Source organism: Molossus molossus, unplaced genomic scaffold, assembly GCF_014108415.1.
Source record: "Molossus molossus isolate mMolMol1 unplaced genomic scaffold, mMolMol1.p scaffold_m16_p_19, whole genome shotgun sequence".
In the NCBI taxonomy this organism is placed as follows: Eukaryota; Metazoa; Chordata; class Mammalia; order Chiroptera; family Molossidae; genus Molossus; species Molossus molossus.
In genome coordinates, this window is record NW_023425354.1 from 20,700,024 (window position 1) to 20,761,301 (window position 61,278).

General features: G+C 45.8%; 3 protein-coding genes and 1 pseudogene across 5 annotated transcripts; 2 read left to right on the plus strand and 2 right to left on the minus strand.

Moving 5' to 3' along the window:
• Positions 1-5,179: 5,179 nt before the first annotated feature.
• Positions 5,180-33,703, minus strand: SCPEP1 (serine carboxypeptidase 1). Its single transcript, XM_036269518.1, has 13 exons — positions 33,592-33,703; positions 29,674-29,822; positions 27,557-27,646; positions 22,186-22,341; positions 21,547-21,621; positions 17,250-17,322; positions 13,822-13,859; positions 13,197-13,325; positions 12,561-12,654; positions 11,535-11,648; positions 9,715-9,852; positions 8,049-8,212; positions 5,180-5,448 (listed from the first exon to the last, which is right to left on the minus strand). The coding sequence occupies exons 1-13, from the start codon at positions 33,656-33,658 to the stop codon at positions 5,386-5,388; spliced, it is 1,350 nt and encodes a 449-aa protein (XP_036125411.1). The 5' UTR covers positions 33,659-33,703; the 3' UTR covers positions 5,180-5,385.
• A 1,328-nt stretch (positions 33,704-35,031) lies between these two features.
• LOC118633717 (transmembrane protein 170A-like) lies at positions 35,032-35,313 on the minus strand. Its single transcript, XM_036267619.1, has 2 exons — positions 35,210-35,313; positions 35,032-35,143 (listed from the first exon to the last, which is right to left on the minus strand). The coding sequence occupies exons 1-2, from the start codon at positions 35,311-35,313 to the stop codon at positions 35,032-35,034; spliced, it is 216 nt and encodes a 71-aa protein (XP_036123512.1).
• Positions 35,314-38,574: 3,261 nt separating this feature from the next.
• On the plus strand, positions 38,575-59,106 carry COIL (coilin). 3 transcript variants are annotated; one of them, XR_004960431.1, is made up of 8 exons: positions 38,575-38,819; positions 49,379-50,468; positions 50,592-50,678; positions 51,061-51,108; positions 53,655-53,724; positions 56,206-56,299; positions 56,422-56,516; positions 58,004-58,103. XR_004960431.1 is itself a non-coding variant. In XM_036269989.1 (7 exons), the coding sequence occupies exons 1-7, from the start codon at positions 38,575-38,577 to the stop codon at positions 58,088-58,090; spliced, it is 1,722 nt and encodes a 573-aa protein (XP_036125882.1). In that variant the 3' UTR covers positions 58,091-59,106. The 3 variants fall into 3 exon arrangements, 2 of the variants coding, with proteins under 2 accessions (XP_036125882.1, XP_036125883.1); XM_036269989.1 differs by lacking the exon at positions 56,206-56,299 and having other exon boundaries at positions 58,004-59,106; XM_036269990.1 differs by lacking the exons at positions 56,422-56,516; positions 58,004-58,103 and having other exon boundaries at positions 56,211-56,299.
• Positions 46,638-46,804, plus strand: LOC118635194 (annotated as a pseudogene).
• Positions 59,107-61,278: the final 2,172 nt, after the last annotated feature.

A 61,278-nucleotide genomic window follows, 5' to 3' on the forward strand; every position in this document is an offset into this window, starting at 1 on the left:
GATCAGTTTTATTGATCTTCATTTCTAAAGATTTCCGCCCTGCTGGAATGAGTTCCTTGACCCTCCCCCTTCTGTTGTTAATTAACCTGATGTTTTTATTAGAATCTGTGAAACCCATGAGGGGAAGCTGAGACAGCAAATTCAATACGCTTCTGGGATATTGCTGATTTTGCAGCATTAAGGTCACCCATGAAAAAGGGGTCACCTTACCCACAGCATTTACCATAACCCAAGTATCAGGCACATGAAGCAGGTGAATATCCTGGTCATCATAAGGCCCGTCCCACATGGCTCACACACAGGGCACAGCACTGTATCCTGCGAGGTGGTCGCTTGGCATCCACAGTCAGACAGTCCCCCTCTGCAGAGCAAGCTGACTTCCAGTGGCTGTCGTCCTGGCTGGTTCCTGGGGAACAGTGCTATGTGTCTGGGTCTCACACAGCTAGTAAAGAAATAATTCAACTGAGTACACTGGAAGATCTAATTGGCTTTATTGAACAATCCATGAATCTTGGGCAGCATCCCATCTAGCAAGTTGAGAGGTGCTCGGGGGAGCTGTACAATATGAAGGGTTTTGTAGGCAGAAACAGGAGGACAAGAAAGTTATTAGCAAAACAAAAGAAAAGATGATTTCGGGCAAGGTCTTCTTCCCTGAGGCAGAGGAAAGCAGGGATCTTATCAGGCAGATTACCTCAGTTCCCTGTAGGGAAATTGTAGACTGACCAATTAAGCTTACCTTCCTGAAGAAGGTTGAAACTGCAGGTAGGCCTGGTATGAAGTCTAGGTTGTGTCATGGGCTTTAGCCTAGTGACTCCATCCTGGGCTTGTGGGTTTCTCTTTAACAACAGCCACCTGTGATCGTCCATAGCGAGTTGTGGGTCCTATGTTAACCAAATATGCTCTTCCACTCCGTAGCGTTCAAAATCAAAGGCACGGCCTTTGCACCCGGCTCTTTCACCACCCTACTTAGTACAGGTCCTTCAGGAAAGCTGATGACACCAATTCACAGTCCATTCCTCATCACTTGGCACCCACACGTTGCCTTAAACCACACTTCATCTCCACATAAAGACAAGAACAAAGTCATGCTTCTGCTTGACATGACCCAACTATCCCTCTTTTTAAATTTGTTTTTTCTTTATTGATTTTAGAGAGTGAGAGGATGGATGGAAGAGAGAGAGAGACAAAAACACTGATGAGAAAGAACATCGACTGGCCACCTCCTGCATGCCCCCCATCAGGGACTGGGCCCACAACCTGGGCATGTGCCTGACCAGGAATCAAACCGGCAACCTCTTGGTGCATGAGTCGTCGCTCAACCACTGAGCTACACCGGCTGGGCCCAACTATCCCTCTTACAACTTAAGCCACTCTAACCAGTTCCCCGGAAGAGCATGAGTCCCTCTGTTGTCTTTGGAGAATGTCCATTCTTTTCCTAGCTGATTCACACTCTCCTTCTGACATCTTGTATGCAGATGCCTACATATAAAGTTACTTATTACAACCACATCTTAAATTAGATGATAAAGAGATTCAGTTTTTAGTTAATATTTATTAAAATATATTCACATCAAAATAAGGAAGAAATACTAATAACGATTACAGTCCTTGTTTCTCCTACTGGTCATAGGTCACAACTAGTATTTGTAACTCCCACCATCCACTACTTTTTTCCATATTTCTTTGGCCCTCAGTAAGCACCTCGGGGGTCATAGTTCCTTGCAAGGTAGAATGACCCAAACCTTTTTTGAAGGGTCTGGTCTAAATTAGGTGGTTGTAGTTTTCTATTGACCTTAATCAGAGGATATGAGAGTACTAAAGAGGTACCCCACCCTGGCCGGTTTGGCTCAGCGGTTGGAGCGTTGGCCCGTGGACCAGAGAGGCCCAGGTTCGGTTCCCGCTAAGGGCATGTACCTCGGTTGCAGTTTGTCCCTGGCCCCGGTTGGGGTCGCATGGGTGGCAACCACTCGATTTGTCTCTCAAATCGATGTTTCTCTCTCTTTCTTCCTCCCCCTCTCCTCCTGCTCTATCTCAAGATAAATACAAAAATGTTCTCGGGTGAGGATAAAAAAATAAAATAAAATAAAGAGGTACCCCAAAGGATCTCCTGCATTGTCCTTCCTTACCCCTATTGTGTAGTAGCAACCCGATTTCCCCGATGGTCAGGCTCAATCACGCAGCCGGTACTTGGCCTGTTAAGTCAACGCCCAAAGAGGCCAGATGGCAGCTTTAAGTTCCAATTCAAGGCAATCTTTGCTGTGTCTCCTGGTGAAAGCTAAGACCTCTAGGCCAGTAGAGGCTGAAACTGCAGGGGTGAGAAGCAAAACTTTGACTCTTGAACCACTAGGGTGAGTAGGGAGAGAATTACTTTCATTCTTACCCCTTGATTCCTGGACTCCCGCATCCCGGGTAAGGGAGAAAGGTGATGCTGACTAGAGCACCCACCACAGACTGGAGGCCACCGCCCAGCCCTGCAAGGTGTTGCCACCGAGCTGCATTGCAGCCACAACTTCAACAGGCCAGTCGCCCTCCTGTCGAGGCAGTTGCTGCACGATGACGGGGACCATGGTAAGACCAGGACTCCAGGAGCACGGGCCCACCGCTGTGCCTCGCTGGCTGTGAATACGATGGTGGACGAGGCGTTCCGGAAGGCCACAGATGGTAGTTCTGGCAGAAGCGCCGAGGGCAGGGAAGACAAATTGAGCAAGTGTCAGTTGCAGTCAGAACAACTCGCTGCCTTGCCCATAATGAAGTGGTCCAGTGTAATCAACCTAACCAGGTAGCTGGCGGACCCCTTCGAGCAGTGGTGGCACATTAGGGGCTCGGTGTTGTCTCTTCTGCTGGCAGATTGGGCAGCAGCTTCAGGCAGGTCAGGCGTGGTGAGCACACGTCCATGTTGCTGAGCCCATGCGTAACCTCCACCGCTGTCACCAAGGCCACTGTGTACACGAGTCCCCAGGAGCTGCTGGGGAAGGGGGCTGTCTGACGTCTACAGAGTGGATCATCCTATGCACCTGATTCAAATCTTCCTGTACCCTCTGGTGAACATTCAAGTAGAACACAGATCTTCAGACCCTGCTATTCAGAAAGGTCTTTCCTTATACCTCTTCCTCAGACCACTGCTTTTCCAGTCGTGTTCTTTCCCAGTCCATCTACCCAGCCGAACCATGATTCGGTGCAGTCTTTCTTCTGGCCATCTCTCCTGCCAGGCAAATGAATAAACAGGTGCATTGCTTTAAGGTCTGTCCACCGGGAGGAACTGCCTTCGTGACCACTGCTCAGGGCCGTCTCTGAGCGCCTTTAGTGCGGGAGCTGTCCACTGTCAGGTGCTGGCGGGCTGATCATGCGGAACTCCCTGCAAACCGAGCCCAGGCTTTTCTTCCCCACTGATCACAGGGAATTCCTAGGAAGGCACAGGTGTGAGTTGAGAAAATTTACTGTAGCTGGAAGATGGGCCTTGGGCAAGTCTGGGAACTGGTTACAGAATTTTAGGGCAAGAGAAAATTGCCCTACGCAGGAAGGGCTGGCTGCCTCTCGGGGAAAAGGTGAGATCCCTAGCTTCACTGGGAACTGCCCATATGACCCATCCTAATGTTCAAACTTGCATTCCTTCCCAACCAATACCCAACCTTCTAACAAGAGATCCTGTGAGGTTGGGAACTCAATTTGTGTTGTAAATCAAAGCCAGAAGGACTCCCAAGCCTCAGTAACTAGTTATACTCATAGCTAACATTGTTTCCCGCAAAGGATGCCCAGCAGAAGCAGCATGGGCGGAGTCAGGGGATCCAACCCAGGCCTCCCGTGCTCTTCCTTGTCCAAGGGCACACAGGATGCTCTCTCCACAGGTGAACCACAGGGAGAGTGTGCAGTGTCTCTGCCCAAGGAAGCCCGTTTTGTTTCAGGTCCGAAGGGATGGGTCATGGAGACAGAACTTCCTATTAACTCTTTCCCCATGTTCTTTTTATTCTTTTATTTTTTTAATCCTCACCCGAGGACATTTCTTTCGATATTTTGTTCAGATAGAGTGGGAGGAAGAGAGAGAGAGAGAGAAACATCCACGTGAAAGCGACACATCGAGTGGCTGCCACCCGCACGACCAACCAGGGCCGGGGACAAACTGCAACCGAGGCACGTGCCCTTAGCAGGAACCGAACCCGGGTCTCTCAGGACCGCAGACCGACGCTCTAACCGCTGAGCCAAACCGGCCAGGGCGTTTTCCCCATGTTCTATAGGCACAGACTTTGTTTGGTTTTCAGAATCTCAGCCCCACAACTATAGGAGTCATGTTCCTCTCAGGGCAGCATAGACGCTATCAGGTTCCTTATACAGACCTGGAGCCACAAAGGAAAATGTAAAAGTCCTGAACTCATTGCTTTAATTTTATAGAACTGTTGGAATCCTTTGACTAAACAATTATGCTTTTAGGAATTTATTGTAAGAAAATAATAAGTATGTGCATAAAAATATAACTATCAGGGTGAATCACCAGAACCTGTTTATAAGAGCAACAAACTAAAATTTGCTTACAGGAAACAATTGGGCACTTGGTACAGAAATTACGGTACATCCACAAAATGGAATTCTCAGCAGCCATTAAAAAGGTTATAGAAGAACATTTATTGACATGAAAAGGTGTTTATGACATTTTGATGTGTGAATAAAGTAGAGAGTAAAATAATGATTCAATTTTTGCAAAAAAATATATATGTATATATAGCAAAAGAATACTGCCAAGGATGTACACTGGAGCGGGAGCAGTCGTATCCCGGGGAGGGGAGTATATGGGTGTTTAGTCTGTTCACTGTTTGCCTGTATCGCCCCCTACTTTTATAAAACACAAATTATACAATTTGCTTTCATAATAGGAAAAAGTTAATGTAGTTCAATACTTCCATTTTTTTTTTATCCTCGCCCAAGGACATTTTCCCATTTTTGTTCAGGTAGAGTAGGAGGAAGAGAGAGGAAGAGAGAGAGAGAAACATCGATGTGAAAGAGACACATCGAGTGGCAGCCTCCCACACGACCCCAACCGGGGCTGGGGACAAACTGCAACTGAGGTACATGCCCTTAGCGGGAACCAAACCTGGGTCTCTCTGGACCACAGGCCTACGCTCTAACCGCTGAGCCAAACCGGCCAGGGCACTTCCATTTTGATTCAAATAAATCTATAAAAAAAAAAAAAAAAAAAAATCAGGTTTCTTTTCAGAAGCAGAAATGACTTCCAAGTTGCCACAGAGGCAGTGAGCTCATTCTCTGCAGAAGCTGGCGGGAACCTTCACAATCACAGTCCAAGTTAGATTCGAGGGGACGGTGGAGTTCCCCACAGCTTCGGGGTGCTCACTTCAGTTCCCTACCCCAAGGCCAAGCAGCTCACCACAGACCATCCTATTCTTGCTGAGTCACCAGCTTCATCATCTTCAGAGCTATGTCCCCTTGGTCGGAAGGAACCTAGAATCAAAGCAGTACCCGAGTTAGTGCTCCGGCTTCTGTTCCTGGGGCCGTGTTCGGGGGTGACATTCTGAGACCTGGCTCCCAGGAAGAGCACCTGCTCTGTGACAGCAACCCAGGAGGACAGCTGCACCTGGGCGCACCCCTTAAAGAGAGAGTCATTTCTGTGCGATGACCACTGTGCCCGACAAGCTCTCCTGGGCCTCAACCCTGTGTGGTGGCCGGGGCCTGGAAGCCTGCATTTAGGGAAGAACTTCCTCCATTTGGGCTGATCTATTGATTTGTTCAGAAGGGCTGCGCTTATGGTATTAGGACCCAGCACGTTCGAGGAAGGACCGTTTCGAACATGTTACAGGATTCTCTGTGTAGGAAACGCCCCGGACTGGGAATGGAGTCGAAAAACGGCCCAAGAGGGAAGCTAATAGCAAAAATGATACAAACAAGCAAATAAGACCCTTTGTGTGAGTGGCATCCCCATTTTTATATTGTATTCAACTTTGTTTTGTTTCTACCTTAGAGTTTTTGAATAACTCCTGTAGAAGAAATCTCCTTCCCACACACCATCCAAAGGGGGAGGGGCAGAGGCCTCGGTTTCACCTCTACAAAGACTAGGGTAGAGTCAACAGCTCCAAGCTCTGCAGTCCCGTGGCTCCACCTTCTCTGTGGCCCATCGCTGTCCCAGAGCCTCCTGCCACACGGGGCCACAGGCATGGTGGGGTTTACTAAAATGACAATCAACTAAAGGGGAAATGGTTGGGGGATGATTTAAAAACAGTCTCTAAGAGCTATTTTAAGGCTGCCCCCAACTGATCTCTTGTTATTTCTGTGACACAGAAAGAGGAAATGGGCTTGAACTCTAGCTCCCAGCAAGCCTGTGGTTAGCTCCTCCCTCTGTCCCCCCACCTGCCTCTACAGGGACCCCTCTCTTTTTTTTAAATCCTTTCACTGCTACTTATTATTTTAAAAATATATTTCTTATTGATTTTTTTAGAGAGAGAGGAAGGGAGAGATAGAAACATTGATGTGAGAGATACATTGATCGGCTGCCTCCTGCACACGCCCTCCTGGGGATCGGGCCTGCAACCCGGGCATGTGCTCTGACCGGGACTTGAACCTGGACCTCTCAGTCCACTGAGCCACACGCGTCAGGCAGGGACCCTCTTAATAGCGTTGTGCTGTAAGACACAATGTGTGTTCAACACTGAAGGTACTGATACTCAGGGCCATTAACAAAATGCCCTCTCAACCGGTCCTGCTGCCTTGTTAATTCTCCCTCCGGTTTCTTCCTCTCCCTCCTTCCTCACCCTCACTCCTTTGCTCCAACCTTTCCATGCTGGCTTCAGAGCCTGCCATTCACTAGACATGCTTGCCAGTTACTGACGACATCGTGCACCCAAACCATTCCGCACACTGCAGTCCTTTATCCGAGTTCCTGGCGGCATTAGACATCCCTGGTCTCCCTACTTTTCTGGCTGCTTCTTTCTCAAGTCTCATGGGTGGGTCCTTCTCCTGCCTCCTGTCTCGAGTACTGGTGTACCCAGGGCCCTGCCCGCATGCCTTTTCCATATTCAACTCCCAAATCTCTGTCTCTAAGGACAGACATTGGACTCCAGATTCACATGCCAAGTTTACATATTCAGTTGCCTTATGGACATCCAACCTGGCTGTTCTGCAGGCAGTTGCCAAGCCCTGCCCGTTTGCCCTTAAATTCTTTCCATTCTCTCCTCTGGATTTCCACAAAAGCCTCATAGATTGGCACTCTACCCGTCTTGTCCCGTGCCCTCTACTGCTGGATATTTTCTAGACAAACCTAGTAATTTCACGCCTTTGCTCAAAAGCCCCTAAGGCATCCCACTGCTTCAGGAAAGGTCTGAGGTCCTCGCCACGGTGTGCAGTCTCCCTCCCTATTCCAGTGTCCCTCTCAGCTAGTCCCTGGGGGAAACCACAACCCTGGGAGGAAGACAGACCCTGTGCTTACAGGGCCGGATCGGAGCTCAGCCTCCTGGGGTTGCTCCCTCTGGCTCCCTGGCGGGGGTGTGGTGCGCGTGTGTGCAGTGTGCAGTGGATCAGCCCTCCACCACCTCCTCCCACCCACAACCTGAGGGGAGGGGGTGGGCCCGCTTTGCCAGGGCAGGAGTGTGACAGCTTCCAGGCCCATCTCTGTGGGCAGCCTCTTCCAAACTGAGCCCTTGGAGCCCTGGAGCCGAGGCTGCTCCTCGACGCCCCCTATCGTGTACCACCCGCCGGCGCCTCAGCTGGACCCAGCACCGAGCTTGGTATTCACTCCCTGAAAACGTCAAGGAAGGACAGCTTCTCCCTCCTTCCCCTCAGCCAATCTGTTCCTTCAGGACAAACTGTTAAGAGGAAAGTCACATTATATTCACTTATACTAAAGAGTCAAGGACGGAGAGCCCAGCTAACTCTCTCGGCAGGATTTACTCTCTTAGACAAGAATTTCTAGGCTCAACAGAAAGAAGTGCTGATGGCAGATTCTATTCGAGACCTCGCCACGCTCCCAAGCCCAGCAGTGCGACCAGCCCGGCAGTGCCCCAGGCCCCCCCGGACGACGGAAAGTCTGCAGCCAGAGCAGCCTCTCTCACCATGTGTCCAGCTCTGAGAATCCAGAAGAAAGCCAGGTTCTCGTGGCTCTTGACGAAAGCAGATGTTTCCGAAGACGTAGGGTCACTGTACAGGGGCTTCCACTTCAGCTGATTGAACTTGGGCAGTTCTGCCCACTTCAGTTTCCGCACCCAGGCCTCCTGACCTGGCGAGAGGGACAAAGAAAGGCCTGGCTGGCATTCACTGCTGCTGGGAATGTAAACTGGCACAGCCACTATGGAAACCGTGTGGAGGTTCCTCCAAAAATTAAGACTAGAGCTGTCCTATGACTCAGCAATCCTTCTTCTGGGTATTGACCCCAAAAATTTGAAAACATTTATTCATAAAGCTATATGCACCCCTATGTTCATTGCAGCATTATTCACAGTGGCCAAGATATGGAAACAACGAAAGTGTCTTTTGGTAGAAGACTGAATGGATAAAGAAGATGGGATACATATACAAGGAATACTACTCAGCCATAAGAAAACATGAAATACTGCCATCTGTGACAATATGGATGAATCTTGAGAATATCACGCTAAGCGAAATAAGTCAGATGGAGAAAGTCAAGAACCGTATTTCACTTGTATGTGGGATATAAAACTAAAAGCAACAAGCAAACAAAAACTCATAGACACAGACAACAGTATGGTGCTTACCAGAGGGAAAGGGGGTGGGGAGGTAGGAGAGGGTAAAGGGGGATAAATCGTGATGGAAGGAGAGTTGACTTTGGGTGGGGAAGACACAATGCAATATACCGATGATGTAGTATAGAACTGTGCACCTGACACCTATATAATTTTATTAACCAATGTCACCCCAATACATGTATTAAAAAATTTTTTTTTCTTTAAAAAGGGAAAAAAAACCTCATCCTTGTACAAATGCAAATTCTGACCCAGTAGGTCTGGGTGGGGCCTGAGAGCCTGCACTTTTAGCAAGCACCCATGACACCCAGGCCGAGGAGCGAAGGCTACGCTGTGAAGGCCGACCAGTGCCTGCCTCTCTCTCTCCTGCTGTACGCCCTGCAGGAAGGCAGGCGGGGACCTCTGAGGGTGAGTCTCCGGGTGAGGAGATGGAAACGTGGAAGAAAAGCAGAACCTTTTCATGTTGTCCTTAGTGTCCTGGGCTTACGAGTCACGGAAATACTCAGTCCTGCTGACGGTGAGAAACATCACAGCCACCAGACCGCGGGCCTTCGTGGCTGCTGGTTCTGAGCACCTGCCTCTGTGCTTCTACCTGGCCCTGCCGAACCCAGACGTGAGCACGGGCGACAGCCAGTGTGACAGGGGCTCTGCAAAGACCACTTCCCCGGGGCCTCAGGTTTAGAGTCATTACGATTTCGTCTTACAAGGTTTCCCCTCATTTAAATAGTCCATCTGTCCGGTGGTCAGGAAAATGTTGTTTTTCATTTTTGTGGTTGGGATGGGTATTGTTCTTTTCTTGAATTATACTTAAGGGCTCAAAAGCTGGATGGACTACACTTCTCTGGGGTGTCACAGCCTCAGGCTCCACCCTCTTCTAAGAGTCAAGGTCAGGGGTGGATGGATATAAGAGGAAATGACCTTCGTAGCATTTCAATGTCACCAGCCCCAGCACTGACGTGTCTGAGGCCAGTTCCCTTCCAGCTCAACCCAAGACCCTGCCGCGCAGAGGGGTCCCTACCCATGGTGTCCACGATGAGGTCGAGCTGCCCGTTGTACACGGTCACGTTGACCCCGGCTTCCAGCAGCTCATCCACAATGCTGATGGCTGGCTTCATGAAGTCCCCCTCCATGTTCAGGAAGACGTCGTTAGCCTGGCCTGTACGTGAGGGAGGAGAAAGAGCAGCCGCTTGGACTCTGCCAGAACGTGACTCACCTTTCAGCCCCGAGCATCTGGGCTCTGGCACCCAAACCTCAGTGCTATGCAGCACCCAAAGACGGGACACACAGGGACCAGCCGGTCTAGAGGTCTGTGCCCTGAGCCGGGTGTGCAAAAGGTAAACAGAGCCACGTGCGTGCCCTATTCATCCCAGTGCGGTGATGACAGCAATGGCCTTTCCCACGAGGGACTGAAACTAGAAGAGGCCGATGCCCAAGGAAACAGACAGGCTCCTAGTGCTCATTAGGCTGGTCCTCTCGGGAACAACCTGACTCTGGGCCGAAGTCAGTCTCCCTCCTTTCCTGAGTAACAAGGGCCACGTTTTAAGTTCTGAACAAGCGGGGCTGCCCTAGTGATAAACCAGCTCAGACTGGGACCGATTCAGAGCTTGCCCTCAGCAAAGCCCTGCGGAGGACTAGCCCAGGCGAGAGGAGACGGTCAGTACAGTGCTCCTGCTGGGCCCCCGACCGCCACCACCATCGTCATGATACTGAAAACCAGTAACAATCGCGGCTACATTGATTTTTGTTTGCCAGTCACTGTGCTGGGTACTTACTCTATAAGCAACATATCATTTCATCGCTAAGAGGAATGTAAGGTGAGGTCTCTTAACCTGTACAATGGCTAAGGAAAATGAGGCTCACAGGGGCTGAAAAACACACATCCATGTTCAAACAGCTAGTCGGGCAAGCTGGGATGTAAACGCAGGCCTGGCTGACTCCAAAATACATCGGCTTAACCACACACCGGACGTCAAGATACGGGGGGCACTGACCAGGGACACTCTTGTCCTTTCCAAACCATACACAGACACATCTGGACCCAAAGAGAGTTTTCTATTAGTCACCATCTGAAGAAAAGTAGTCACCTGGCCCGTCCAGCCACACTGGGCAGGGCGGAGGGTCCCTATCACCACTTAAGGATAAAATGGGGGCATTGGGCTGAAGACATGAGCTCACAGGAGCTTGAGCTGGACCTGGCATCCTGTGATTGGTCACATCTTCTCGGCCCATGACAGCTCCCACACAGCTCCCATCCCTTCTAGCACTGATACCACATTCTTTTTATCTGACCGAATTTACCTTTTTCTTTATTTCTAGCAAACCCTAAGGGGTGAGGGGGAAATGAAGACACCAGGTCTAGGATGAGTCTTTTGCTGACTGCAGGCGGGGAGGATGGCCTGTGTCCCCCAGGGAAGTCAAGCCCAGAGCCGAGTTTTAGCCTCCAGCAGCTGTCAAGGGACCACCCTAGAAAAACCTCCAGACCATAGCCTTGGGGCATCTCAGAACCAGACACCTTCCCCAGCTCGTGGTGTTTCCTCTTTACAAAAGTAAAGAGGAGTGTGATGCTCCCCGGCACCTACACCTGGCTTCAACAATTATCGACGCATAACCAACCACTTCATTTCTCTCCCAACCAGCAGACTTTGAACCAAATCTGGCATGTTATGTACTGTCTCCATTTTTTTTGCTCCTCTACAAAGTGTGGGTAACAATACTGTTCTACCTGCAACGTGCTGTCACCACCAGCAAAACCCACTCTACAAGGCCTTTGAATCTGCACCTTCCTTCGCCTCCCCCCGAAACGCTGCGGGTGGCGCTAAATGAGCTCACATACATTACCTCCCCAGGAGCAATCCTGAGGGATGATTCCGAGCTTCTTTCTGATGGGCCCGTTCATGAGCTGACTTAACTTGTCCCGATTCAGGTGTCTCACATGGCGCTGGTAGAGACGGACTAGAACAAATTGGTACACGGTGAGTCAAAGGAGTGGAAAGAGACAGAGAGGACTTTCCCAAGCTGCTGGGGATGCTGTGTGTAAGAAGGGGGCTTTCAGCTGGAAGAGGAGAAGCATCACCTCGATTCGCTGCAGAGGGAGGAAGAAAGTCAGAAACATGTTGAAAGTGGAGAGGATTTATTAGTGTCGAGGGCTGCATTTTAAGGACTTCGGGGCCACGGAGAGTACCCAGCACGGCCAGAAGAAATCAGCTGAGCAGTGGAATCTAGATGCCTGCAGCCTTGCTCTGCCTCTTACAGAGAGGATGCCAGCACGTGGCACCCAGTGATGCCGAGCAGCTGAAAGACAGCTCGACCCCGCCTGCAGGAGGGCTGACGTAACCCGGCGTGCACTCGCTGGTTTCCAAACTTCAAACACACTGTGCTACGTGAAAGAAGCCAGATGTTCAAAAGACTCCCTATTGCATGCCAGATAGGGAGATGTCCTGAAAAGGCAAGTCTGGACGGACAGGGCAGAGGAGTGGCTGGCTGCCCGGTGCCGAATCAACTGCAAACAGTCGTGGGGCCTTTCTGGGAAACATTCTAGAACTGAACCGTGGTGATGATTGCACAACTCTGTGAATGCACTACAAACCACTGAAGACACGCTTCAAACGGGTGCATTTTATGCCATGTAAATTATACACCAATAAAGCTGTTTAGTCCAGCGACAGATGGTCACAGGACTTACTGGGGTGACCACTTTCTAAGGTAGACAAATGATGAGTCTCTTGTTGTACACCTGGAACTAATATAATAATGTATGTCAACTACAATTTAAAAATCAATGAATAAAATAAAGCTTTGAAAAGAGGTTGGTTTCATCTCACACAGAGGACGAGACAGGGTCTAGGAGCTTCGAGGTTCACTCACCGAGGTGGTTCTGGGTGAATTCTAGGCTTGACTTCACTGTAGACGTGGGAGCAGGTTTAGTTAAGATGTTATAGAAGTTCACCCCGTCCGTGTTCTGAAATACAGAAGCATATTTGGCTGTTTGTTGTCTTTACTTCTCCATTATCAACACAGCAAAACAGAAAGGCAGCCGGCGCTCCGCTGTGTCCCAGGCACTTTCGCCTCGTCGTGTGCTCGGACCAGAAAGAAGTGCGGCTGAGCGGGGGTGAGGGGCAGCGCGCGGCTGGAGCTCAGATGCCGCAGGAGAAAACCATGGGCCCGTGTGTTAATCTGTGGGGAGAACGAGCTGCAGAGGGCCCCACCCACTCGAGTCCTCAGCCCCTGCATTCTTCCCTCTGGCTCGCTGGGGTCAGAATGCTGCTTGACCTCTGCGAGATACATTGTTCTCATAGAACCCACACATTCAGTCACCGGCCAAGCACGTCTTCCAGGCCTGGGGGGTTTTCTGACCCTCTCACAGCTCATACATGTGAGATGATCATTTAGCATGATTTTTGGAGAGTCTCAGGATAGGCCCCAATCTGCACACCACCAACCAGGGGCCCTTCGTCCCTGGGAAAAACCACTGGGCTGGCCCCCGAGCATGTACCCTGTTACCTGTTCAACGACCGCTTCTGCTTCTTCCCACAGCTGGGTGGCCTCTTTGTAGAGCCCCTTATTTACGGCATCCAGCACTTGCTCTGCCACCTGAGACACCTCTTCCAGACCTTGGTCATCGAGAAGGGACTGGAATGCAAATCAAGAACACAAAGGCCCGCTGTGCTTAGAAACACAAGTCTGGCTTTGCTCCAGCTAGGGATGGATCATAGAAAGAGTGGGAAGGAGAAAGGGAGTTTACATACGAAAGCATCTGTTACAAGTCACTTATTTATTATGGAAGAAATACGGCGAAATGTTAACTGAGCCTAGATGGTGGGTATGTGGGTGCTCACTGTGATCTTTCAACTTGTCTGCCTATTTGAACGTTTTTATAACAAAGAGTTGGGGAGATTTAAACAATAGTGTTTCTTGTATCTGGAGAAATGGGATAACTGTGCTGATGTTTCTTTAAATGTGTCCCTGAGGCCAGCTGCTACCTAGGGTCTCCAATTTGATAGGAACCAAAAGTCCCCAAGGACACAGGCACACTCAGCTAGCTTGAGGCCTTTCGGAGGACAGAGCCAGAGGAGGTCGGCTGGGCTGCTGACTACGGAGGGTGCAGAGATGAGGCCCCCCTACTTACCATGCTGTACAGGTAAGGTCCCCAGGAGAGCACCGAATCTAAAGGAAACCACATATGTACAAAGTAAGTCTGTCATGGCTGCATCTTCCAAAAGAACACTGAACTAGCCTGCCCCCAAAGCAGAAAGAGCCAGACGAAACCAGCGGCTTTACATCCACGGGCTCCCTCCCTCGCCAGGGCCCACGCGGGAAAGGAGCTGATGTCTCGTGACTGGGAGGTGGGGCGAGGGTGTGGGGCCTGTGCTGACTCAGGGCCCCTGGCACTGGCCCCGGAGTCACTGGCAGCGAGGCCCCACAGGCAGCAGAGGCCCCTCTGCAGACGTCCAGGCCGCTGACAGCTGAAGCTACTGCCCTGCCCTCCCGTCTCTGCTCTGCTTCCTGCTTGCTCCTCCCGTCTGGGGACACTAGCCTCTGCCAAGATGCTACTTAAGGAAGACGACTAACGATTTCACAATTCAAGTGTCTGTGGCTATACCGTCAATCAATTCATCTCTACTCCACAAATATACTGAGAATCGACAAAGGGCCTGACGCCAGTAAGGAGCTTCACAGGATATAAGTATGAGCAAGACGATGCCCGCCCTCAAGGAGGATGGTGGGTTTGGCTTAGACAGGTCATTACTTCTCCCTCAGAAGGGGAGCACTTCTGGGGTGGAGGGATGCTGGGTTAGGCTAGCGAGTGCCACTGAGAGACACTCCGGCCAACAAAGTATCGAGGATCACCAGCTTTTTGTTAATCCGAGGACATTTTTTTCATTAATTCTTAGATAAGAGTGGAAGGGAGGGAGGAGGAGAGAGACAGAGAGAAACATGGAGATGAGAGTGAGATATCGATCGGCCGCTTCCTGCACGCACCCCCACTGGGGATGGAGCCCACAGTCCAGGCGTGTGCCCTGACCAGAAATTGACCTGGACCTCTCAGTCCGTGGGACGACGTGAGCCACACCGGCCGGGCTGGACTGGAATTCCTGAGTACGCCCTGAGAAATGCCGGCCTACCAGGCCTTCCTGAACCTACCCGCCCACTTAGCTCTCCAGTTAACCTTTAAGCTGTGCCTTACTTTCTTGAAACACAAAATTGTCTGCGGTTCTCCAATGCATCCCACTCCCTGCTTAATCTAGACTAGGAATCGACAAACTTTTCCTCTAAAGGCACCAATGGTCAATATTCGCGGCTTTGCAGGTCTCTGTCGCAACTACTCAACTTTACTGTTGCAGCCTCCAAACAATATGTAAATAAATAGGCGTGACTGTCCCAATAAAACACTTATCAAAGCAGCGAGGCAAGGCAGACTTGACTTGTAGGTCATAGTTTGCTGACCTCTGATGTAGACCTGAGATGTTCTAGAGAATTTTCTGCAGTGATGGGAATGTTCTATATCTGGGTGGCCCAAAACAAGTCAACAGCCACAGGTGACTCCTGGGCATGTGAAATGTGCATAGTGCAACTGAGAGATTGAAAATTTTATTGTGTTTTAATTTAAATTTAAAATGGGCACAAATAGTTCTATGACTACCATATCGAGTTGTGCAGATGTTCAATAGAGGACATGGAACACGTCTACATCTTTCCTGGCACCTAACACAATACCTACTACCCAGCAAGCAATGAATAATCGTTCATGAAGTTAACAGTTCTTCTCCCTCAGAAGGGGAGCACTTCTGGGGTGGAGGGGTGGTACTTAAAGCGGACCTGGAAGGAGGAGTAAGACCTGGGCAGGAAGATTCCTAAAGGGAGGTGGGTCATGGCAAGGTGGAAAAGACTTTGGACAAAATGGACAGCACCTCCAAGCCACGAGGTTAAACTTACTGGTCTTCTGGAGGCCGTGTAGGGTAATGGTTAAGTGCATGGATTCAGTGGCTGCTGCCTGGATTTGGGTCCTGGCTTTAGCTCTGTGACTCTAGAAAATTGCTTAACCTCTCTGAGTTACACCATTTCCAAACTCGGGATAATAACAGCATCCATCCCATGGACGTGTTGTAAGGATTAAATTAACACATGCGAAGTGCTTAGTGGCGTTGTGAAACTCTGATGAGACCCCAGGAGGAAGTGTGGGCGCCAGGCTGTAATTCTGAGTGAGGCATCCAGAAAGGCACCTGCTGCTTCCTGATGTCCCAGGAGGACTATCCCAGGAGGACAAACAAGTAGCAGCCCTCCTCTCAGTGATGACTCAGAGTTCTCGGCTATGCCATTATTCCCTGGAGATGCCAAGAATGAGGGCAAGAAACCACCATTGCAAGTAGCATCAGGATATCCTGAATCCATCAGGGACATGGCTCTGTAAACACCAATACTCCCAAGTAATGACCATGTCAACCAAAGGACAGAGTGCAGAGAGTTTAGAGTCCCCTCACGTCCCTTTCGGGCTCATTCCCCTCCCTCCTCCACAGGCAACTCTCTTCTGATTTCTAACTTTATTATTATTATTTTTTTTTAAACTTTTTTTTTAAGGGTTGTTTTATTTATTTATTTATTTATTTATTTTTGGTACGTGCCCCTAGTGGGAACCGAACCTGGGACTCCCTGGTCCGCAAGCTGACGCTCCAACCACTAAACCAAACTGGCCAGGGCTGATTTCTAACTTTATAGTTTGGTTTTGCCTGTGAAAGTCAGCTTTTGTTAGGTTGGAGCAGTAGTTCTCAACCAGGGGTAATTTTGTCGCCAAGGGGACATTTGGCAATGTCTGGAAATATTTGTGGTTGTCATACTGGAGTGGAAATACTAGCATGTAAAGGGCAGAGATGCTGCTAACACCCTACACTGCACAGGACAGCCCCCCACAAGAAAGAATTCTATGACTCAAAATGTCAGTAGGGCCGAGACCTTGAATCCTGTGTTAGAGTGAACCCACTAAGGTGACTGTTCTAGATGTCTGAAGTCACACCCCGGATGTCTGCAACATAAACAACTTTTATCTGTACTCCCAACAAGGATGCTGATGCTTAAGTTATGAAACTGTGCACCTGAGCTGCAGGACCTGATGGTAACCTTGTCTCGTCAACATGAGCAACGGATGGGCAGTTCACCCCAAATGCTCAAGCTCAGAGCAGGGTGGTGGAGGGGGCGAGATGACAAACAGACCTGGGTTTGAATCCTGACCAGGCCATTCATTCTGTGTGTCAGGAGGCAAATTCCATCACCTCCCGGAGCCTTTAGAATGTCTTCAACTGTAACATTTGATTCTTTTGTTATAAGAATCAAATAAGAGAATTCAGGTCAGTCCACAGCAGCCCACGGTAGGTGCCGTGTACATGAGTTCTCATCCTCAAATTTCTTGGATGGCCTCTGGCGCACACACATTCTGTGTCCACTTCTCCAAGGACCCAGAAAATTCCATTGCCTGGTTCTTTGATCTGGATAAAACAGCCCAAAGTCCCAGAGAAGGGTGGGTAAAGGAAGTAAAGAAATGTCTAAAAATTCTTTACTTACCAACAGGAGAGATCCAGGAGTCACCCAAAGCAACCCCAGAAAAGTTGCACTTGATGGTCCCTTGCTGAACGGCCTGAAAGAGGGGGAGACAAGAACATTCTTGCCAAGGACCCAGGGGCCTCCTTCCCTCCCTCACCAGGGAGCCCGGTCTACACACTGCCTTCCCCAGCACAGGAAACTTCTGCCCACCCTTTCCAAGATGCCCCAGGTCTCCAAGGACCTGAGTAAATCTTCCCTGACATCATTTGTAAAACGAGTGGGAACTGTTGAGTTTCTCTCTACTCTCTTTTTTTTTTTTAATTCTCACTTGAGGATATTTTTTCCATTGATTTTTAGAGAGAGCAGACGGGAGGGAGGAAAGAAGGGGAAACAGAGGTAGAGAGAAAAACATCGATATGAGAGAGAAACATCGATTGGTTGCCTCCCACATGCGTGGCTGGGGCTGGGGATTGCACCTGCAGCACAGGTGTGTGCCCTTGACCGGGAATCAAACCTGTGACCTTTCTGTGCTCAGGCCGACACTTTAACCACTGAGCCACACTGGCCAGGGCACTTTCTATTCTTTGCACAAGGTTGTGGGCAGGATGTGTGTGGGGACTGGTGCAGCCCCTATCTTTTTCAGAAAGGACACTGCCACCTTTCTGCCCTGAGGTCTGATTTCTCACCAGGTGCTCAGTGGGCTCCTTGGGTACCATCCTCACTGTCCACACTGCAGTCACTGAAGGACTGGGAGGCCTCCTCAGGAGGTCCTTGGAGGGGGGATGAGGCCGTAGGACTAGGCGCTCATCCTCCTCTGTCCTGCCCCCTTTTTTCATTTAAGAGTAACACAGTAGCAGCAATGGGAAACAAGCTGAGTATCATAGGACAGGCTACATGAATCATGGCCGTTTCCACCATACATGATGCAACTTCAAAAACACTGAGGAGGCTCTTCGTGAACTGATACAAAAACATCTCTACAGCACACTGTTCAATGCAAGAGAGACATACAGAGTAGTGTGTCGTATATACTATCGTTTGGATAAAAACAGGAGAAAACAATACGTGTGACTTAGCTATTACAGGCATGACATATTTCTGGAAAGGTACAGAAGAGACTAGTAATAGGTTGCCTTGGGGTGGGGGGACAGAGGCAGGAGAGAGAATTGTGACAGTATACCTTGTACAGTTTTGGAATTCTGAACTATTCAGAGATTTAAAATAAGAAAACAATGACTGCCCTGGCCGGTTTGGCTCAGCGGTTGGAGCGACGGCCTGCGGACCAGAGAGTTCCAGGTTCGGTTCCCGCTAGGGGCACGTACCAAAAAAATAAAAATAAAAAGCCTATAAAAAAAAAAAAAAAGAAAACAATGACTATCCTGACTTTGAACCCTGCTCATTAAAAAGAAAGAATGATGCATTTTTCTGCCTTTTCCAGAAGGAACGTATTTCAAGTTACCTAACTAGTCCCAGCCAATGGAAGTGACCAGCACAACAGGAGAAACACATCGCTTTGAAACTCCTAAGGAAATGACTGACTTAGGTGAGAATTCAAAATCGCAGCTAAAGTCCTCTGGCGAAAGATGGATTAAGAACTGGACATCCATCGAGTGTGAAAATGACACCAGTCAGGTAACATTCTGTCCAGGGACAGGTGTAGTTCAGTGGACGGATCAGACTAGACATAGACATTTTGTGCCTTCTGATTTGAAGCAAAATGATGTGCACAACATCACCGATGTCAGAGGCTGGCAATTTTTTTCTACAGAGGGCCAGAGAATAAATATTTCAGGGTTTGTAGACCAAATGGTCTATGTTGCAATTATTCAACTCCGCCATTGTACTGCTTAAGCAGCTCCAGGCAATATGTACATAAATGAGATTTCTAATAAAACTTTATTTGTGGTCCTGGTCAGGTTTGCTCAGTGGTTAGACCATCGGCCTGCAGTCCAGAGAGACTCGGGTTCGGTTCCCGCTATGGGCACGTACCTTGGTTGCGGTTTGTCCCCGGCCCTGGTTGGGTCGTGCGTGTGGGAGGCAGCCACTTGATGTGTCCCTTTCACGTCAATGTTTCTCTCTCTTTCTCTCTCTCTTCCTCTCCCTCCCTCCTTCTATCTGAACAAAAAATGGAGAAATGGCCTCAGGTGAGGATAAAAAACAAAAAAACTTTATTTGTGGACATCAAAATTGAGTTTTATATAAATTTCATGTGTCATGATTAAGCCTCCACCACCACTATTCTTAGCTCATGAGCCGTGATCAAACAGGTCATGGGCTGGATTTGATCTACGGTTGGTTTCCTGAAACCTGACCTATTCTGATATATTCTATCCAAAACTTTTACCTTGAATGCATAAGGCCTTTAGGTATAACTTCTGGTTTTGTAGGAAACACAGTGAAGAGAGGAATAAACTAAACAACACTATGAAGATGTTTCCTGACAAATCCATAAAATGGGACATTTTCAGAAGTAGATTTCAAGTAGAGTTCAGAAATAGATTTCAAGGCTGCCCACTAAGGTGTTAATAGTGGAAAACTCCATCTGGCGAGAGGGTGAAATTTTAATTGCTGTGTTTTCTAATTTTCCATTATACACATGTACTACTTTTTTTTTTTTTTTTTTTTTAATCCTCACCCAAGGACATTTTTCCATTTTTTGTTCAGGTAGAGTGGGAGGGAGAGAGAGGAACAGAGAGAGAGAGAAACATCAATGCGAAAGGAACACATCGAGTGGCTGCCACCCGCACGACCAATCAGGGCCGGGGACAAACTGCAACCGAGGTATGTGCCCTTAGTGGGAACCGAACCCGGGTCTCTCCAGACCACAGGCCGACGCTCTAACCGCTGAGCCAAACCGGCCAGGGCACACATATACTACTTTTAATTAAAGGTTTTTGTTTTTGTTTTTTTGTTAATCCTTACCCAAGGATATTTTTTCCACTGATTTTTAGAGAGTGGAAGGGAGGTGGGGAAAGGAGAGAGAGAGAACTATTGATGTGAGAGAGACACATTGATTGGTTACCTTCTGCACATGCCCTGACAGGGACCAGGGTTCAATCCTACAACCCAGGTAAGAACCCTTGAACAGGAATTGAACTCTTGACCTTTTGGTATGAGGGTCAAAGCTCCAACCACTGAGCAACACCAGCCAGGGTAAAGGGCACATACATTTTAAAAGTTAACAGATACTGCCTGGCCAGTGTGGCTCAGTGGTTGAGCGCGGACTCATGCACCAAGAGGTTTGACAGTTCAATTCCCAGTCAGGGCACATGCCCAGGTTGTGGGCCCAATCCCCAGTGGGGGGCATGCAGGAGGCAGCCAATCGATGTTCTCCCTCATCGATGTTTCTGTCGCTCTCCCTCTCCCTTCCTCTCTCTCTAAAATCAATAAAGAAAAAAAAATTAAAAGCTAACAGATACTGCCAAATTGCCCCTTTAAAATGATTTACCAATTTTTGTACCCACCAAAAGTGCATGAGAGCACTTATTTTCCTAACTTCTTACCAATCTTTCAATTATTTTCAAATCTCATAGATTTGGCTTACTAATAAAATTTGAGCATTTTTTCATATGTCTGTCCACAGGCTATTTGCATTTCTTCTATAAATTGCTTGTCCATATTTTTTTTGTGCCAATATTCTAGTAGAATACTGTCCTTTCTAAATGGATTTATTGATATGAATAATTTTTCTCTGACAATTGTTTATGGAACTCTACGAAGGTTTAAATTTGTATGTGCTCTAAATATGTCAAACTTATCCTTTTTGGCTTGTGTGTGTTTCATCTTATAAAGAACATAACACTTTTCTCCAATATTTTTACGTTCTCTTTAGATTTTTAATGTATCTAGAATTGATGTTTTACACAAGGCAAGAATTCAACTTTACTATTTTCCAAAGTGATAGCCATTTTTGAAAATTCTATCTGTTCCCCAACGATGTGAAATGCCATCTTATTTATATATGATCATTAGGAAGTATATATATATATGCATTATATGCACACACAGTATGTATACCGATATAAACACATAAGTAGATGTTAAATCTGTTTCTAGATTCTTTATCCTGTTGCACTGAACCTGTCTGTCTGTTGCTATGTCTGTGCTACACTGTTTCACTCATGGTAGCTTTACAGCTTGTTTGATACTGGGGAGGGCAGCCTTCATTGTGCTTTCAAAATGGTTATTGTTACAGACTTGCTCCTACTCTGTATGTACAGGGTCCTATTCAAACTATCTTCAGTATCAGGTGAGCATAAAAAGTAGCAAGATCAGTTTCTGTCTCAAACCCAAACAACAGAGTGATCTCCCGCGTTACCTTGTGAAGTTCTAGAGCGATGCCAGCAGCCATTTTTCCTCCGTAGGACTCCGAGAAAATGTAGAATGGAATCGTCTAGCAAGAAAAGGAATTGACAAAGAACTACACATGCTGAATTAATAGCACGAATTTCAAATTTCTACTGCATGCCATGGCCAGACAATCCGCTTTCTGCTGTCTTTCTCCCGCCCCATATCGGATTATTATGTCTGATTAGAATACCGGTTCCTGGCTCATTCCTTCATGCTAAAAACCACCTTGAGTGAGGATAGAAGCAAAAGCCCACAACCCAATCTGGGGTGTAAGAAGGTTTCTCTGAGCCCAGCCAGTGTGGCTCAGTGGCTGAGCGTCGACCCATGCACCAAGAGGTCGCAGGTTCTATTCCCGGTCAGGGCACATGCCCAGGTTGTGGGCCAAATGCCCAGGGGAGGTATGCAGGAGGCGGCCAATCGATGTTCTCTCTCATTGATGTTTCTATCTCTCTCTCCCTCTCCCTTCCTCTCTCTCTAAAGATAAATATATATAAAAAAGCAGGTTTCTCTGAAATCACTGGGCACTGCAGTCTCGGGGAAGTTCATTCTGGTGACCCAGTGCTATCACTGTTACCCCTTTGCTTAGCTGTCCCTGAGCTTCACTTACCTGGAACTCTTGGCGGCAACTGAAGAAGGACTCCAGGAGAACCAGCATGTCCGATGCCACTGTGGCAAGGTCTCTGGCATATATGGCGCTCTTGTTCACATAACTGAACCCAGTGCCCACAGGGTTGTCCACAAACAGGAGACTGGCAGACTGGAGCTACATGCCACGGAGGAAAATCAAATATTACAGTCAGGCAGTCAGTCACCAATTATCTTTTGATCATCTTGTATGAGCTCAACAAGAACCGCACATATAAGAATATCAGTGTGCTTAGGATCCTGTTGCTAAAAAGGATTTTTAAAAATACGGGAAAGGCCCAGCCGGTGTGGCTCAGTGGACTGAGTGGCGTCCCACGGACTGAGAGGTCCCGGTTCGATTCCGTCAGGGCACATGCCTGGGTTTCAAGCTCAATCCCCTGTAGGGGGCGTGCAGGAGGCAGCCAATCAATGTTTCTCTCTCATCAATGCTTCTAGCTCTCTCTCTAAAAAAAAAAAAAATCAATAAAAACATATTAAAAAATAAAATAAAAAGTAAGGGACAGGAATATAGATTACTTTGACAAAGAAAAGGAAAAGCAAGAAGGAAAGAGAAAAGCTTAACATATACTTGGGGACCAGAGCACCTAAGGTGTCACTTTTGACACAAAACACGTCCTAAATGCCATACATCAGTACAGGTGGAAGTGTGCACAACCTGGGCACGTGCCCTGACCGGGAAACTGCAGTGGTGTGAGCAATAGCTCACAGTGTATCCGAGGTGTGAACACCACACTTCAGTTTTCTTCGGGACAAAGCCAATTTCCACATTGGCCTGGCGGCCCTGTACACTACGAGCACAGAACTTATTCTAATACCTTCTCCAAAGAGGCTTAGAGTTATAGAATTTTACATCTGGAAGGATCGTTGGTGACGATACAGTCCAGCCATGTCCTTTACTGATCAGGAAATGAAAGGGCCCAGGACTTGTCCACAGTCACACACTTGGACGGTTAATGGCAGCGTCAGGACTGAGACCCAGGTCTCCTCACTCCTCACCCAGGCTCTCTGCCCCAGTCATGTCACCCTGTTGGTTGGGGACAAGCCAGGGAGACACTCTGCTACTGCAAGTGGAAGTGAGTACAGGATGTTCCAGGTGGAGGGAACAGCATGTGCGAAGACCCTAAGGCAAGAGTAAGTACAAGGAAGACCAGTGTGGAGACAAGAGAATCAAAGGACTCAGAGGGGACATTCGGAAGAGGTGATCCTGCATTGAGTCTTAAAGAGTAGTAGATGTGAATATGGTGGGCGAGGGTGTGAACGGTGGCCACAGGCTGGAGGCCAAGCCAGGAAACTGCCCATGCAGAGGCCTGAGGTGCAGCACTGTGGACAGATGCTGGGAGATGTGGCTGGAGGTAAGCAGAAGCCAGCTTATGTCCAGAAACCTGGATTCGAGCTTTGGAGTAAGTGAAAGATGTTAAACTAAGTAATTACTTCTATTTATTTATTTTTTATTTATTTTTTTTGGTACGTGCCCCTAGCGGGAACCCAGGAGTCTCTGGTCCGCAGGCCAGCGCTCCAACCGCTGAGCCAAACTGGCCAGGGCTAAACTGAATAATTATTTGCATTGGAGAGTTTCACTCAGGCAGCATGTGGAAAGTGAATGGAGGCAGGGCACTTTGAAAGCAGCCACTACCAGGGATGGATGAAGAATATTAGCAACAGGCAAAGGAAACAAAGAAAAAAAATAAACAAATGGGACTACATCAAACAAAAAAGTTTCTGCACAGCAAAACAAACCAACAAAATGAAAAGAGAACCTACTGTATGGGAAAACATATTCACCAATGATACATCTGATAAGGGTTTAATTTCCAAAATATACAAAGAACTCATACATCTCAACACCAGGAAGATAAACAATCCAATTAAAAAATGGGCAAAGGATCTGAACAAACACTTCTCCAAAGAGGACATACAAATGGCCAAAAGACACACGAAAAAATGCTCAACGTCACCAGTCATCAGAGAGATGCAAATTAAAACAACTATGAGGTATCATCTCACACCTGCTGGAATGGCCACCATTAACAAGTCATCACACAACAATGCTGGCGAGGGTGTGGAGAAAGGGGAACCCTAGCACACTGCTGGTGGGAATGCAGACTGGTGCAGCCACTGTGGAAAACAGTATAGAAGTTCCTCAAAAAATTAAAAATGGATCTACCATTTGACCCAGTGATCCCACTTCTGGAAATATATCCTAAGAATCCCGAAACACCAATCAGAAAGAACATATATACCCTTATGTTCATAGCATTGCTATTTACAATTTCTAAGATCTGGAAACAGCCCAAAGGCATCAGTAGATGAGTGGATAAAAAAAGCTATGGTACATTGCCCTGGTCGGTTTGGCTGAGCAGTTAGAGTGTTGGCCCGCGGACCAGAGAGTCCCAGGTTCGGTTCCCGTTAAGGGCACGTACCTCAGTTGCAGTTTGTCCCTGGCACCGGCTGGGGTCGTGTGGGTGGCAGAGAGTCGATGTGTCTCTTTCACATTGATGTTTCTCTCTCTCTTCCCCACCCTCTCCCTCCTGCTCTTTCTGAAGATAAATGCAAAAATGTCCTCGGGTGAGGATAAAAAAAAAAGCTGTGGTACATAAACACAATGGAACACTATGCGGCTGTAAAAAAGAAGGAGCTCTTGCCTTTTGAGACAACACAGAGGGACCTGGAGAGTATTATGCTAAGTAAAATAATTCAGTTAGAGAAAGACAAATATCATATGATCTCACTTATAAGTGGAATCTAAAGAACAAAATAAACTGATGAATGAGGTGCAGATGCATGGAACAGAATAACAGATCCCAGTGAGGGGAGGGGACAGGCAGAGATGAACCAAAGAACAAATACACGTATATGCATAAACCATGACACAGACAATAGCATGGAACAGAATAACAGATCTCAGTGAGGGGAGGGGACAGGCAGAGATGAACCAAAGAACAAATACACGTATATGCATAAACCATGACACAGACAATAGCATGGGGGAGGCCTGGGGTGGGGTAAAGGTTGGGTGGAGGGGGGCAAAAAGGGAGAAAATGGGAGGCATTTGTAATTCTGTCAACAAGAAAACATACATTAACAATATCCAGGTATTAAACATAGTGCTACCATAAGACCCAGCAATTCCACTGTTAGAGCAAAAGAAACCAACAAAATGAAAAGGGAACCTACTCTATGGGAAAACATATTCACCAATGATACATCTGATAAAGGTTTAATTTCTAAAATATACAAAGAACTCATATACCCCAAAAGTTGAACACAGGAGGTCAAACAAATATTTGTACACCAGTTTCCCTGCACTATTCACAATAACCACAAGGTAGAAACAATCCAAGTGTCCATCAACAGACCAATAACAGTACCACACAAAGCGTGGTACACCCATCCATACACTGAAATATTATTCGGCCTTAAAAAGGAATGAAGTGCTGATATATGCCACGTGGCTGAAACTTAAAAACATGCTAAGTGAAAGAAGCCAGACCCCGGAGGCCACATATTATGTGATTCCATTCTTACAAAATGTCTGAAATAGGCAAATCTATAGACGTAGAAGGTAGATCAGTAGTTGCCTGAGGAGAGATTGGAGAGAGAGGGGCATGAGGTTTTTTTGGGGGGTAGGAGAGAAATGGAAATGTTCTGAAAGGATTGTGATAATGGTTATAAAACTCTAAATCTACTAAAAACCACTAAACTGTACACTTTAGATGGGCGAAATGTATGGTGTATGAATTATATTTCAATAAAGCAGCTTTTAAGAATTCATTTTTAGGCAGAAGTGATTGGACAAGGAGGGGTGCGGGGCAGGGGACGACGGGGACGGCACCGCGCACCTGCGTAGAGGGAGGGAGGTATCATTCACTGGGAACAGGAAGTTGGCTGGTTTTGTGGGCAGATACAGGGTCTGGTGTGGGGCGCAGAATAATGAACACAGTTTGGGAGATGCTGAATAAGCCTGAGGGGCAACTGCACAGAGACACCCAAGAGGCAAGAGGCACAACAGTTCCGGGGCCAAAGTTCTGAGCTACAGATACTGACGTGGGAGCCATCACCTTCTCCGCACCCTTAGAGTAGTTTGGGAGGGTGGGGCTGCCAGAACACAGAGAAGAGAGAGTGACCAAGGACACAGTGCTGGGAAATCACAACACCTAAGACATGGGGATGGCCAACAGGGCTGCAAAGAAGTCCAACGAGGAGGAATGCCAAGGACCTAGTGACTAGGAACGGGGAAGCCAGCATATCCTGGGGGCTACCAGCTCTGGCAGAGTGACGGACAGACTGCAGTGGGTTAGGGCGGTGCTTCCTAACCTTGTCACAGCCAGAGGGAATAACACATGCACCACAGCGGAGCGTCAATGCCCTGAGCTCCCTGGCACCCACTCCTCCCGCTTCTAGCCCCCAGCTCTCAGGATCAATACCGCAGCATCAGAATGCTAAGCTCTGGGTAAAGAACAGCAAATACAAATAATTCTTGTAAGAAAGGGGGGCAGCTGACGGGCCCTGTGTAGTAGAAGAATTTGTATTTCAGCTAGGGAAGACCCCCCATTTGGAAAAGACAGACTAGAGAGAACATGAAGATATAAAAAGATACTAAGAGGAGTCTTGGGAGATGTGATCTCAGCAGGGAGGAGCCTCACTTGCGGTTCTGAGATGGGCAGATGGGCAGTAAAAGGGGCAGCAAGGTAAGTACATTTACTGGCGAGGACAGGAAGTAGCTGGTTACGTGTGATGGCTTCTGTTTTCCCAGCGGGGCAAGGAGACAGGCTGGCTCCTGATGGGGAGCAAGGCTGGAGTGGGAGCCCCAAGGAAAGTGGGGAACATGCGCAGCAGCTGGTGGGGTCGGGCGAGGAGCAGAGCAGAGCGTGGCTAGGCCCAGAGCAACGCCCACGCTGGGCAACAGCCCCATCCTGCGGACTGTGTGGTTTTGCCCTCCAGGTTTGGGAAGCCTGGGGGTAGGGGCCCAGCAGGTAGCCAGTGGGACTGACCCAAGGTGGGGTGTGACAAGGTTGCAGAGGAAGAACAAGGGAGCCAGGGGTGGGGTGGGGTGCAGACCAGAGAGGTGAGGGGAGAAAGCGCAGCTGGGAATGAAGAAAAGGGGAAGAGACAGAGACCAGAGAGACATCAAAAGGGCAGAGGACAGGGGGCTTGAAGTCTTGAAGTCAAGAGGCAGGGGTGGGGGGAGGAAAGGGGGAAAGGATGGGAGCTTGTGGCCTGAGGGTGGGACCTGGAGTCAGATTGCAGACACGGCCAAGATGCGGGTAGCGCCCAGTGGCCGCGCCCAGTATGGGGTGGGCACGGTGGGGCCCCCCTCACCCTCCTCACCGTACCCAGGTAGTTCTTCGTGGTTTGAGATCACTGTCAAGGGGCCCAATTTCCTCAAAGTTTCCAAACCCAGTGCTGGATCCTCCTGGACCACCCTATGGATGAGAAAAGAAACAAAAATAAATCCCGAGAAAATGTTCGTTAAGTCTCAGTCATTACAGTGATGACCACTTTCCCCATAAACGACTTACGATTTAGTGATGGCTGCGTCAACCCTGCAGGGGCCCAACTGAGCTGGTGACCCAGGGACTTCTGCACCAACCGAGCCCCCTGGTAAGTGCCGAAGTCTTTCTAAAGAACTGACCTGGGCCAAGAGCCCTCAGGGGGAACTTTCCTACCTCTGACTCCCAAGACTTGAATCCTGGCCGAACACGGGGCTCACTGACTTTCAGACTACCTTGTCCAGCTCCCCGCTCAGGGACAAGGAATAAAGCTCAGGGAGAGGACATGGCAATTAGGGGCTCCACCAGGACTGGACTGGGGACTTGTGACCCTCGAATAAAAGAGTAGCTTCCATTCCCCCACTCTGCTTTTGATATGGCATTGTGGCTGCAGGAGATGACCACCCCACCCCGCCAAGGGCAACGAGAAGCTGGCTGGATATTTCTGCTCTGTCTGACAACATTCGACTACAAAACCTTAGTCTAGAACCTTGGGGTGGGGCGCTGACGTGGCCGGGGGCAATCCAGTGGCCTTGAACGATAATAAATGTATCAGCGAGCCAACTGACACGCTGAAATGGCTCGAAAGTGTAGCTAAAACAGCTCACTCCTCCACTCGGACGGCGTGACCTGGATTCTCAAAGTCCTGCCCAGAGGAGTCAGCACACATTTCCTCCGAAGGCTGCTAAAACAGATCTCCTTCTAATCTACAGCAGTAATTATTTCTTCCTTAATCATAATCTGTTTTTTCTGCTAACTTTAGGCGTCTGAGGAAATGAAGAGCAGGTTAGTTAGTTAGCCAGTTGATAACCAGTAGCATCTCGGCTCCGACTTAACCTAACCAGAGGTCACAAACTAGACTGTGAACCATGCAGAAAAACCAGGTGCCCCCAAGGGCTCCCCTCCTCCAGGAGTTCCTGCCCCACCTGAAAGGGGACCATCTTGCCACTCGGCTTTGGGACAGGGAGTTCAGGCCCCAAGTTGCTACATCTCCTGAGATAGATAGATAGATAGATAGATAGATATTTTTTTTTTCCCCCAATTCTCACCCAAGGATATTTTTCCAGTGATTTTTAGAGAGAGTGGAAAGGAGGGAGGGAGGGAGGGAGAGGGAGAGAGAGAAACATTGATGTGAGAGAAACATCAATGGGTTGCCTCCTGCTCCCTACTGGGGATTGAGCCCGCATCCTGGGCATGTGCCCTGACCAGGAATTGAGCCAACAACATTTTGGCGCATGGGATGATGTCCAACCAACTGAGTCACACAGGCCAGAGCAAGGCTGAGTCCTTTCGAAAGATCCGTTTTTCTGGGGGCAAGAAGTTAGGGTCTGGTCAGGGTACCTGAGTCTTTGCCTTGGAGCTGTTCAAAACACTTCCTTTTTTTAAATCCTCACCTGAGGATATTTCCCCCCCATCTATTTTAGATAGAGTAGGAGGGAGGGGGAAAGAGAGAGAGAGAGAGAGAGAGAGAGAGACCGATGTGAGAGAGACACACCGACTGTTTGCCTCCTGCACGACCACGACCAGGGCTGGGGACCGAACCACAACCGAGGTACGTGCCCTTGGCCGGAATCGAACCAGTGACTCTTTGGTCCACAGGCCGATGCTCCAACCGCCGAGCCAAACCGGCCAGGGCTCAAAACACTTTCTATCAGCATAGAGTCAAATTGGCCTTCAGGAGCGTCTGGTAAGGGTCCCTGCCACTGCCTGGGCTCAATCAAACAAACAAAGCTGGTAAAAGGCTAGAACCCCTCACTCTCTGGTTTGCCCTCCTTGGTATACCACTACCTTTGCCTGCTTCAGAAGGATATCGAAACCCCAACCCTACGAAACCCCCCAGCTGGCTGCTGGACCAGATCCGTCCTTCATCTCTGGCTGGGCTGTGAGCCCTTAGGAGCAAGCAACATGGTAAGTGGGGAAACTTGTCCTTCAATCTGGCCAGGCAGTGAAGCTGCTTTTACCTGAAGCCACATGACCAGGGGCAGTTCTGAGAAGTTCTTGCAGGGGTTGGTGGCATAATAGAGCCACCAGAACATGTGGGCATCCTTCCGGACAGTCACATAATCCCATACTTCTTTGCCCTCGCCTGTGGGTAGGTCGACGACGGCTCCTGAAACAGAAGCACAATTTCATTTCCTTGAAGGCTGTCTAACGTCCGGATAAATTCCAAGTCAGTAGAGGTGGCCATGCCAGGCTAGAGATGATTTGGTTTATATTTTAGGCAATTTACTCCCTCCAATATATTATGGAAATAAGGGGAAAAAACCTCAGTGATGAGAAGCAAACCCAACTTAAAAGGAGGCTGGAGGCTTCTACTTTTTCCTCCATACTCTCTGTACTGTTTGGATGTTTACCACTAAGCATGAAACACTTTTATAATTCTGTTTTTTTTAAAAGAGAGATTTACATTTTTTAGGAAAAAGGAAAATCTCAAAGTGCAACATGCTAGTTTTTTTTTGTTTTATCCTCACCCAAAGACATTTTTTCATTTTTTGTTCAGATAGAGTGGGAGGGAGAGAGAGAAACATCGACGTGAAAGGGACACATCGAGTGCCACCCGCACGACCCAACCAGGGCCGGGGACAAACTGCAACCGAGGTACGTGCCCTTAGCGGGAACCGAACCCGGGTCTCTCTGGACCGCAGGCCAACGCTCTAACCGCTGAGCCCAACCAGCCAGGGTGTGACATGCTAGTTTTTATATCTTATTTAATATATGATTAAAGAGGAATCACAAATTAATGGGGCCGAGATGATTCACTATATTATGCTGGGGCAACTGTTAACTTTTTTTGTATCCTTACCTGAGGATATTTTTCCATTGATTTTTTTCAAATAGAGTGGGAGGGAAGAAGGGAGAGAGAGACAGAGAGAAACATCAATGTGAGAGAGACACATCAATTGGTTGCCTCCTGGACAACCCTGACCGGGGCCAGGATTGAACCTCCAACCCAGGTACATGCCCTTGACCAGAAATCAAACCCGTGACTCTTGGGTTCACAGGCCAATGCTCTAACCACTGAACCAAACCAGCCAGGGCAACCGTTAACTTTTTTAAAGGAAAAGAATAGAAACGTAAGTCCTCTCTTAACACTATGAACCAAATAAACTTGAAGTGGATCAAGTATTTCAATTTTGAATTTTAAATATTAAAAATAGCCCTGGCCTGTTTGCTCAGTGGTTAGAGCGTTGGCCTGTGGTCCGGAAAGATCCGGGTTCAGTTGTCACTAAGGGCATGTACCTCGGTTGCAGTTTGTCCCCGGCCCTGGTTGGGTCGTGCGGGTGGCAGCCACTCAATGTGTCCCTTTCATGTCGATGTTTCTCTCTCTCCCTCTATCTCCCTCCCACTCCACCTGAACAAAAAATGGAAAAATGTCCTTCGGTGAGGATAAATAAAATAATATGAAGAGCCCAGCCGGTGCGACTCAGTGGTTGAGCCTCAACCCATGCACCAAGAGGTCACCAGTTCGATTCCTGGTCAGGGCATATGCCTAGGTTGTAGGCCAAATACCTAGTGGGGGGCATGCAGGAGGCGGCCAATCAATGTTCTTTCTCATCGATGTTTCCATCTCTTTCTCCCTCTCCCTTCTTCTTTTTTTTTTTTAATCCTCACCTGAGGACATTTTTCCATTTTTTGTACAGATAGAGTGGGAGGGAGAGAGAGGAAGGGAGAGAGAGAGATAAACATCGATGTGAAGGGACACATCGAGTGGCTGCCACCCGCACGACCAACCAGGGCCGGGGACAAACTGCAACCGAAGTACGTGCCCTTAGCGAGAACAGAACCCGGGTCTCTCCGGACCGCAGGCTGACGCTCTAACCGCTGAGCCAAACTGGCCAGGGCTCCCTCTCCCTTCTTCTCTCTCTAAAATCAATAAAGAAAAAAAAAAAAGTGAAGATACAGTAGAATGTTTTTCTGATCTCTGGATGGGGAAACAATGATAAAGAAATCATCTGTAACCCTGGCTGGTTTGGCTCAGCTATTAGAGTGTCGGCCTGCAGATCCAAGAATCGTGTGTTCAATTCCCAGTCAAGGGCATGTACCTGGATTGCAGGTTCAATCCCTGGCCCCAGTTGGGGTCCTGCAGTAGGCAACCAATCGATGCCCCCCACCCCCTTCCACTCTACTTTAAAATTAATGGAAAAATATCCTTGGATGAGGATTTTTAAAAAATCATTTGTAAAGAAAAAAGACACTACAAAGAAAAATATCAACAGAGGATAGAAACATGTTACATTTCTGTACATCAAAAATTAAATGAAAAGGCAAACAACAAAGAAAGATCTACAACAAATATGAAAATGGGTAATTTTCCTCACTCATGTAGATCAATTTAAAAATGAAAGATCCTAATAGTTAAATGGATAAAGGCCATAAGGAAATAACTTATGAAAAAGGAAATATGAATGTGTGATAAATATGTGAAAAAATGGTTAACATCACTAATATTCAAAGACATGATAATTAAGACAATAATGAGGCCACTAAAAAATCTTTGCTTATTTGATAGACACTTGCTCAATGTCCACAGGAGACAGGAGACTGGCCCTCAGTACTGTTGGCAAGACTGCACACTGGTATCACTTTTGGGGAAGGCAATTTGGCAAAAAAAAAAAATAATAATAATAAATAAATAAATCAAAGGCTCTGTGTATGTGTATGTGTGTGTGTGTCCTTTACTCCCACAACTCCAATTTCCTTAATTAACTCTTCTAGCACCTGAAAAATAAGGATCAGAAAAGAGTTGGTTAAATACATGTTCTATGCCACCTTTGCTAACACCTTTCAAATTACAGCATCTTTTTTTGTTAATACTACTCTGGTGAAAAAGGCTGATGTTAAAAGGTGATTAAGGGGTTACCCTTGGTGACTGGAATTTTCTGCTGGTTACTTCCTCCTTTCTTAAATTTCAAGCCACTGCAGCAAGTAAAAGAACAAAAAAAAAAGGTCTCAAGAAGAGAGTAGATGAGGAGACAATGTTTTTTGTAACCGATAAGGCTGGAGATTAAGAAAACCAAAAACTGGCTTGAGGAGAAAAACAAAACTGCTAGAACATTATAGATGTGGTCATAAGAATCTATATACAAGTAACACAAAAATACTGTCTCCTTAAAAACGACAGAAAAGGTTCCGGTCCCTTTTGACCTAACCCCTGGCACTCCTCTCTTCCCTGGGAGTGACCACTGTTAAAATCTGGGGGGCAACATAGTTGACAACATTCCCCAGACACAAAATGAAGTGCATATGATCCCCATTTCACAAAAGGGGAAACAGAACTGTTAAGCAACTTGCCTAAGATCACAAGGCAAGTTTGTGGCCAGTTCGAATTCTCAATTGATTCAGATTAAACATTTTGTTGGACGGGGTAGGGGGGCGGGGGGTCGTGATGATAATCAATTTGCAAGTCACCCTTTACACACGAATTTGTTTTTGCCAAAAAGGATCTCTGGTGAGGGGAGACATACTCTTGTCTGTTGATCAAACAGAGGGAAAAAGGCCTTCTCTCAATGGAACGTCCCATCCGTGGCGGGACTTTTTACGGTCTTTTCGCTGCATATTTCAGCTCAAAGTATAAAAACCTCATAATCCCATTTAGCAGCCGAGGACAGCAGGAAAAGGGAGTGGCTTGAAGACCACGGAAACCTCATTGATCAGCAGTTTCTCTAAATAACACATTTTGCACAACTGCTTCTACCACACAGAGCCAAAAAAGGGCAGAAAAAGCACTTTCAATTAACAAACAAAACAACAAAAAACCCAGAGAGGTTCAAAAGCACAGGGGAAAAGAGATTCGCTTTAAAACGCACAAACAGGTTCTCATCCCTGGAGAGAGAAGGAGGCACCGGTCACTGATACGTACACCTTTTGCCCGAACCTACCGGTACTCAGGCCCAGCAGCAGCAGGAGTAGCAGCGGCAGGACACAGATCCGCGGGGCCAGCTCCATGACGAATACCGCGCGGCAGCATCAGCAACAGACTGAACCCGGTGCCCCGTCACGTGACGGAGGCCGGCGGAGCCAGGACTGGACCGGGGGAGGGGCGGGGCCTGGACGGTCTGGGGGCGGGGCCTGAGCCGGGAGGTGGCTGGCCGTGTCCCGAGCGCCCTCTGCCGAGCAGGTCAACAAAGACCCCTGCGACGGCTCTGCGAGGGTGTTCTGTCCGCCCACCACGTCGTTCTTCGCGGTTTGGGGGGCGGAGCAGAGAGGAAGAGACATTTGCCTTCAGCTGTGCGGTGGGACTGAGACGCGACAGAACAATAATCCGTTCTTCCCGCCGTGTCCGTCTCTTCCTTCCCCACCCAAAGGCCTGGCGTTTCAAAAACCGCTGCGTCCGCCCCAAATCAGATGAAGCCTGGACCAGGGGGTCCTTGAAAACTGTGGGATTCCATTTTCAGAGATTTTTTAAAATTAATTTTCTTATAAAGTTACGTATATTATGGGCATTTTGGAAAGTTGAGAAAAAAATGTTAGATCCTACTTAACCATCGTTGACATTTGGAATATTTTTTCTCGTCTTTTCCTTCATTTTTAAAAATACTATAATATCCCTGGCCGGTTTGGCTCAGCGGTTAAAGCATCGGCCTGCAGTCCAGAGAGTCCCAGGTTCGGTTCCGCTAAGGGCACGTACCTCGGTTGCAGTTTGTCCCCGGCTCTGGTTGGTCGTGTGGGTGGCAACCACTCAATGTGTCCCTTTCACTTCCATGTTTCTCTCTCTTTCTCCCTCCCACTCTGTCTGAACAAAATATCAAAAAAATGTCCTCAGGTGAGGATAAAAAATAAAATAATAAAATACTATAATACAGTTTTTTATTTTTTTCTCTTAATACTTTGCCATCAGTATTATTTTGTGCTGTTAACATTATCTTCACATTTATTTTATTTTTAGGTCAAGTAAGATTTTAATACAGTATATTTAGCTCAGAAATAAACCAATGTTTTCCATAGTGAAATATGCAACATTTACCTTACAGAATACTGTAAACGTCAGTTCAAAGGCTGCTAACCCGGAAGCACTGTTGACCTTGCTTTGAGTAAAGGTGCACCAGTAAAACTGCTTAAATTAAATATCAAAACAAACAAAACACAACTTGATCTGTTTGGGTTGAGAACAATAGGAGTCAAAAAATATCTCGGCATCTTGGAGCTTCGCACCGAAGGAAGGGCTGGGATGCTGTTCTTCACATACTTCTTCATCCAAGCTGCTTCCATTCCAAGAACTAAGAAAACACTGCATTCCATATGGCATCCTTTTTCAGAGTTCTGTAAAACTTAGGCTTGACATCACAGCAGAAGGGTGAATGCTATAGGGCAGCTAAAATCTATAAAAAGGAAACCACCACTACACAAAACATCTGTCCAATGCCCAAGGCGAGGGCTTCAAACGGTATCATTTCCTTTCCCACTGCTTGATCCGCTCCAGCAATTGCTGCACTTGTCAAGATTCCAGCAGTAATTGGTCCCACGGTGCCCATCAACAGGATGCTTACAGACAGGAACCTACAATATTTGTGATGTTGGGGGGTGAAGAGGGCCAGTAATCTAGCAGAGACATGGAAGAACAGAGAGGACACCCGTGCCCTTGGGAACACACCATAGCACATCTCTGGAAAGGAGCAGAAAGAAATGGAGTTGGGGCACAATATTCCTTTGCCCCCGGAACATGAACTTCAGGCTGAGGATCTTCTCTGGGAGCGGGGCTGACTCCCGCTGCTGCTCTTTCCCTTGTGTTCTGCTCTCCTTCACAACAGTCATTTTTAAGAGGGTATTGGGGGTTTTGGAAGGGGAAGAGACAAGAAGGGTGACAGAGATGTGTGTGTGTGTGTGTGTGTGTGTGTGTGTGTGTGTAAAGAGTTTATCTTAGGGTGCACCGAATAACTCATCTCACTGAGCTAGGAAACAAGAATATGTAGGGGCTGTATGATGGTCAGGTTATACTTCTAAATACTGTTTCAAAAGTGCATGATGAGACTGGCTGGGTGGATCAGTGGTTGAGCACCGACCCATGCACCAAGAGGTTGCTGGTTTGATTCCTGGTCAGGGCTCATGCCCAGGTTGTGGGCCAAATCCCCAGTGGGGGACATGCAGGAGGCGGCCAATCAGTGTTCTCTCATTGATGTTTCTATCTCTCTCTCCCATTCCCTTCCTTTCTCTCTAAAATCAAGAAAGAAGAAGAAAAAAAGCACATAACAGAAAAAACAAAGTACATGTGATAGGCCTCTTCTTGTTCCCCTCTCTATCCTTTCTCTCCTCCTGCCCCTCATAAATGGACAGATGTTTGTGAAATGGCTTAATCCTGCTGGTGAAGGGAGAGGGCACTGAGATTTGGGCGAGAGAAAAGAAATAGGTAACCAACTTAATGTGGGTGGTCCTGAATGTATAAAATCCCACAGTGTACATAAAATGCATGCTATTCCATCTATTTTCTAAGCCAATATCATTTCCAGGATAGAAGTTTTTGACCATATAAGCAAAGGCTAACCAAGTTAGGGAACCCCCAAAATGTTCTTGTGACATTGGAATCATCAAACAACAGATCACTTATGGTGGCTGTAAGTGATGACAAGTGTGGTGTGTGAGAAGCTGTAAGTGCCCTATAATCAGCATTATACTCTAGCCTTCAACACTAGGTAGTTTTTCATTAGGGCAAAGATTAAATTTTCCGTTTTTATTACAGCTTATATTCACGGGAACTAAATGGAACACACCAAAGAAATCAGGTGAAAGCTGATTATTCTAACAGCAAAGTTCCTCTTGAAGACTGGAATGGTCTTTAAGAAAAATACCTTATTGGAGGTTAGGGGATGGGAGCTGAGAATACAGAGCATCAGCAAAGGTAGCAAAATTGCTAAGTTGTGCTGCACAGGACCAGGGGAATTTGTTTTGCTCCTAGGAGAGGAAAGAATAGAGATAGGTGAAAAGAAGGGGCACTCTGTACAAAGACCAGCCAAAGAGTGTCAAGGCTGAAGAGCCAGTGGAAATTTTTCTGATAAGGAAGTGGCTACAGAACATTAAAAGGTGATGCTTGTGGCCCTGGCCGGTTTGGCTCAGCGGTTAGAGCATGGGCCTGCGGTCCAGAGAGACCTGGGTCCGGTTCCCGCTAAGGGCAGGTACCTACCTCGCTTGCGGTTTGTCCCCGGCCCTGGTTGGGTCGTGCGGGTGGCAACCACTCGATGTGTCCCTTTCACGTCAATGTTTCTCTCTCTCTCCCCCCCTCCCACTCTATCTGAACAAAAAATGGAAAAATGTCCTCGGGTGAGGATAGAAAAAAAAAAAAGGTGATGCTTGTGGTTCTATTTGAACTTGCTTCTATTTTTGTGATGTAAACCTGTCCTCTGGGGGGAAGGTCAAAAACGTAATAGGAAGAAAGATATTGGAAACTCATCTCAAAACTGTACTTGCAAAATTCTTGGTATTTTATTTTATTTTTTAATTGATTTTTTAGAGAGGAAGGGAGAGATAGAAACATCCATTGGCTGCCTCCTGCACGCCCCCTACTGGTGATCAAGCCTGCAACCCAGGCATGTGCCCTGACCAGGACCTCTCAGTCCATGGGACTGATGCTCAATCCACTGGGCAAAAAAACACCAGTTGGGCAAAAATTATTTATACTTTTATTTATTTTTTATCCTCACCCGAGGACATTTTTTTGTTTTTTTGGGGGGTGGGGGGTTTGTTCAAATAGAGTGGGAGGAAGAGAAAGGGAGAGAGAGAGAAACTCGATGTGAAAGGGACACATCGAGTGGTTGCACACGCACGACCAACCAGGGCTGGGGACAAACTGCAACCGAGGTATGTGCCCTTAGTGGGAACCGAACCCAGGTCTCTCTGGACCGCAGGCCGACGCTCTAACCGCTGAGCCAAACCGGCCAGGGCTATAGTTTTAACAATTATGTATTTATTGTGGGAAAGGTTTGAGAGACTGATTAAGATTGTTTGGGGGCGTGTTAAAGACCCTTTCAGTGAATTCTGCTTGCAAATGGTTGGCGTTACACAGCTGTCTTCTCCGTGTGTCTTCACATCATTTTCTCTGTGTGTTTCTGTGCACTCACGTGTGCTGCTTCTACCTTTATGGAATGCTCTCACACCTTTCCCCCCCCTTGCACCTGGCAAGCTACTGTCGAGCCTGTCAGGTTACACGGCTCTTCCCAGGGAAGTCTTTCCCAACACTGCACACCTGACTGCAAGGTCCAGTGACCTTGGGGATGTTACGTAATCTTTCTGAACTTTTAATCTTCAAAATGGGATAATAATGGCTCATAATTCATATCTCTGTCATGAAAACTAAAGGAGTTAATACGTGGGAGAATGGAATGGAATTTCGAAAGATGTAAAATTTCTGATTTAGAAATTAATAAGAGGGCTTATTTTTATATTTTAATGTGGATGGTGGTAGGTATTAAACTGCTAAGGCACGTTTAAGAGTGATTAATTTTTAAACGATATATTTACAATCTATTAGCAATGACTTCTTTTACAACTCTTTAATGATGAAATTTGTCAACTAAATGTATTGGGGGTTTTAAAACATTTATTTTGCATATACAAGCTAATATCTTAGAAGACAACTGCTGAGAATTGTTTTATCAGAGAGTTTATACAGAGGGTTGCCTAAATTCGCACCCTACATAGTGCTCGGTAGGAAAGGAATAAAGGGATTTTATTTATACGTCGTCTTCCGTGGCCCCATCGTGAACAGAATTGAATTGAATCAACCCCGCTCCGCGCTGCCCTTCACGAAGCCTGTAGTAGCCACTTGCCAACGATAGGCGGCGCACGTGAACAGGCTCCAGGGGGCGGGCCGCCCGAGCACGCCTCTCGGTAACGCTGTGGTGCGTCTCGGCTTCCGTAGAGCATTGAGCAAGATGGCAGCCTCCGAGACTGTTAGGCTACGGCTTCAATTTGATTACCCGCCGCCAGCCACCCCGCACTGCATGGACTTCTGGCTTCTTGTCGACTTGAACAGATGCCGGGTAGTCACGGATCTCATTAGTCTCATCCGCGAGCGCTTCGGCTTCAGTTCCGGGGCCCCCCTCGCCCTCTACTTGGAGGGGGCGCTTTTGCCCCACGGCGAGAGCGGGCGCCTGGTACGAGACAACGATTGCCTCAGGTGCGCGCCGAGCGGGCGTGGGGTGCGGCGGGGTGGCCGGCCGGCCGGGGACGCGCCTGCGCGTGTCCAGGGGCGCCTCAGGCCTCTGGAGACCGCGAGAGGGTGGAGAGTGGGGTGGGGGATGGGGATGGGGATGAGGTGGGACTCAAACCGCACCTTCGTGTCCCGCAGAGATTCTGATTAATGAGTTATGAGGTTCAGGAATCTGCATTGTCTCGGGCATCCTTCCCCGGGGGCTTCTGATGTAGGCGGTCAGTGGAGCAAACTTGGAAGAACCTTGATTTCGTGTGTGGGCAGGGCCCGAGTCTTAGCCCGGATCCCGCTAGCGCTCATTGAACCTGGCGCTGTGTTACGTGCGCGTGATGCAGGCCTGCCTGAGACCGGCCCTCCTCGGGCAGCTCGCAGGGGCAGGTGCCAGAGGCCCCAGCAGAGGACCAGGACTCTCTTCCTCACGTGCGGCTTGTCCATCGCCCCTGCGTTGTCCCCTGAGACTTCTGATGGGCTTCATTCCCAGCCTCACCAGGGCGTTCTGTGGTTCACCCGAAGAGGTGTTTGGGGCCTTCTGGGTTGTGAATTGGGAAACAAAATTGCCTTTGGAAATTAAAAAAAGAAAAAAGGTACTAAGATGAATATAGAGGAGTAATTGTGGTACGAACTGCCCTCGTGTGGTGGATTTGTTTCAATAAAATGGTAAGACATCGTCGTTTCAGTTCGGAGTGGATCTTGGACTAATTTATTCAGGGCTTCTTTTTAAAGCTCCAGCTGCAGTGAAACTATTCTGTGCTTGTGAAGCAGGCTGTTTCCTCTTGCTTGCCCTTTGTTGAGTATTCCTTGCCCCGGAGCATGTCAGATTCATAAGATTTGTTCAGAATATCAGGGAGTTTAATTTGGGACAGTTATCCCATCTTTGAGTGTGTGTGTGTGTGTCTTAAAATCAGGAACACTGTGATTTATTAATGTCTAACTGTTTCTTTTATTTTTTATTTATTTTCTTGATGTTAGAGAGGGGAAGGGAGAGGGAGAGAGAGAGAAACATCGATGAGAAAGAACATCAATTGGCTGCCTCCTGCATGCCCTCCACTGGGGATCTGGCCCACAACCTGGGTATGTGCCCTGACTGGGGCAACCTCCTGGTGCATGGGTCGATGCTCAACCAGTGAGCCATACCAGCAGGGTTGTCTAGCTGTTTTTTTTCTTAATCCTTGCCCGAGGATATTTTTCCATTTTTGTTCAGATAGAGTGGGAGGAAGAGAGGGGGAGAGAGAACCATCGATGTGAAAGGGACACATCAACTGGTCACCTCCTGCATGACCCCAACCAGGGCCAGGGATGAACCGCAACCGAGGTACGTGCCCTTGACTGAAATCAAACCCGCAACTCATTGGTCTTTGAGCCTATGCTCTAACCACTGAGCCAAACCAGCCAGGGCTGTCTAGCTGTTTCTAATGACACTTTGAAATAGACCAACTTTCAAACAGTTATTTTTCCTTTTTATTCACTGTGGAATAGATGTCCATTTTCTTTGCAATTTAAATAGTAATAGAACTGTGAGGACTGCATCCTCTTCTATTAAGTTTACTTTCGGAACTATCCCCTGCTTAATGAATAAATAAGTTGCACCTAGCTAACCAAAGTTATGCATACGTCAATTAATGAATCGTCTGAGAATTATACTTTTTTTTTTTTTTTTAATCCTCACCCGAGGATATTTTTCCATTTTTTGTACAGATAGAGTGGGAGGGAGAGAGAGGAAGGGAGAGAGAGAGAGAAACATCGACGTGAAGGGACACATCGAGTGGCTGCCACCCGCACGACCAACCAGGGCCGGGGACAAACTGCAACCGAAGTACGTGCCCTTAGCGGGAACCGAACCCGGGTCTCTCCGGACCGCAGGCCGACGCTCTAACCGCTGAGCCAAACTGGCCAGGGCAAGAGAATTATACTTTTTATAAAGATGTTAAACAATGTCAAAAGCAAACTGCGAAAGCTGTGATAAGAAATAAATACAGCACAGTGGCAGGTAGAATTCCTCCTAAGTGCTTCAAATGCCCAAGCTCATATAGTAAATACATCTGCAGCTGGCTACAGTGGTAAATGGGGCAGACCATAGGAAAAAATAGAATTTGGAAATGTTTTGTTATGTTTTTTGGTTTCATGTCCCCAATTATTCTCTGTCTTCCCTGACACTCACTTTTCTTCAGAGCTGCAGAAGAAATAGTCTCATATTCTTTTTTTTTTTATCCTCACCCGAGGACATTTTTCCATTTTTTGCACAGATAGAGTGGGAGGGAGAAAGAGGAAGAGAGAGAGAGAGAGAAACATCGATGCGAAAGGGACACATTGAGTGGCCGCCACCCGCACGACCAACCAGGGCCGGGGACAAACTGCAGCCGAAGTACATGCCCTTAGCGGGAACCGAACCCGGGTCTCTCTGGACCGCAGGCGGACGCTCTAACCGCTGAGCCAAACCAGCCAGGGCAGAAATAGTCTAATTTTCAAAGGTACCTAATATTGTTGGAGAAGACTAAAATAACTAGTGTTGTGTTTCTGTGTATTATCTTCTTGTGTGATGCAGACAGTCAGATTGGATAATTATACTAGGTTATGCTGCTAAGTGCAGAACATGGTTCAGGAAGAAGAGATCATTGGGGAACACAAATGGTCAGGGAGGGAATTTAGAAGTATCTTGAAGGATGGGTAGGAAATGTTGGATGGCGTAGTACAGTTGCGGAGGCACAAGGCTGCCTGACTCGGTAAAGAGATGAGTCTGATCAGCCGTGGGATTCTGTTGGGGTTGCTGGGAGCACTGAAAGCAGTCTCATGAGGGAAGGCGGAGCCAGGTTGTGGGAATCCTGAGATACAACCGTAGAGGCTTGAGAGGCATTTTCATACTTACATGCCTTGGCCCTTCCTCACAGCCCATTCTCTTAAGCCCAGGGAACCTGACTTCCTCTCCTCCCAGGCTGCTGGCAGTGAGCTCCTGAAGGTGGTCTCCAACTCTCCTGCAAGGAGGACGTACTCCCACTCACTGAGAGCCCCATATTAGTCTGCTGGGGCTGCTGTAACAAAGTACCACAGACAGGGTCGCTTAAACAACAGAAATACAGTTCTGGAGGCTAGATGTCCGAGATGGAAGTATTGGCAAGTTTTTTTAATGAGGCGTTGCTCCTTGGTTTGTAGATGCCTCCCTTTTCCTTGTGTCCTTACATGACCTTCTCTGTGTACAGGCATATCTCTTTCTCTCTCTTTTTAAAATCAATTTTTAGAGAGAGAGAAAGAGAAATATTGACTTATTGTTCCACTTATTGATATATTCATTGGTTACTTCTTGTATGTGCCCTGGCTGGAGATCAAACCGCAACCTTGGCATATTGGAAGGACGCTCTAACCAACAGAGGTACCTGGCCAAGACCTACACATCATTCTTTTTTTTTAAACATTTTTTTTTTCTTTATTGATTTTAGATACAGAGGAAGGGAGAGGGAGAGAGAGAGAAACATCAATGAGAAAGAACATCAATTGGTCGCTTCCTGCATGCCCCCCACTGGGGATTTGGCCCACAACCTGGGCATATGCCCTGACTGGGAATCGACCTGGTGACCTCTTGTTGCATGGGTCGATGCTCAGTCACTGAGCCACACTGGCCGAGTTTTCACATCATTCTTTTAAAATGCGATCTACACCAAGAGGTCGCCGGTTCTATCCCTGATTCCTGGTCAGGACACATGCCCAGGTTGTGAGCCAAATCCCCAGTGGGGGGCATGCAGGAGGCGGCCAATCGATGTTCTCTCTCATCGATGTTTCTATCTCTGTCTTCCTCTCACTTCCTCTCTCTCTCAAATCAATAAAGGAAAACAAAATTTTTAAAAATGCTATCTAGTGTTCCTTTGTATACATATCAGTTTACTAAACCCACCCCTTATTAATGGACATTTTAGGTTGTTATCTTAGTTTGGGCTGCTATAACAAAAATACCATTAACTTGGGTAGCTTATAAACAGAAATTTATTTCTTACAGTTCTAGAGGCCGGAAGTCCGAGATCAAGGTGCCAGCAGATTTGATGTCTGGTGAGGGCTTGCATTCTGGTTCATATATGACACTTTCACAGTGTCCTCGTTTGGTGGAAGTGGACAGGGGGGCCCTGTGGGGTACATTGATCTTATTCATGAGGGCTCCACCCTCATGACCTAAGCATCTTCCAGAGGCCCCACCTCCTAATGCCATCATATCAGGGGTTAGGATTTCAACATAGGAGTTTTTGGGGACACAGATGTTCAGCCATGGTAGTTTTCTGTTTTCCACTGTTACATACTGCTGTGGTGAATACTCTTGTGTATCTTTGTGTCCTTGGGCAATAAGTCAGTAGGATACATTCCTGGAAGAGGTACTCTTGGGTCAAATTGGCCTGTAGAAAAGTTGTACAGGTCAGTGTTTATGTCAACAATACTTGAGTTACTTTTGTTCAGTATTATGAGAAAGGTAAGAGAGCAGAGTGATTAAGAGCTCAGAGTCTAGAATCAGAACCCTGCATTTTATTTTTATTTATTTATTTATATATTTTTTTATCCTCACCCGAGGATATTTTCCATTTTTTGTACAGATAGAGTGGGAGGGAGAGAGAAAGGAAGGGAGAGAGAGAAACATCGACATGAAGGGACACATCGAGTGGCTGCCACCCGCACGACCAACCAGGGCCGGGGACAAACTGCAACCGAAATACGCGCCCTTAGCGGGAACCGAACCCGGGTCTCTCCGGACCGCAGGCCGACGCTCTAACCGCTGAGCCAAACTGGCCAGGGCAGAACCCTGCATTTTAATCTTAGCTCTACAACTCATTACCTATGTGCTGTTGGCCAAATGTCAAATAACTTGACCTCTCTGGCAGTGACCATGCAGGCCGGTGCAAGCAGCAGCCAGATAGGAAGGAGGCTTCAGGGAACAGATGGGACCCAGAGAGGGTGCAGGTCTATTCTTTCACCCTCCTTGTTGAATTTCACCTCCATCTGATAGGACATGACATTAAAAACCCACCAACTCCTGTTCTCAGAGGACTAAAACATTTATTGTATTAATACAAATTAGAGCTAATATTTGGATAGCACTTGTTCTGAGGCGAGCACTGCTCTAGACACATATAGCATCTCATTGAGTACTATAATTATTATTAGTATCCCCATTTTAATCCTCACTTGAGGATATTTTTTTATTTATCTTCAAGATGAGAAAGGTTGAGGTGGTGATATTTTTATTTATTTATTAAAAAAATTAAAAAAAATTTTTTTATTGATTTTTAGAGAGAGAGGAAAGAAGAGGGAGAGAGAGAGAGAAATATTGATGAGAGAGAACATCAATTGGTTGCTTTCTGCATTCCCCCCACTGGGGATTTGGCACACAACCTGGGCATGTGCCCTGACCAGCAATCGAACTGGCGAACTCTTGGTGCATGGGCTGCTGCTCAACCACTGAGCCACACCGGTTGGGCGAGGTGGTGATACTTTTAAATTTTGATTAAAGTGGCAGAAGAAGGATTTGAACCCAGACAATCACTTTAGCCTTGGCAGGCAGTGAGGGGGCGGTGTCAGGCAGGGCAGATGGGCATGTCTGTATTTTTTTTTTAAATCCTCACCCAAGGATATTTTTACATTTTTTAATTTTCAGACAGAGTAGGGGGTAGAGAAAAACATCAATGTGTGACAGAGATATAGATTGGTTGCCACCCGCATGACCCCAACCAAGGCCAGGGACGAACTGCAACCGAGGTACATGCCCTTGGCCGGAATCGAACCCGGGACTCCCTGGTCTGCAGGCTGACGTTCTAATCTCTGAGCCAAACCGGCCAGGGGTGGGCATGTCTATATTTCTTTTTTTTTTTATCCTCACCCGAGGACATTTTTCCATTTTTTGTACAGATAGAATGGGAGGGAGAGAGAGGAAAAGAGAGAGAGGGAAACATCGATGTGAAAGGGACACATCGAGTGGCTGCCACCCGCACGACCAACCAGGGCCGGGGACAAACTGCAACCGAGGTACGTGCCCTTAGCGGGAACCGAACCCGGGTCTCTCTGGACCGCAGGCGGACGCTTTAACCGCTGAGCCAAACCGGCCAGGGCTATATTTCTTTATGACAGAATCCTAGATGTGAAACTGCAGATGTAAAGGGAATACCTAACTTTTTTTTTTTTTAATCCTCACCTGAGGATATTTTTCTGTTTATCTTCATATAGAGTGGGAGGGAGAGAGAGAGAAAGAGAAAGAAAGAAACATTGATATGAGAGGGACACATGGACTGGTTGCCTCCCACATGACCCCAACCAGGGCTGGGGACAAACTGCAACCAAGTTACATGCCCTTGACTGGAATTGAACCCGTGACTCATTGGATCGAAGGCTGACACTCTAACCACTGAGCAAAACCGGCCAGGGCCTAACTTTTTTTTTCAATCCTTACACGAGGATATTTTTCATTGAGTTTTAGACAGAGTAGGAAGGAGTAAGGGAGGGAGAGAGAGAGAGAAACATTGATGTGAAAAAGACACATTAATTAGTTGCCTCTCATACGACCTTGACTGGGGCCAGGATCGAACCTGCAACCCAGGTCCATGCCCTTTACCAGGATTCGAGCCCACAACTCTGGTATGAGGGCCAGTGCTCTAACTGCTGAGCCAAACCAGCCAGGGTGGAATACCTTACATTTTGATAATACTACCGAGTTTGCCCTGCAAAGAGTTTGAATGAAAAGTGGAGGGTCTGGCCCTGGCCAGTTCAGCTTAGTGGTTGGAGTGTTGGCCCACAGACCAATGAGCTCAGATTCGATTCTGGTCAAGGGCACTTACCTCGGATGAGTTTTGTCCCCGGTCCTGGTTGGGTCGTGCAGGGGGTGGCCACTCGATGTGGCTCTATCACATTGATGTTTCTCTCCCCCCCCCCCCACTCTATCTGATGATAAATGAAAAAGTATCCTCAGGTGAGGAATAAAACAAGAAAAGGAGAAGGTCTGGTTTTTTGTTGTTTTTTTCTTTTAATCCTCACCTGAGGATTTTCCACTGATTTTAGATAGAGTGGAAGTGGGGCAGGGAAGGAGAAAGGGAAACATTGATGTGAGAGAGACACATTGATTGGTTGCCTCCTGCACATGCCCTGACCTGGGTGGGGGATTGAACCTGCAACCCAGGTACGTGCCCTTGATCAGGAATTGAACCCACTACCCTTTGGTGTGTAGGCCAGTGCTCTAACCACTGCACACACTGTCCAGGGATGCAGGGTCTGAAAATTTTCTTGGAGTCATATCTCTTCCACCGCTAATTACACAGATAATTCACTTCCCTTTGTAAAAGGGCAGCTGCATTTGTTTGATCCACATTTCTTGGTAGAGAAATAAAGAACATTGCCAGCGAAAGTATACCCTGAAAGGAGTGGTAACTAAGCAGGTGAACCATTTCATATTCTCCAGGTAGCATTTTGTCTCTCAGTCTTAACATGTTCCATACTGTAATTTTTCTCTCAGGAACAGCAGGTAGTGAGGCTGCAGCAATCACAGGCCATACCTTCATGCCAAGTGTGCGCAGATCTGTTGTCTTCAGGGTGGGTGAGATGATGCCAAGGGCTGCTTTTGAAAGCATGAGGGAGTTGCAGGCTCTTCTGCAAGGCAGGGGTCCTGCCTATTCTAGATGGCGGCACTGCTGTGTTCCAGTGATTTTAGTCGTCTACCATGACAGAAAGTCTTGTGGCCATTTTCAAAGTTTATGGGAAGTTGGGGTCTAGTTTGCTGTCTCAGAATTGAAACTCGAATTATACAAATTGACCAAGAAAGCAAGGAACAGCTTTGCACAGTGGCAGTATTGTAGCCAATGAGGTTTATCCGAGGCACAATTATTGCTAACTGAAAAAAAAAAAAGAATAACAAGGAACAATCTGATACGCTGGAGGTTCCCCAATAGATTTTAGATTCACAGGATGCCAAGCTAGCTTTTGCCAGTTTAAAGAATACTTCCTATGCCCTGGTCAGTTTTGCTCAATGGTTAGAGTGTCGGCCTGCAGACCAAAGAGTCACAGGTTCAATTCCAGTCAAGGGCACGTACTTCAGTTGTAGTTTGGTCCCCAGCCCTGGTTGGGGTCATAACAGAGGCAACCAGTCCATGTGTCTTTTTCACTTCAATGTTTCTCTCTCTCTCTCTCTCTCTCTCTCTCTCTCTCCCCAACTCTATCTGAAGATAAATGCGGGAAAATATCCTTGGGTGAGGATTTAAAAAAAAAAGAATACTTCCTTGCTGCTTGATGCTGACATCTACAGCTGGGAACAGAGGGTAAAGTGTTTTTATAATTTAAATCCCTGATCTTTCAGAGTTTTATTTCTCTCTTTATCCTATTCCTGATATCAGTAGCTTTTTTTTAACCTTGATTTGTATATGACTGTGTATTTTGTGCCCTGAGGATAATTAAGAATTGTTTTTTCAACTACCACATTGAGATAAATCCACAGGATTATTATTCCTTAAACAAATTTTTTTTAAAAATATTTTTTTCTTTATTGATTTGAGAGAGAGATGCAAACATCGATAAAAGAGAACATCGATTGGCTGCCTCCTGCATGCCCCCCACTGGGGATTGGGCCCATAACCTGGGCATGTGCCCTGGGCATGTGCCCTGGCCGGTTTGGCTCAGCGGTTAGAGCATCGGCCTGCGGTCCAGAGAGACCCGGGTTCGGTTCCCGCTAAGGGCATGTACCTTGGTTGGCAGTTTGTCCCCGGCCCTGGTTGGTCGTGCGGGTGGCAGCCACTCGATGTGTCCCTTTCACGTTGATGTTTCTCTCCCTTCCTCTCTCTCCCTCCTACTCTATCTGTGCAAAAAATGGAAAAATGTTCTCGGGTGAGGATAAAAAAAAAAAAAAATTTAAAGAGTGCTTATAATATGTCTTCTTATTTACCAACTGTACTTTATTTTCAAATATGATTGTCAACATCTTGGTTACTAAAAAAAAATCTTGATGAAATATATAGCTAGATAGATATAAATGTATTGAAAGTAAAATGTGTGTTTTTAGCAGGCATTTTTTGAGTGCCCACTCTGTGCTTGGCATTGGGGACACTCAGCTGTCCATCACTGGGCTGCACATATTAGGAGGAGCTGTTTCCAGTTAATGGAGGAACAGAATTCCTTTCCTGTAATGAAATAATTTTATTATTATTATTTTTTTATCTTCACCTGAGGACATTTTCCCATTTTTTGTTCAGACAGGGTGGGAGAGAGGGAGAGACAGAGAGAGAGAGAGAGAGAGAGAGAGAGAGAGAGAGAGAGAGAGAAACATCTACGCAAAAGGGACACATCGAGTGGCTGCCACCCGTACAACCCAACCAGGGCCGGGGGACAAACCACAACCGAGGCACGCGCCCTTAGTGGGAACTGAACTCGGGTCTCTCTGGACCACAGGCCGACGCTCTAACTGCTGAGCTAACTGGCCAGGGTGCAAAATAATTTTAGATGATGTGTGTATTAGGGTTCTCCAGAGAAACAGAAGCAATAGGAGATACTGTAGAAATAGATACATAGATATACATATAAGATTTATTATAAGGAACTGGCTCATGAGACTACGGAGGTTGAGAGGTCCCAAGATCTGAGGTCAGCAAGCCGGAGACCTAGGAAAGCTAATGATGTAGTTTCAGTTCAAGTTCAAAGGTCTGAGAACCAGGAGAGTTTATAGTGTAAGTTCCAGCCCTAGTTTGAGTCCTAAGGCAGGGAAAGACCCATATTCCAGCTCAAAGATACTTCTGCAGAGAGAGTGAATTCTTCCTTGCTCAGCCTTTTATTCTATTCCGGCCTTCAGTGAATTGGGTGAGGCTCATTCACTTTGGGAAAGGCAGTCTGCTTTACTCAGTCTGCTGATGCAGATGTTAATCTCCTCCAGAAACACTTCTACAGATAAACCCAGAACAATGTTGAACCAAATATCTGGGCACTCATGGTCCAGTCAAGTTGATACATATAGTTAATAATGACAAAATGTCATGGAATTTTATGATGACTGTCACTAGCCCAGAAAACATAAAATTTTCAGTATTTTCCTAAATGTAAACAAAATAAAAATAAAATCTGACTTTAAAAAAAGCAGCCCACATTTAAAAACAAAATTGGATACTTAGCATTATCACTATTGGTGGTTGGCAACTTAGGAGTGGAAACACTGTGAAGTTAGACAGACTGAGGTTTGAATCCCTTTTCTGCTGCTTACTAGCTTTGGCTCTTGGACAAGTTATTTATCTGAACTGTAATTTTGTGATTTGTTTTAAAATGAAAGCTACCTACTTTGTGGTGGTGGTTAGAGAAAATGTATAGAAAATGTTTGGGACGCAGAAGAAGTCAATACATAAAAGTAGTCATTTGAAAGTTGACCATAAGGGAAGCCATGTAAGCCATTTTGTCAAAAAGAGTCTTTTGTCCTTCAATGATTTGATGTTTTTTCATCGACTGAGAGCATTGACAGTTTGCAGTCATCTCAATATATATAACAACATCCTGGAGACACAGTTACTCACTAGTTTTCTCTCTTGTTCTTTTGATAGAGTTAAATTAGAAGACAGAGAAGTTGCTGAGAATCCTGTAATAGTCAGTAATGGTGATAGTACTCATTTCTTACCTAGAAAAGCAAAGAAGCGGTCGTTTAGGTTGGAGGAGGATGAAGAAACTGATTACAGAAGTTCAAAGAAGCACTGGAAGAGACAACAGGATGATAACGAGAATACCTTGGATATAGAACCTAAAACTGTCACAGATGAGAAAGTGAGGAAAAAAAACAAGAGGAAAAAGAAAGCTCCATGTGTCGTCGTAGATGATGATGTCGGAGAGACAAAAAGAAAATCACCAAAAAAGAAGAAGAAGTGTGTGTATAGAAAACAGAAGAGTCCCAAGTCTTCTAAAGCACAGACAGGGAAAGGGTGGACTGTTGAGAAGTGTAGTCCTCCAAAAGGTTCTGCTAGAAACAGCCTGGTTAAAGCCAAGAGCAAAGGTGGTATGGACGTTCATACAGAAGATAGTCCCAGTTCCTCCTCAGAGTCTGAGTCTTGTCATGAGTCAACCAGTGATGGTCTAAGAAATGTCATCTTGGAGGTCAGAAAGTCCTCAGAGAAAGTGTCAACTGTATTGTCAGTGGAAGGGCCCTCTATAAAAAACCCAACTGCAAACAAAGTAGCTATAGAAACTGGCTCTAACTCTGCCCTCATCGAGGACGAGACTGTCAGAACATCATCTAGTTCAGACTCTGGTTCAGAGTCAGATGACCAGTGCATGGTGTCAAAGAGCCCCTTGGGGAAGGGTGCCGGGCTCTTAAAGACAGTAGGCCTGTTTCCAGGAAGAGGTCCAGGTCTGGGGTCTTCATCACAGACTGCAAATGCTACAGGATGGAAGCACTCTGACTCCAATGGTGGCAAACAGGCTCCTGGTCCTCCTCCCAACGTGACTCTCCCTGCCGGTTTGGGAAGAGGTTGGGGTAGAGGAGAGGACCTTCTTTCTTGGAAGGGAGTTAGGGGTCGGGGCATTCGGGGGAGAGGTCGAGGAAGAGGGCTTGCTGTTCCTCATGTTTTAAATAGAGATACTGAATATCAGAAGCAGCAGCATTTAAATGAAATGGTAACAAACTCATCTACTGTTATCCAGGCAAGTAGTCTTCACTGTGAGTTGTCCACTTCCCTTTTCCCCCTGGAGTGTGTCTGCAGTTGATGTCATGGGTTCACATTTTCTCACCAGTGACAAAGTCACATGACTAATACTGTTTTTCAGAATCCAGTAGAGACACACAAGAAGGACTACAGTCTGTTACCACTGTTAGCAGCTGCTCCCCAAGTTGGAGAAAAGATTGCATTTAAGGTATATTTTAAAATAACAGTTACAACAAAAATATTATTCTCCCTTCAGGTAAACTTACTCATTAGCAGTGTACACACACGCACACACACACACACACCTCTACACACCCCTTCCCACCCAAATCATATCTTTCTTGTTTTCATGCTTAGTGTGTAGTAGGTGCCCAGTAACTGTTTTCTACATGAATAAAAATGGCTTAGTCTAGTGTCTGGAACATAGCAAGTGCTCAGTAAAAGAAAGCAATACATATCACCCGTTCCCCCCAAGCCACCGGAACTGCTGTTTAGCCACAGGTTTGTAGTCGGGCTCTGCATGTTTTCAGAGGTAGGGTCGAGGAGCCACAGGGCTTGTGTGTTTGTGGACTTTTTCTTTTTTTTTTTAGCTTTTGGAACTAACATCCGATTATTCTCCTGATGTCTCTGACTACAAGGTAAGACTTTTTATTTAAAAATAATTGTCAGTATATTAAAGAAGCTAAAATCATATTTAATGTTGCTATTATGGATAATACAAATTCTTTTTGAGTAAACAATGGTATAAAGTAGAAAATAAAAATATTACCAAACTAGCCCGGCCGGTGTGAGTGTTGTCCCATGGACCAAGAAGTCGCTGGTTCGATTCCTGATTGGGACACATGCTGGGGTTTCGGGCTCAATCCCCAGTGGAGGGCGTGCAGGACGCAGCTGATCAGTTTTTCTCTTTCTCCCTCTCCTGTCCTCTTTCTCTAAAATCAATAAAAACATATTTTTAAAAAATTACCAAACTGTAAACTTTTTAATAGCATCACTGTGAAATCTCCCAGTGTTATTTTCCTTACACTTGGGGAGAATATAGAACGAGAATGACAAATTTAATTATTTTTTACTCATTTTTTAAAATTAGCTTAGACACACAGACTTATTTGAGTACCATTTCCCCATCATCTTAAACTTTGAAAGAAAATAATATAAAAGCTCTCAGCCAGAAAATTGGATTGTTTTCATCATAGGAATATATTTTACATATCTGAATTACTACTGCTTATTATAGTCTAATATGGTTTCTTTTGCATTATCAGTTAACCACAGAATTGACAAATACTATCCTTGGAATTTATTTATTTAATGTCTGTATGGACTTTCTATTGGCATATAAGCATTCTCACAGTTCAGTAAACACTGGACTCAATTAGTGGGATTACAGAATACAGGCTTCCTTCTCTTTTTCATCCAGTCAGCATTTTGTTGAAAATTGGATTAAAATGCATGCTTTCTTATTTTTTAAAGGTAACACTTGGTAATTTTAATATAGTAGTATAAAGTACAACGAGATTTGATTTAATCTGAGTTCATACCTTGGAAGACTTTTTAAATCTTGGTAAGAACTTTCCCTCAAAAGCAGGCTAGAAGAAGAATTAGTTCATAAAAGTATTAGATGGATTAGTTCTGGGTATTTGGTGTTTTATATTTTTCATCTTCTTAGCCCCTTAATATAGATGACCATATAATTTATCATCTAAATCAGGATACTTGTGAGTGAAAAGGATTAATATTATATTGATAATTATACTGGAAGGAGATGCAAATGGACCTATTTTGGGCAAACCAGGATGTTTTGTCACCCTGTATAACTAATTTGGTTCTGTGATATATGAGGAAATGGAAATAAGTATAAAATTGATACATTCCACAACCTCTTTCAACTGTGATTCTAGATGATACTAATTTTTTAAAAGTCACATTAAGTGGATGTTGGTCATCATAACTGTTACCTTGGAAACCTATTTGCTTACTTTATTTCCCAGTAGTTTTAGAACTTTTTTGAAATTGTTTTGAAAACCATTTTGAGCCCTGGCCAGTTTGACCCAGCGGTTAGAGCGTCCGCCTGCGGTCCAGAGAGACCCGGGTTCGGTTCCCGCTAAGGGCATGTACCTTGGTTGCAGTTTGTCCCTGGCCCTGGTTGGTGGTGCGGGTGGCGGCCGCTCGATGTGTCCCTTTCACATCGATGTTTCCCTCTCTCTCTCTCTCTCTCTTCCTCTCTCTCCCTCCCACTCTATCTGTACAAAAAATGGAAAAATGTCCTTGGGTGAGGATAAAAAAAAAAAACATTTTGAGAGAGAAAATTGGTTCCATTTTTTTTGTTTTTGTTTTTTGGTTGATCTTCACCCAAGGATATTTTTTCCCATTGATTTTTTTTTAGAGAGCGTGGAGAGAGTGGAAAGGAGGGAGGGAGGAGGAGAGGGAGTGAGAAACTTTGATTGGTTGCCACCTGCACATGCCCCCAGGGGTGGGGATCAAACCTGCAACCGTTCTGTGCAGGCTGACCCTCTAACCGCTGTGCCTTACGAGCTAGGTCCACTTTTCTGCTTTGACCACAGTGCTGTTACCCTGCTTCATCACCGGCTTTATTCATTAACTTGCCTTTAAGAGTCAAACCTCTCTTCAGAGTGTGTTCTCAGCCCCTGACCCTGTTGTGTTTGTACCTGTGGAATTTAAATTAATGGAGGTGACTGAGTGAGACACAGAGAAGCCAATGCTGTTGAAGAGGGGTGTATTACTTACAGTCCCTGAGAGGAGGGGCAGTGCATGCCCGGCAGTGCCAGAGGAAGGCTCCTGGGTATGGTCAGGAGGCAGGAGCAGGAGCCAGGAGAAAGCCTGGGCTAGAGCCGTTGTGGGGTCTGGGGACAGGCAGGCAGGGTTCAGGGAACGGTCTAGGATTAGCTCTGGGATGAGCAGGCTTTGGTCTATAGGGGCTGTTCCTAGCTGTGTCGTACCTGACCCTGGGGTGATTAAGATCAGGGAAAATAGTGGCTTGGTGTGTGGGTGTTGCATTTCACCTACGTGCCGATTTATTTCAGCAAATTTTTTTTAATAAGATAAAATTTACATAACATAAAATCCACCATTTAAAACATTTTCAAGTGTACGATTCAGTGGTTCTAGTATATTCATAATGTTTTGTATGTTGATTTTTGACTTCGACTTTTATTTTTGAAAGGAAGGAAAAATATTAAGCCACAATCCAGAGACCCAGCAAATAGATATAGAGATTCTTTCATCTGTACCTGGTGAGTCTTATGGAAAGCACTTGAAATTTAGACTTTGCATCTCTGCATTGGTTTCTGAGTAGCTGCGTGCACAGGAGCTGCTGTCTTCATTGGCCTCCGTGATTAACTGGCACTCTCTGCTACCTCTGCCAGCACAGAGCGGCCGGGGCTGGCGCCCGACTGTGGGTAGTGTGTCCACTGACAGGTGCTGGGTTTGTTCCCCAAGCTGTTAGGCAAGTTGTTCGTGTTACTGTAATTGTGTAATTTCATAAAAATTACATAAACCAATTAAAATTGATTTCAGAAATAATTGTTTCTATGAAACAAGCTGAATGCTGACTCAGGAATGTTGCTAAAAAACTTGCCATTGAGTTTTGTGTGGTTGGGTCAGCCATATAAGGGGTTGGGAGGAATTTGGTAAAAATCTGGGAATATTTTGCACTTAAATTGCCTTGCTAGTTTTTGCATTCTTGCATCGCTTAAAAAGCCCCTCAAAACTGGAAGTTGTGCAAATTGCAGACATACATTAAGGATATGCTTTATAAAAGAAAGACAGCTTTAGTTGGTGGACTCATGAAATCTACTCAGTTCTATTTCAAAAGATTGACAAATGAACATATTTTTGTGTGTTAAGTCAAAATAAAGTGTCTAAAGTATTTGTGTACACACACTCTTCACACATTATTCTGCCTTATCCTTGATTCACCTTGCTCATTATTTTTCTGAAATCCTGGAATGAGAGGACTTAACTTGGGTTGTGTTGTGCAGTCCCTGGCCAGAGACCAGAGGAGATCCCTTTTTCTTTAGCAGATCCTAAGGCAATTAATTAGTTTCTGTTTGTGTTTAAATATGGTAGTGAGTAAAATAATCAAAACTCCAGTACACTGAAGTTAGTCAAAAGGGTTTTTCAACAAAATATCTTTATGATATTAAGTAAATGATTAGATGTCATGTACACTGCTTTATTCTGATGAGGTTTCATTTGAAGAAATCCCCCTTCTTAGGGGTTTGCCCATGGTCAAATTCCATGGACATAGCCTGGTCACTGCTTGTCAGGTGATTGACAGTGATGACATCTAATTAGAACTTTTTCTTTGAGGCATCAAGGAACAGCTTTATCTGTTTTCTGATAGAAATACAGGTAGTCCTCACTTTGCATGGTTCTGATATTTATGTACTTCAATTACCATGGTTTAGCTACGTAACTTCCAATGACATAGTGTATGTTAACTGAAAGTAATTGCATAAAGTACTGCCAGCTCTTTAGTCCACAGATCACTGTGTAATAACATGCCCATCACGATCGGTGATCAGCCACATCACTTCTTTCAGAGTCTGGGTGCTCGGCTGCTGTGCTCCTGTCACTCAGTTCCCATACACACAGTTCGGTTTTGCTGCCTCCTTGTCCCTCAGTGATAAACCCGCATGATGTTGACAAAATGGATAATCGAAATAGGGAATTGGCCAACAAAGATGAAAGCACAATAAAAGCAAAAAGTACATTCAAATCAAGTCTAAGTGAAATTACAGAAGAAATAGCTAACCATGGGAATGTTGATATTGCGGTTTATATGAACTTCTTGACATAAATGAGGAGGGTATCGGTGATGGAAGGGATAAAGGTGTCCCAGAAGTGATATCAGCAAAAAATTTCTCAGGATTATGAAAAAGAAACAAACTTTCAGAGCTATTTCATGACATTAGATGCTCAAAGGATAAACTACTGAAAGCTGATCCAAACTTGGAAATGAGTGTGACAATTCCAAAGGCATAGAAAAGATTCTCTATCCTTGTTGCTGACAAGAAGGCAAGTACTGTTCAAACAGCCCTTGATAAGATTCTCACGAAGAAATAGAACACTTCAGTCCTCATTGTTTCTAATGTTTTAAGTTACAGTGTGCTACATAAATACTAGTTTTACTTCTTTTCATTTCCTTACACAGTAAAGGTTTTCTTGTTTTGACACAATTTTTTAAAGATTGCAAAACAGTTCAGCCAGTGTGGCTCAGTGGATTGAGCATTGTCCCATGACTGAGAAGTTCCGGTTCCATTCCTGGATCCATTCCCGGTCAGGGCACATGCCCAGGTTGCAGGCTCGATCCCCAGTAGGAGGCATGTGGGAGGCGGCCAATCGATATTTCTCACATCGATGTTTCTATCTCTCCCTCTCTCTCTAAAACAGTCAATAAAAACATTAAAAAAAAGATTGTGAAACAATCATAATTTTCCCCATTGATCATTAAGATGGTTTTTCATGATTTAAGCCTGCAATGTCATCTTTATTGCCTCACACTACCATGCAAAGTGAGGACTGCTATTTTTTCCAAGTAGTAAGCATGTATAATTTCTGACAACAGAGCCAAATAATAGGAAATGTGCAGAATTCAGATTACCTTCCCTTGGTGAAACACATCAATGATCTTTTGGGATTATTTTGTGGTTATACATTCTTTTCTGGAAGTACTAGTGATAGTGTATCAAGCTCATTTCTTTTTGATGAAGGAAAGATCGTCCCTGATAAATGGCCAAGAAGCTCCCGTGTGCCGGTGCAGGGTTTTCTCAGGGTGTCCTGTCACGGAGCACTCCATGCTTGCATGTGCGTACCCAGCCTCCACATCGCTGCCGTGTGTGGTGGTTTTTCTAATGGTGTAAATTGCCTGCAGAAGAGTGTTTTCACTACTGGGAAATGACTTACTGTCTCTCCTCCCTGCCATCTAGTTTCAGTCGTGAAAGAACCTGGGAAATTTGATTTGGTTTATCACAACGAAAATGGATCTGAGGTAGTGGAGTACGCCGTGACACAGGAGAGAAAGGTAGGCGTGCTTCTCTTGGGAGGCTTCGTCGTCCGGTCTGGCCGCTGGTTACTGGGGTCTGTCTGGACGGTGACATCACAGCTTCCCGAACTGTCTATGTTAAAATCATAAAGGGTCTGGGTCCTGGGGAGTGGCACATCCGTGCCAGGTGTCCAAATAGGGCGTCATCTTGGACCTTAAAGAGCCTCCATGACAAGATGCACATGTTAGAGTCTCAGAGTCGTAGAGTCTAGAGTTGCATAAAATCATAATATATAAGGTTATGGAAGGGTTTCAGTAGAAAAGACTAGCATATTTTAAAAGTCTTTTATTGACGTATAGGTTCAGAAAAGTGCATGTAAGTATAGCCTGAACGATTTTCATACGTGAACATACTCATGGAACTAGCACTCAGGTCAAGAACATTAACAGTCCCCTCTGGAAATCTCCATCATGTCGCCTTGTGTACCCCTCAGACATTACCACGATCTGACTGAAAACAGCAAAGATGGTTTTGAAGAATGACATAAAATGATGGTTCTGTCTTTTTACTTTGTTTAAACCCTTAAATTGCCACTTTAGGAAGTATGTTTCCGAGCTTTTTAGGCAGCCAGACTAGTTGCCGGCAGTGGGTGGCTCATATAGGATAATGCTAGCATTAAAGTAGACAGAATTTATATTGAAGGTGCTCATGTTTGAAATGGTATGGATATTATCCTATAAGTTCCAGTATTGCAAACTCACATTTTATCTCAAATGTAGAAACTCTGACTAGATTTTATGCTTTGATTTGTCTCTAAGATACATGATACTCTTAGAGATTTATTCCTAAAAGACATTTTCAGTGTCTGTGGTAGGATCAGCAGATTTGGCCCAGTCTTTTGTACTTCTTTATTTGCAGTATATTCAGCCTCGTTTTTTTGGTTGAAATGTATTCTTGGAAACTGTATTGGAAAATTAAACCTTACTGGCTTTCCTCTCTGTGCCTTTGCAGAGGCCTGAAGAGAGGCTGTAATTACCTTTTTGGACAGTAGATGGCCCCCATCACTCATCCACATGGCCAAGCGCTAGCGTTTGCTCTCTCGGTGAAATGTGAAGTACCTCCCCTTTAAGCAGCGCAGCATAAGAACTGCAGAGCTGCAGAAGGGGCATCAGCGGTCTATCGGGAACCCTTTTGGGTCACGTCTGCCTCCCAAGAGGTCTGTGGGCTGCCTCTCCACAGAAGCTTGTTGGGCAAATCCCCTTTGTGACTAGCTACCCTTCACTCCACTCCATCCCCCACAACCTCTGCTCTAAATCAAAGAAGGATGAAATATGCTTAATGTAAAATTTAGCTGCGTTTGAGGTAAACAAGTTTTTATACCCTAATTAAACCCAGTTTATTGGGATTCAGGCCTTCAACCATTCTGCACAAATGGAAATTTACTTGACTGAAGTGTTTAACTGACTAAAACCTCTATGACCTCAAAATGAAATCTCTAAATTAAATATTTTGTATTTTTCCTCAGATCACTGTTTTTTGGAGACAGTTGATTGATCCAAGACTGATCATTGAATCTCAGAGTAACAGGACATCAAGTACAGAGCTTGCCTGACTAGGACCTGTCCACCTCATAGTTTATAAATGCCTTGTTTGTGAAAGTGACTACAACCTGAACTTAAAAAAAAGCTTTTTGAAAGTTGTATGCATTTTTTATCTTCACTTTACTGCATAGGACAGAATATCTACCTCATTTTAAATAACATGGGTGTGTTGCTTTGTAGACCTTTTTTCCCCGTGTTAAATTTTAGTAACAAAATTTAAAACATGACATTCCCTGCTGGCATTGTTATATACCAGTCTGTATGGTTTCTTCTGTTTTATTGTATTTTTGACCATCAAGTAGCCATTGTCAGAAGCAGTTTATAATACCAAGTACAAGAAAGTGCTGCATATTTTGTCTCAGTAAGGTTTATTAAGTAACATTTTAAAACATGAAAGCATGTTACTTGACTTAATTTTTTACATTTGAGTTCTGTTAAATGTGGAACCTCTAATAAATTTCAAGTATTTTATCCTTGTAATTGTCAAGAATTGACGAGTAGTTGGGTTTGTTGCAGGCAGTGAGTTAAGAAATCCTTTCACATTTTTCTTAACTTGCAAGTGACGGCTCCTCAGGGCGTGTGGAGCAGTGAGAATCAGCTGGTGTGCGCGGGGGAGAACTCCCGTGTCACTCGGTGGGAGGCTTTCCTGTGCGCTCAGACCGAATGTCTCTCGCTGTAAGAGTCCAAGCACCTGGCTGAGTGTGCTGCAGTGAGGGTCTTGAACAGAAACTTCCTTTCCTGTTGTTATTCCACACAAAGCTAAAATGACAAACTATTCTGTGAAAATTGCTTTCTTTTAACAAAAGATGAGATCCCTCCTTCAGCTTTGCAGGTTTTTAAATAAAATCATATTGAATGAAACATCCATGCCGAGTCATCACATTTAGTTGAGTATTACGAATCTCTAGTGTTTCTTTCTTTCTTTTTTTAACAATAATGCGAGAGATTCAGGTTTTCTGGAACAAGAAGGGTTGCCTTGACTGAAGGGCGTGGTGTTGCAAAGTTTAGTCGAACAGAGTTTGTTAGATCTGGGCACTATTGGACCTGTGAAGATGCTGTCTGATTTTAATGTGCATGATGTTGATGTGTATCAAAATGGATTTATTGGTTTGTGATGAGAAGTATTGCTCCAGCATGATGGGGTCTTGGCACTGGGGTTCATGTGTAGCACACTTTCCAGGGTTTGGAAAACAAGGTAACTAGTAAACATCAACAGGTGCATGAAAAAAGGCTCAACATCGCTAATCATCAGGGAAATGCAAATGAAAACCTCAATGGGGTATTATCTCACACCTGTTAGAAGGGCTTTTCTCCAAAAGGCAAGAAATAAACAGTGGGGATGTGGAGAAAAGGGAACTCTTGCCCTGTTGGTGGGAATGTAAATTGATGTAGCTATGGAAAACAGTATGGAGGTTCCTCAAAATATTAAAACTATGTGATCCAGCAATTCCACTTCTGGGTGTTTATTTGAAGAAAACAAAAACATTAACTTGAAAATATACATGCACCCCATGATTATTACAACATTATTTACAATAGCCAAGATATAGAAACAACCTAAGTGCCCATCGATGGATGAATGGATTAAAAATGTGAGATAAATACAAATAATCTTAATTATTATTCAGCCATAGAAAAAGAAGCACATCTTGCCATTTGTAACATTATGGGTGGACCTTGAAGTTATCCTTAATGAAATCCTTAATGAAAAAACTCATCCAGAGAATGACAAATACCATATAATCCCACTTATATGTGGAATCTAAAAAAACCAAAAACAAACCCGAACTCATAGATACAGAGAGTAGATTGGTGGTTCCCAGAGGCATGGGGTGGGGGGCTGGGCAAAATGGGTGTAAGGGGTCAAAGGTACAAACTTCCAGTCATAAATAGGTCATAGGATGTAATTACAACATGGTGACTGCAGATAATAGTACTGTATTTCATATTTGAAAGTTGCTAAGGGAACAGATCTTAAAAGTAATAAAAAAATTGTAAGTATGGTGACAGATGTTAACTAGGCATTGTGGTGATCATTTTGTAATGTAGACAAATATTATGCCGTATACCTGAAACTAATATAATGTTATGGGTCAATTATACCAAAAAAAAAAAAAAAAGTTAACTAGTAAACATCAACTCAGCTGAAGGGAAGTGTTGACCTTAGGGTGTGTTTTTTCCCATTATAATCAGTTTATGAGTCACCTTGTCCTCTAGTGGTGTTTCTGAAACTATGAATAGCAGTCTACTAGAAGGGTCATTTTAGGTGTCATGACTTGCCTTTTGAAAAATGAAATACAAAAGAATAGAAAAGAAATAGTGCACCACATCCAGCAAATTAAAGTTTGCTTTATGAAACAATTTACATACAGCTGTGTGTGCTGGATCACCGTGTGAAGTGTAAATGCATTTCTTACTGCATGGAATCAGAGATACAATTGTCAGGTGTTTAAACTCGGAACTATACCACTCATTCCAGGAATGAGAGAGAAGAGGGGAAATGAAAGCAAAGGTTCTTGGCCGAAAGTACAAGCCAGGGGCCAAATCTCTGCCTCACTGCTCCTGGGCTGGTGGTCTAGGAGCGCTGTTCCAGGTGAGTAACATGGCAGGTACTCAGATGCCAGCCGTGGTTATCACAGGAGTATTCAGTGGGCATAAAGTAATACTCAACTCCTCTCAGGTCAGTATTGAGTGACTTGCTAAAGATGACCCAGCTAGAAGAGGAGAGTCTAATGTAATTTCAGAGCAGTATTCTTTTTCCCCAGGATGTTCTGGTGGCTGTCCCTAAGGGGGCTTTGTCCTGGCCTGAGTGTAAGTGGCAGTAGGGGCCTGCCTTACACTTCCCCCACTGCTGCCTTTATCCGTGGGACCAGGAGCCTTCTGACTACCTTTCTGCCCCCAGGAATCAGTGTTATCCATCTTTAGGTTGTCTGCTCACCATTAAGTTTTTTAATCGAATGTTTATTTTTATCATTTTTTGTTTGGATTAAAAATTTCTTTAGCCCGGGTGGATAAAAAAGCTGTGGTACATTTACACAATGGAATACTCTGCAACTAAGAAAGAAAGATCTCTTACCCTTTGAGATGACACAGAGGGACCTGGAGAGTATTGTGCTGAGTGAAATAAGCCAGTCAGAGAAAGATGAGTACCACATGATCTTACTTATTTGTGGAACATCATGAACAACATAAGCTGCCA

What these genes read in the sequence shown, in the direction of transcription:
- SCPEP1 (XM_036269518.1), bottom strand. Translation starts at nt 33,658, where the DNA reads ATGGAGCTGGCCCCGCGGATCTGTGTCCTGCCGCTGCTACTCCTGCTG. An exon ending in TCGCTCTAGAACTTCACAAG is followed by an intron (nt 17,323 to 21,546) that starts GTAACGCGGGAG and finishes CCCCTCTTTCAG; the next exon opens with GCCGTTCAGCAAGGGACCAT. An exon ending in CCTCATCGTGGACACCATGG is followed by an intron (nt 8,213 to 9,714) that starts GTAGGGACCCCT and finishes CCCTCTCGCCAG; the next exon opens with GTCAGGAGGCCTGGGTGCGG.
- LOC118633717 (XM_036267619.1), bottom strand. Translation starts at nt 35,313, where the DNA reads ATGTGCTATGGTGTGTTCCCAAGGGCACGGGTGTCCTCTCTGTTCTTC. An exon ending in CAACATCACAAATATTGTAG is followed by an intron (nt 35,144 to 35,209) that starts GTTCCTGTCTGT and finishes AATCTTGACAAG; the next exon opens with TGCAGCAATTGCTGGAGCGG.
- COIL (XM_036269989.1), top strand. Translation starts at nt 38,575, where the DNA reads ATGGCAGCCTCCGAGACTGTTAGGCTACGGCTTCAATTTGATTACCCG. An exon ending in CGAGACAACGATTGCCTCAG is followed by an intron (nt 38,820 to 49,378) that starts GTGCGCGCCGAG and finishes TTCTTTTGATAG; the next exon opens with AGTTAAATTAGAAGACAGAG. An exon ending in ACTCATCTACTGTTATCCAG is followed by an intron (nt 50,469 to 50,591) that starts GCAAGTAGTCTT and finishes ACTGTTTTTCAG; the next exon opens with AATCCAGTAGAGACACACAA.